This window comes from Orussus abietinus, unplaced genomic scaffold, assembly GCF_000612105.2.
Source record: "Orussus abietinus isolate OABI.00-Male unplaced genomic scaffold, Oabi_2.0 scaffold19, whole genome shotgun sequence".
NCBI classification, from domain to species: domain Eukaryota; kingdom Metazoa; phylum Arthropoda; class Insecta; order Hymenoptera; family Orussidae; genus Orussus; species Orussus abietinus.
Window position 1 is genome coordinate 1,716,518 of NW_019395981.1, and position 69,554 is coordinate 1,786,071.

The window sequence follows — 69,554 nt, forward strand, 5'->3', positions numbered from 1 at the left end:
CCTGCGTTTAGTCGCATTTCACAAAATCGCCGCATGTACCCTTTGGCTGTCGCTGATCTATAACACGAGATTGCGGGGAGAACGCAGCAACGTAGGATAGCTAGTCTAAAATTTTAGTTTATGGTCCATCGGTTTCTTCTTAGATTAGTGATTCAAATGTCCAAAGCGACGTCGATGACGCCGGCTCGAAAGACGCTCGAAAACACGACCGGCCGTCCAATGGCCGCTGATCGATAACGTCGACCGACGACGTTTCCGTTTCGTGCACGAAACCGCCCTGCTCGATTCCTCGGGGAGAAACGATTCTTCCGGCCCCGTGGAGACTGCCTCAAGTTCATTCGATCAAGGAATCAAGGAAAGGAAGGTCCTCGAACGGGACTAGGACCTTAGCTCGATGTCCCTCTAATGTTATTATCTACCCCATGCCAATAAGGGCAATCTCTCTAAGAACATCGTGTCATCCTCTTGGGAGTGGTCTTTTCCGACCAGAAGCTTCTTCATGGGGCTCGAACTCCGTCATTTGAACACCCGAAGTCCTCCTTGGTCTCTTCGACGAAAAGAGGTCGAAGGTGCTGAAAGGAGTCGAAGGTGTCGATGTGGCGTCGATACTCGCGGCGAAATACGAACGACGTAAATCGCCATGATATCCCCGTTATCCTCGTAGCCGTGAATTACGGGTCCCATTTAATCTTTCAACTCGGGAATTTAGTGCCAGCCTGCGGCTCTTTGTCAGCATTCAACCCCGTTTTAAATAGATGTCAACTAATGCGGCGGTGCGTTACCGCGCGGTCCGACTTAACGCCGGCCAAATTGCGGACCGAGTGGTCGTTAGTTAACGCCACGTGGACTGGGTGCGCGTTTAGTAAATTACCCAAATAACGCATTTCCGGGAGCCCGCGAGAACGTTATTAATACGTGACGGAACACTCGAGGAAATAATTGCGAACGGAAACGAAGAGGGCAGCCCGTGACGCTACGCGTTGGAAGGTGGAAGAAAGAAATGCGGACTGAAAGCGAACGGAGCTCTGATAAAAAATTGTTATCGCTCAACCTTTCCTCTATTTCTCCGCGATTTTGAATCTCGAAAATGTTTCCGATTTTCCAGCGTTTCGTCCCGTTAAACCCCTTCCAGCATAACCGGTGTTTCCGACGCGGTCCCGGGCTTCCATAATTTCATAGATGACACCGCCATTAAACGCACCTGCTCGTACGGCCGGAATGAAAAAACGACGTTAAAAGGTTCTACTCAACGTCGCACCTCGACATCCATCACGGGCTGGCCACTCACACAACGAGGAGGAAAAATTAAATCTTTCCGAGCCCGGAGGAACGGAAACGCGATAAACGCGCATTCGGTCACGCACGTGCGTGCCCTGTTTAACGTTTTCGACATCGTTGCGTTAGGTCGAGGTACGAGTACCCACCGTTTTAATTACGTTAAACTACGTTAATACATTTCTCCAGCGATATCACGCGCTTGGTTTTCGCGACTCTCTTAAAATAACGAAATATTGTCATGACATCTGCATCTTTAATCGATGGTCGCAAGGTCCCTACGTTTCGTACATTTCTTACATTCTTCTAAGAGTCCTTTTAACCTGTATTACGTATAACTACAGCTTGTACTCTTTCCTCATGGACGCGTAATTGTAATGGACGGGGTACTTCAATTGCAATTTTTCTTCCCTCTCCTCCTCGTCCTTTTCCTTGTCCACTCCCACACTCGTCCTAAACAGCTGATCACTAAGGTAGACCATCAATCCGACGCTGGTGTTTGTGGTTATGTTAACGTCCCGATAATCATAGGGTATCGGGGTCCACGGTGGCCACATCACTCCTCTAGAACCTTGCAATTCAGGCTCTTCATTTCCCGCGTGGCTTTTCCTACCTTTTCTGTCTCTGGCACAAAAGAAACCGATCAGAAACGCCCCGAAAAATACCTGAAAATAATAGAAAAATATTTCCACTGTCTCAAGAAAAATCCACCACAACGAGTACCCTACGGATAACGAACGCTCGGTCAACGTTTCAACAAAATCCGTCCGTTTCGAGCTCGAGGTAACGGAAGTCATGCGTTAATCTCACTCGAGGGAACATTATTACGTTGTTAGAAAATCCTCCGCAAATACGGACCGCACCTTGGCTGGATGTGGAAAGCAAACGAATTGCTGATGCCTGCAGGTTTCCTTCATGATATCGCCAAGCGTCTTCTCCAAACATGCATAATTGCAACGTTAACGTGGTCAGGCTTACGAGGGGCACTTCGACGTGTACTTAGATGCGAGCGTCGGATTCAGGTGCGCCGTCGAGATGTATCAGCAGACCGTACTTTATTCATTGCACTGGAATTTTGTTAGGTTTTACATTTTTATACACCCTCCACGAAACGAGAGGTCTCCATGACGGAGTCTTCCCAACGGTGGCCGATAACTCGAAGCTCATTTTTTTCTCTTTTTCGAGAAATTTCGCCATTTGATTCGGTGCGGACTTCCGGCGCAAGGACCCTCGGTAAAGAAAATGGCCGTCAAACGCGTTGGAACCTCAGCCCCTTTTCTCATTTTTATCGCACTTGAAATGTAAAAAAGTCAACCCAGAAAACTCACCGGTGCCAATTAAAACGTCTTCCGGAAATTATCTCGACGTCGACGCACGAAAATTCATACTAATTAACTGTAGAATATCAAGAAATAAACATTTCAATTTTCGTTGCACTCTCAGTTCCTATCGTATCCTGTTATATAGAATATATGACAGGGGACTACTATCATATAGAATAATACGAAGTTCCGCATAAGATCGGCGGGCATCGTGACGATTAATGCCTGTACAATGGATATATCAACACGGATTTTCACCGTCTAGTCCGCTCGAATGGTTAACACCTTGAACGGGCCATTCTCGTAGGCGCTTCGATCGATCGATTCGCGTCCGCTCGCGCTATCGAAGCAACAGGACGGAAGCGCGAGGTCGACTTAACCCAGGGCCAAATACCTCGCGAGCTCCCGATACGGCTCCGGGAATACAAATCGATAGAAACGCTTCAAGTATTCCCGATTCGCGTCATCGGCAATTTGCCTCGTTAATCGAAGCACGGAGCATTCGACCCGAATCCTGAAGCCGATCCTACTTTCGTCGACGAGAGTCTCGCGAGGTTCGCCCGATTCATGCGGCGTTGACGCCGGGCGACATCCAACGACCTATATCTGCGCCAATTCTGCCTAACCCGTTAAAGCGGAAAAACCGAATCCGGGAATTCGCACTTCCGGCGAGAGTCGAACTCCTCGTCGAGTTCGAAACCCGATCGCCTCGACGCCTCCCGGAAGGAAAACAACGGGCACGTTGAAACGGTGCGACTCGCTCGTCCCGCCGTTACTTCTTCCCCGTAACATCGTTATTCCGCGTCATGTCACGCTTAAAGTGAAAATTCCAAGCAGACACGGTCGATGCGCCACTGCTTGAAATTCTCTTTCTCGTTCCCCGGTTTCGCGTTCCCTCGGATACCCCCTCGCACTCCTTTCGAATATCCTGGCGAAAAACAGGAGAGAAGCTCCGTCGAAATCTCGACGCCGAATCTTGACGAACTTACTCAAACTCGGGAAGGACGTCCACTCGACCGATCGAGTCCTTCCTTCTGCTCTCCTCCTTTTCTTCTCCTTAGTCAAGATCGAATCAACGCTCGCGTTGCGTTGAAAGCGCATTCAGCGATATAAACTCCCTCCTCGAATGTTTTATAAATTATGGAAAAAGAAGGAAATTGTAAGAATTCACGTTCCTTTGAATGAAGTCTGAAGGCATGAAAGATTCTCAAGAGATCACCGCATATTCTGGAAATCTATTATATTTTTTAGAAGTTCATCTTCCATGGAAGTCAAAAGCAGCATTAAAAAGTTCCGAAGAAATCATCGAAGTTAACCGACGTTGGCCCGTGGTCAACACTTGGATGGGTGACCGCCTGGATCGTCGCGGATTGTTGACTCTACAAAATACCATTAGTTCGAAGTTATCCGCCCGGAATCCAAAAACGGAGACAAACGAACTCGGTTCCTCCGTCCAAGGCTTGCCGAAAACAGGGAGGATAACTCGTGCTCGGTCGAGTTCACTCGAGCGAGAGTTTGCGGTAACTTAGGTCACTTTTCGTCGCATAATTTCCGAAATTAGCCCCCGGGCCTGGGAGGACCGAACGATCCGAGTTCCGTGGTAAAAGTTGGAACAGTTCCGTTCCTCGAGGAAGCCTCGGACAATGGGGTCCGATCCGTCGACGTTGAGGAGCCCTCGGGGAAGCTCCGTCCGTCGATCGAGGACACGGGGGACTCTCGTCAATGCGACGTTACGATTGCGTCGCCTCTGGCGAATTCGGGACTCGAATGGCCGAATGTTCTCCTCCCCTTCCGGGGTAGAAGCAAACGGAACCGAAAAGAGGAAGTCGTTCTTCCCTCTCGCTCGATTCCGGGTAACCTTCCCTGACTTCCGCGTAACGATGCCAATTTATCGCACCAGGCCGCACCTTCTCCTTCTCCTGGTGATTCGAGGCGACCTCGAATCCACCTCCTCGCGATTCCGCGACTTAGCGAAAATCCCGTCGCGGGTCCTTTTGCGGATCCTCGGAAACTGCGGTCCGTCCTTCCTCCCCAAGCCACTCGCTGGGAAATTCGAGATACTCCAATCGGCGTCGTTACCACCCTGAAGAAAAACTTAAATTACCCCAAAGAACATATTTTCTTGAATGATCCCAAAGAAATATATTTTTCATTCAAGGAATAATCCTTTTACTCGATTAAAATCCAATAAACCGGACCCGACGTTTCTTCGCAATTGTGGCATCTGATTTCGGCCAAATTCTTTGAATCAAAAATATGTCTTTTTGATACCGTACGAAGAAATATTTCTTGGTTTCGATTTTTACTACGGGATATACACAATGCGAAGGGTTAACGAAACTGATTATTCATTTATCAGGATGTACGCCCCTGAATGGAAGGATTTAAAAATCCCTCGTCGTCGCGACGAAGCTTTAACCTCGTGACTCCGTAAAATGTTACGAGACCTGTATCAAAAATGTGTTGGCAATGCCATGAAACGTGAGCACCGACAAGGTGCCTTTTCCAGGACCCGCTTATGCCAACGCCATTAGAGGATCTTGAAAAGGTGTCCTTGCGGCGTGAGATGACGATGTTGGGATATAAAAACGACGTTCTTCTAGCCCACAGAAAAAAGACCCTGAAAAAGTTGAAGGCTTTGCCGTCACGTTCCTTGAGATAGACTATACATCGTAGACACGCCCTCGAAACGCTTCGGCCATTGAATAGAAAATCGGAAATAAATTGAACACATCGAAGAGACGATTTAATTGTAAATTATTTCGCACACTACATCGCCCACGTAAGGATTTCATGATCTTGATCTCAGTAAATCGCACCCAATCAAATCAGATTAATTCTCTTTGTTCGAAGGTGGGATCATAAAGCTTCATACACGCCATGGTTATATACAAGAGAGTGGTTTATTCGGTATTCAAAAGGACAGGACAACGTTTACCAGTAAATACAGTGCGCTCCCTTGCGTATTTTCCAAAAGTACCTTCAAAGACGGGACGCTCGTATATCATGACGGGAAATAAAACGTCGGATGTTACGATGTATGGAAGAATAAAATTCCAAAATGATTTCCTACGACCGGCGGCCACGCCGCATTTTTACAGATCTAAGACAACTATATCATGCAGTATCGTATATACAAGATTTTAGTAAAATAACACTTTTTTCTGTGGTACAAAATATCCCATAGGGTGAAAGAGTCGGCGCCGAGAAAAATCCGCGGAAAAACGATTCCACTCGCGAAAATCTCGAGCAAAACGCGTCGTAGAATCGTTTTGGGCTCGCTCCATAGTTTCGCCGCGTTATCGCAGAAATGGAAATGCCGAGGCCTGGGAAAAATATTTCAAGGATTCCCTTTGGATCGAGGCCCACGGATTTCTAACTCAATGCAGACGTAGCAAGAGTCTCATCAGATGGAACTCGCGTTTCGCAGATTGGCCGAAAATCATCGACCGTGAGAGCCATTTCTGACCATCAACGGCTATATTAACGTTTAAACAAATTGGCGGGTATAAACGGAACTGACCGACCCAATGAACATCCATCTTCTCCTCGGTTAATTAAACGAGTAATTGAGGCGGCTGTGGAGTACGAATTCATTTCAACCGTTGTTCCCACAGTGGTTGACGCGCCATCGATTCGAATAATTCAGTTTAAATTTGCCCACTTGCTCGTTTTCATCCCATCGGTCTCTGGTCGACGGTGTACTTCCACCGGGAAACGTCGACATTGCGCGTAATCGCCCGAACGTGGGAATAATTGCCGACTCTCTTCCGTACTTGCGGATCCCCTTGACCCGAAACACAACTCGTCAAGTAAGACTGGAGAACAAAACATGGTTGCTCGATTTCGCGCAAGTTTCAATCTGCCCACTTGCGCGTTTCCATTCCATTAGTAGTGTACTTTCGCCGGGAAACGTCGACATTGCGCGTAATCGCCCGAACGTGGGAATAATTGTCGATTCTCTTCCGTACTTGCGAATCCCCTTGACCCGAAACGCAACACATCAAGACTGGAGAACGAAACATGGATGCACAATTTCGCCCAAGTTTCAATTTGCCCACTTGCGCGTTTCCATCCCATTGGTAGTGTACTTTCGCCGGGAAACGTCGACATTGCGCGTAATCGCCCGAACCTGGGAATAATTGTGGATTCTCTTTCGTACTTGCGGATCCCCTTGACCCGATTGCAGGACCAAAACGCAACGCAGCACGTAAGACTGGAGAACGAAACATGCTCGCATGTATGTTTAAATTTGCCCATTTGCGCGTTTTCATCCCATTGATCGTGTACTTTCGTCGGAAAACGTCGACATTGCGCGAAATCGCCCGAACGTCGGAATAATTGTCGACTCTCTTCCGTACTTGCGGATCCCCTTGACCCGATTACAAGACCAAAATGCAACTCTGCACGTAAGACTGGAGAACAAAACATGGTTGCTCGGTTTCGCCCAACGGAGACTCGCGAAACGGAGTTTAGACCCTCCGAGTTGGATACTCGAGTTAGGGCCTCGGTTAGGAGCACCTAATGGTTTTATGCCGAAATTATCTTACGCCGTCTCTGCGCGGAATCGGGCAAGAAAATCCAATGTTGCGCTTCCCAAGTCCATTACGCTCTCGGGATTTGAATAAGAAACGGCATTTATCAATACGTCCGACCCTTGCGAGGAGTCTTACTAGGTAAAAAAAAATAATTCAAGTACTTCTTGAGTCTTGCGGAGGTCTTCGATTTTTCTCTCTCGCCGAGTACTTAGGAAGTAGAAAGAAAAATGTCCAACCTCGTAAACCTTACGCGTACACCTGTATAGACGCAAGGAAATGACATAAGCCCCAATTAAGTTGGCCGTGTAGCAACAAATACTCAAAAGTCCAAGTCTCCTCGCCGCAGTTCTCAAAGCTCCTCTAAATAATTCTCGACCATTAACTAATTGTCGACCATTTCGAGCTGTCCGAGCTTTGATACTTCCAGGTGTACACGCAGAGTTGTCCCCGATTTTCTACGACGGAAAACGACCGGGCCGACTCTTTCTTACATCATCGAGAAAAAAATTCAACGACGCGTTTACGTCGCGGCGAATCTTCGCTTTAAGTCAGGTGATATCGCGATCGATTGTTGTATAAGCCGTAATCGGTGACAACCTCGGCCATACCGTCGTCCTTAACATTTTCTCTGGTTACGTTGTAACCGGTCCCCTGATATCTCACCGGATATGCCAGCTGACTTCCCTTATCCCAGGTGTAAAGTTCCTGTAATTGGCATAGGAATATGCAGTCGATGCGCCACATACGCACGCCAAGGGAGAGACGTACGTCGAATATTTAATTACATCTCGGAATTGACATTAATGGATTGCATCACCACTTAACGCAATGTCGGTGCAACCGAATTACCATAGATAATGGCTCCCGAGCATGAAACCGATTGCCAAACCAAAGTGCTAATCACTGCTCCGTCGGGATGACTCGTTATAAATACTGTGAAAGTGTTAATGACCAACCGAGAAGCGTTTAATGGAGAAAAAAAAAGCCGGAGAGAACGAGAGCCCGAAACATCGTCGCGTTAATCTCGTTTCGACACAAAATGGGAAGCCGATCGATGTTTGATGGAAAACCTACAAGAGTGCGTTAATGGCTTTTCGTCGGGATCGCTTACCTTTACTCTGGGATTGTAACCAATCATCGTGATCTTCTTATATGGGTTCGTGAACGACAGGCGAACGTCGAGAAACGTGTTTTTGTACAAGTCGAGGGCGAATCTGAAAACAGAAAACCCAGAAATGAACATCCGCCATTTTCAACCATCGGGCGTTTTCGTGACATTTCTCACGGAAATCTCTTTCCTCGTGTTCCCCATCTTGCAGCCTCTTCAGAGAGATCACAAAATAACTGAACAAAGCTAGAAAATGGTTGGAAAATATCCCGTGGCATGCTTTTCCCAATCCATCGATAAATCATCGGCAAAACATCCGACCTTATTTTGATGTTGTCCTCGGTAACATTCCGAACGGCGTACAGCACTCCACAAGCGATGAACATCTCCCCAACCGTATGATGATCGACGCTGATATTCCAGGCGTATTGCGGCGTCATGGTACTGACGTCCACCTTCATCACGACCGTATTGTTTGACGGTAAACCGTAAATCACCCACAAGCCTGTAACCATGAAAAGTCAAAAGCGTACACGATGCCCGAAAATTAACTCGCGTGTTGAACAAAATTCGCGCAGCAAGCCCCGCTTGAATTCTTCCTTCAGAATTAAAAATCCCCTCGCAAAAAAAAAAAGGTAGATCCCAGGAATGACAATATAGGCATTCCGAGTGAAAAGGCATCGCTGTTCCTTGGTGAATCTACATTTCAGTGGAATATACTTTTTCAATCGCGGATTTCAAATCCCCTCGGAACGCCCCGTGGTGTTCACTGGTACGATTCAATTTTTCCTTCGGTGAAAGATCGCTCTCATGAAACCGCGTTGTGCAGGGCACGATAGGTAACTAGTGATAATACTTGACTTTTCACGTGGCACGTGCACTGATACCACCTCTGTCAATGCACTTCCGTGTACCCGTTGAACGTTATACCGATAACTCTTTCCGCGCACCGTGAGTTAACCGAGCGACGTGTTTTACACGTACTTGTCCGGCGTACACGCAGTTTCACGTGCAGTCCTAACGAACTAGGCCAAGCTAATCGATGTGGTCTACTAGGGAAATCCGACGAGAAAAACATTTATCGTTACCGCTACAAGATAGCATGACTTTAATACGAAACTCCACATGGCGTTCGATTTAATCGCCTCCAAAAATCGACCTAGAGTAAAAGATAGCCCGGATTAAAAATGACGTCTTCAGAGCACTCTCACATACTTAAAGATTTCCATAAAAACCATGCACTTTTAATATATAAACTTGTAGCAGAATAATAAATTGAATGTCCTAAGAGTGAAGTATATACTTATCACGGATTTCAAAAGATACTTATAATTTTATAACACATTATAATTTTCTGAAGTTAAATATACACCGATGTACTAAATTTATAAAACATTTTATGAATTTCCTGCAAATATTTTATACAATTAGTACACCGTGTCTGAATAATACCTCCAACAAAGATATTATAAAACCATAAGTTTCTTATTTTTTTTTAACAGGGTAGGGAAGTGATTTTCACTTCCAAGCAGGAAGCGAACTCACCGTTCTCATCGACGTCGAAGTCGACGAATTTGTAATTGTGATCAGGCGTGTACAGATAGCTGCTGGAATTGATCACCAAGCCAGGAAGCACGAGTTCCTTCCGGTTGGCCATAAAGTTGCCGATCCCTTGGAATTGGAGGTCGAATCGAAATATGGAGGGTCGGTTCACCGGATTGTAAAAGAAGAAGCCGTTGTAAACGACGTGGCCGTTTCCCTGAAATCCAAACGGGTCCATTTTCTCGGCGCCCCTGGAGAAGTACTTTGATCGTCGAAATAAAAAATCCGTCCGTATCTGCCGGAGAAAATTCATTTACCCCATGAATGCAGCTTTATTGCGAACGGATATAGCGCGTGCCCCATTCAGCTCTCACCTCGGAACTAAATAACACCAGGGGAAGAGAAATATTATACTGCCCCAGAATCCCCCCTCTTATCCTCCGGAGCCAATTTAAATATGTTAAGTTAATTTCGCCCGAGACCGCGAATAGGCACGGGCATTAAGCCGCCATTCATATCGCATTTCCCCCTCGCACTCTAACCTCTAGAAATAAAAAGAAACTCAAGCCACGGAACTTCATTCCGGCGGATTAACCTATTCCGCGTGGGCAGTAATTAGAATCGCGAGTTAATACCGCGACCATGGCGAAGATTACGGGGAAACTCGGGGCATGGAAATTCGTTCGATTCGACCAGTGGCTCGCTCGACCTCGACATCTTGGTTCCTGCCGGGGGAAAAATTCTAGACGGGGGAAAACTCCTCAGGGGGCTTAAAGCTCGGTACAATCGGTGCGCCACCTTCGCGAGTATGACCGGGAGAGAGTAGTCGGCGAAGCCCGCAATTTCACGCGGCATACTTCCACAAAGGAGGGCCCTTTTCAAAGGGTGAAGTTGCCTCCATCTGGTTTCGTTTAAACGAAGCATGGGGCTCCAAGTGCCGTAGGTCAAGGAGTCGTAAAGCTTCAAGAGAGCGCAACTTCCCGAGTGCGGAAAGTAACACTCCCCGAGCGAAGATACAGGTGCCAACCTTAAAGGGCGAGGGCAGCGACACGTTTCGCGACCTCCCGGAGTCGAAGTCCTCCTTTCTGTCGTACTCGAAGATGTAGGACGAGTTGGCTGAGCGAGTCACCCAGAGCTTTTCCGCAGCGGATTCCGAACGCGGAGCCGCGTCGTGCATCCACGCCCCGTAGATGTCGTCCATCCGCCCCTTGAAGACGGGCTTCCCGAGGATCTCCAGGACACCCTCTGTATTCGTAGTAAAGAGTAACCACGACACTCGAATCAAGGAACGCTTAAAGTAATATGAAAAGTTCATTCTATATATATATAAAAGGTCTTAAAAAATGTTTATAAAATTTTTCTCCAAATTAGACGCACCGAATCAAACTTCAGCACGTGATTACGGAAGCCCTAAAGAAGAACGTGGTTCTCATGAAATTTCATAAAAAATTGTTTGATATATATTTCGACGTTTTATGTGCATATAATGACCCTTTCATATCACCTTAAGCGATGGTTTATGCGGACTACTGATAGCAACTATGGATAGGTCTTTCCTACCAGCCATGCGAGGTGGCAAGCCGGTATAGTTGGTTCCCTTCAGGGGTTGAATATCGAACCTCTCTCCATAGTCCGGGTAAGGACACTTAACACTGGGACAGGTCTTGCACCTCGGGGGAGGAGGACACAAATCGTCGACGTCCACCAAGGGAGGAGCTCGTTCTCCGAAGACGATGTACTGCTGATGCGCGGTACCCATCGCGTCTCCTTTCCTGTCATGAGCCTTTCCTGAAATGCGAAGTCAAAACCTTCGATTGGCCCGATCGGACGATTTAACCGGGGAAATTCTCGCCATTTGCATATTTCTCTCCGTTAAATAATAAGGGAGTAAAGTAAACGATTATCTGAAAGGTGGACCAACCGATCCCGTTCACCACGAAGACCCCCTTCGTGGTGGCGATGTTGTTCCTCGCGACGCAGCGGTAAACCCCGTGATCCGCCACCTCCACTCTGGTGATGTTCAGGATCATTTTTAACTGTAACAACGTAAACCTCGAGTTATGGATCGTCGGAGCCTTCCGTCCGGAATCGGGCTGGTACTTTACCTACGCTGGAAATCGAGTAAATGACATGCATTAGGTGCAACCCTTTCACCGCGGGTCTCGCTTTCGGGTACGTCCGAGAATTCGGTTCACCTTGTAACGATCTCGTCGGTCGTCGACGAAGATATGATGTTTCTCCGATTTTTCGACCCGACGATCGTCCCCGCGCTCCCAGTAAGTGGCCGGCTCTGGGAAGGCCTCGACCTCGCACTCGAGTAGCGCGGTGCCGAAATTTCTCACGTGAATCATCTGACTTCGAATCTTGATAAATGGAGCAACTACAACAATTAATTCCACGCCCTCCATTGTGTCACTTGTAGAAAGGCAGCGTATACATATTTAGCCCGGGCGCAAGGCGGCGTGCACTAGGAAGCCCCGAGTTTCGAAACTTCCCCCGACGCGATTACCGGCGCCGATTTGCAGTAATCTCGATTCATGCAGTCTCATGCAAATCTTCCCGAAGAAATTCTCCCCCCTTCCCGGGATAGCGCGAATTTCCTCGTGAATATAAAGGGAAATTATGGGCGGTAAAACCCACGAAACTCGTAACTAGGTGCATCGATCCGCTGCAAAGCGTTATCGGGCTTCGTTCGATCATCGATTTTCGCGTTATCCGTGCATGTGCTTCGATTAATTCGCAATAACGACAAAGAAGACCCTACTTACAGTGCACCTCGAGCTTGAATTTCTGTCTGGCACTTGGCGGCACGCCGTTATTGGCGGTGCAAATATAGTCCCCCATGTGTTGTCTGTTCACCACGGTGATGTTCAAGGCATGGCCGAGGATAGATGACACTTAGAAAAAAGGAGAGATCAAAAATCGGGGACAACGATCAGGAATTGAACGTGCGCTTCGAGGGTGCACGGAGAAAAAAATGTCATCGAACGAACGAAATATTTTCTAAATTCAAAGAATAATTGTTTCACTCAAATAAACTTGTATAAATTGAACGCAACATTTCCTCGGAATTATGACAATTTGTTTGGCTGAAATAATTATTTTTTGGATTAACAAAATGTTTCTTCGGTTCAATGAGACTTCCTTATCTCAGAGTGGAAGTAATCTTCTAATCGCGGAGCCCTCCCATCGAAATCTAGAATAATCCCCATTTCTTGGTGAATTATGCCGAGAGTGCCGATTAATTATACGGCCATTTGTATAATAGACCGAGTTTAACGACCTCCTTCGGTTTCGGAATCGTCGAGCCCCGCTTTGAGGGTAACGAGATCGGTCAGTTTTCCCAGCAATTAGACGCGCCGAATCACTCGAGATGTACGGATCGTTGAATGCAACAAGGATCGGTGATCCCGGTCCTATTAGCGCGGTCGAGCCGCTCCATTAAACGCTACACGTTGAATCGCAGCGGAAGAACGATGCGGACCGCACGACCGGTTAAGGCCGAGGTCCCACTGGGTGTCTCACGGAGCGCGGCGCGTCAGCGCGTCGAGGATGGAAAACCAATCAAATCCGCGCATAACCGGATGCGTCACTTCCGCCGCAGTTCCGATTGGTTTTTCATCCTGGATACGAAAACCGCACCGCGCTGTGTGTGACCCTCGACGCGCTCAGCGTGACTGATCTAAAGGCGATTCAAGCATTTATTCGAACTATATTCCCACCCGTCCAGTACAGATAAACATTAATATTAAAACACACGACCACCTTGATAAAAATCTATAAAGACGTAATTTCCATCAGTGCACGGACGCTGCACGCATACGACCGAATGTCCGGGAATTTCGCAGTGTATAATTTCGAGGGCGGTTTCTGCTCCCCGATTTCGGCACTCTCGACATAGTCGGGCAAGTTTTCAATTAAACGCGTTAAAGAGGCATTACCGTGCCAGGCGCCCATCGGAATCGCCAGGCCGTCGCTTTTGGACCACTGGATCTCCGGTCGAGGATTCCCACTGGCGGAACAACTCAGACGCACGTTCGCACCTTCCGAGACCGAGATCAGTTCTCTCGGCTGTCCGCTTCCTGGGGGAGAATCCGCGTTTAATCTTTCATCTGGAGTCAGCGCCGAATTAGATGAATCCACGGATGTCTTCCCAGAAGGACAGGGGGGAGTCTTATTTTCGCGGAAGAGAGGAACAACGAGTGCCCGAGTATATTGGCCGATTTACCGAAGCGCGCACCGAGGAAAAATATTGCAAAGCGGATGAATTTCTCGAGTGAGGCACTCGGTCCGTTTGACGTAGTTCTACAAAGGGACATTCGCCGCGAGACTCGATAAGGCCGAGCGAATATCTCGCCCTCTCCCCTAGTCAAATGGCAGACAGTTTCTTTTTCATTTCCAGAGGGATGTAACATCCGAAGAAGCGACGTATACGGATATCCTTTCCGTCCGATCGGCAGGATCGAAGGGGATTATCGTCTCCGTAGGAAACGGAGCTACATCGGCTCAACCCGGGAGTGTCCGTTTATCTCTGCATATCCGGCTCGAAGGAGACGATCCTCTTGCTCGAAATGGAAAATGTGGCCGGCCCATGGAAATCCGCGGCGGCTTTTGTCTCGGACCGAGGTGATTTGCATGAAAACGACGGCGGAACGAACTGTATGCGAGGCCCGTAAGCGCAACCTGAACCAATGCGTAAGGTTCATATTCCGATGAGTTTGTCCCGCGAATTTGGTCCGAATTCTCCTGGGAGATCGCGCGAAATATATCAAAACTGTCGACGAAATCGTCCTTTAAGACACCGAAATATCTGCCGTCGTGCGTGTAAAGAGACATTCTTCATCCGTACAAGGAAAATCCTTGGAATATTCCGATGAAAGCCGCTTTTCACGGGTCCATTGTGAGGACTTTAATTTTTCAGGTTGCTCCAGCCGGCTTAATGAGATCAACATTCCCCCGCGCGACACGGAAATTCAACTAGGGTCAAATGTGGGCTTTTTTTCCGGCTTAAACTGCACAAAATGACCGATTAACTTTAGGAAATTAAACTTTACAACGTGGTATATCTGGAGCACCGATCGAAGTAGGTTGTCGCGGTTAAATTTTGAGGTCGTTTCGTGGAATATCTGTTTAACGTTGTTGGGGAAGAACGAGGAAATACATTTAGAAAAGGATAACATTTACGGCTCCAGGATCTGGCGGACAGGACGGGAAGATTGGAGGAGGTACCGTCTGAAAGGGGTTTAAATTTATTGGACAGCCTCTGCGGACAATACTGAGCATTCAATTACGTATAAGGCGTTCGAAATTGAGATATCCCATGAATGGAATTCTCCGTTTCAACGTAGCCGAGGGATAACTTGGGCACTTTTAAACTAGTATAACAGAGACCGTGAGGAGGCAACTCGACTGTAAAATGAACCAGAGTCGAGGCCGAAACATATTTCTGATAGTACGGCAATATCGAGACTAAACCGACATAAAAGAATCCCACGAAAATTTTAGATCGAAGGAACGTCACGGTTGAATTTTGCAAACGAAAATTACTAACAAGGATACCTGGGACATCGAAAACTTCTGACGGAATAATACGTTTAGAAACTTCCCGGTAGGGATTACCTGACAATCATAAAGCGAGGTTCATTGAAAAAGTTAGGTAGTTACACCGGCACGAAGGTCTCGTAATGACTCCTGAAAAGTAAAAAATAATCAAGAAGAATAATAATCGAATACTGCCGTCCCGGGGATTAGAAGTTCCAAGACTTAATAATGTTTTTAATTACCTTCCAGATTACAATGAATTTAATTAAAATTTATCAGGCGGATTTAAAGTTCGAGTACAATCTTCCGGTGTCTGTCTGTATCCCAAAAAGGATCGTTTAATACGACTGGGTCCTTTTAGACAGTACCATTTAATCCAAGACGGTATTACCCTTCGATAAGCACTCCATTTTGATTTTCCTCCCCATCCTTGTCATCCTTGCGATTATTTTGCAATTTTCCCCCTCACTTTGTCCAATTCTCAAAGCCGAAGGTAATCGAGGATTAAGTAAACTTCCATCGGTCACGGTTTATCCTCCGCGAGGAGAACTCGATTTTAATTTCCCGTTCAACAATATTGCCGAAACGAGTTAGAGGAACGACTTGGAAACCCTCGAAATCAAGGAGAGAAGGAACCTTATTAAAAAAGAGCCGATCTCGAACTTGGCATCCTTCAACCTTTGACCTCCTCGACGCGAGGTTACTCAGTTTTTCAATTCCCAGTTAACGTTGATCTCCAGAAGCCAGCTGACAAAGCTCCAGCACCTCCGCTATTCGACATTTTCCCGGAATTCCTAGATTTAAAGGATCCCGGAGTGCGGTGAGTTCATTCCAGGAATGCAAGCTTAAATTCTTAGAAAAGGGACGAAGAGGAAGGCGAACGTTCCCGCGAACTCTGGATTTTCATCCGAGACCATTTTCCCGAACCCACAAGAAGCTCCTACAGGAACGTTCGTACGATACGTCTTCCGGAGTGAAGCGTGAAATGAAAACGCGCACATTTCATTCGTCCCGAAACGCGATTGCAGTTATACGGGTTTAATTTCCGTGGAAGAACCAACTACGCGGAAAGTTTAGATAACGACGCCATCTTTTCCGGTCTCCCTCGCGTTGCAATCTCGAGCCTTGTGCTTCGAAATTACGCTACCTTAACCGTAGGTTATCATCCAAAGACTTCTAATTCCGGATGACGTCGCCACAAATTTACCCAGCAGACGTTTCTCCAACATTTGAGTCCGAATAAAAAATCGACCTTGATATCACAGTCATAACCCGTTCTTACCTAGTATGGAAGGTGGTACGAGCAAAGTTTCGCTCTCTAGCTGACTTCCGGATTCATTGGACTTGTATTTATAATTCCAAGCGAGTATCCCAGGAGTTCCAGGTGTGCCATCCTGCCCCCGGTTCCCGAGTCGCCCCCTTGGTCCAGGACTCCCTAGAATCCGAGAATAATAATTATTAACTTTCCCGGATTCCACCCTTGTGATCCCCCGTTAAATGAAAAATCGATGAAATCACATCTCGTGCCATCACCGGGACCTCTAATATTTTTCTTCTTCTATTTAAAATAGTCCCGTCATCGGGAAAGGATCCTTCCCTAGGGATCTCGAGGACGCCCGTCTCGTCGCCGGCTAATCCTGAGCGTCCCTTTGGTCGAACCGATTACTCGCTCCGCAAATTTCCTCTCGAGCGTTCCTGACCAAAGAAATGACGTAATGAAGTAGCTAAGTGGTCATTACCTCCCAATCATCTCACGTTTAATCAAGTACGGAAGCTATCTTCTCGTCTGGTAATCGTCCCCCGGACAACGAGAGGACTTCGTTTGCAGTCTAACTAGGAGCTACTAGGGGGATTAACTGCTTCCGTCTCTCTCTCGCTCGGGAAAAGTGAATCGGAGGACGTGCCGCCTCGATTAATGCATCGCGAGTCGTCGGCGTGATTCGATTTCCACGTCGAAAAGAGATCCGCTGGGTGAAAATGCTCTCCGGGTCGCACCTCCATGCTTAAATCAAGAGACGCGGTTGCGTCTCGAGCAAGCTCACGCACCTCTAAGGTCACGGACTCGATTCTCGAGTTCATACGATCAACTCTCGCATGCGAAATTTCATATAGGGACTTTCAACCGTTGACCAATTACACGACTTCGCAGCAATGCAAAATTTTTCATGGTAATATATTCGTAGGCGAAAAAAAAATTTTCGCATAAACTCGAGAATTGGGTCCCAGGTGCTGCATCTCTTTACTTCACGCATCGCCACATCTTATGATACGCCTTATGTTCTTTTACGTTGACGTTCATATCGCGTCCTCACCTGTTGGTCCTGGAGGTCCCATGGGTCCAGGTGGTCCTGGCGTTCCAGGACTTCCTAAAATGAAATGAAATATTTATAATCGATCGATCCAGGATAAACTTAAACGTCAAACGTTTCCCTCTATATGGCTCGATATATGAACTCGCGTAAACCTTCGGCATGATATGCAAATCACCGAGTATGGGTAAGACAATACACGCTCCGGAGGCTCTCGACGAGATGCACCATTTCCATCGAGTGACATTAATATCCGGAGAAATAGAGAGACTGTACTCCGCTGAGAGTAAATCGCCATCCTCTCTGACATTCCTCACTCTTCCTGATTAAACTTGTCATCGATAGAGTGCCGATAAGTCTCGATAAAAGCTTCGACCCTGTAAAGCTTTTTTGTCAGGCGCCAGGTCGCGACTTTCGGTGCCGATTCCTCCGAGACCTTACCAAAAGTCGACATCTGATCGATTAATTTCATGTTTCCTATAATTATCGTGATTACGCAGCGACGTTTCGGTTTTTTCTTTTAACTCTTTTGATAGTGAGCGGATATACGCGTTTCGCGGGATTTTTCAAACCGGTGGGTGCCGCTGCGAAAGTTAAATATTTCGAAAATGCATCCACTCTGTCTCCGTTTCACTTTTCCGGGGTATATCGTGTAACAGAATTTTATGAAGAGATAATTTCGCTGCAACGCTTCAATTTAAAATTCGCTAGACCTCTCGCCGTGACGCCAATATCGAAAACATCAGCCGTTCGGAAAAAATGCGAACGTCCGTCGAATTTGCAAACTGGCAATACTGCGCCAGTTCCGCGCCCTTTCATACGCGTAAGCAAATCCGTGACGTTTCAATGATCGATCCCTATGCACGATGACAAATCGGGATGGCAGAAATACAGAAAACTTCAGAGGGTCGATATAATCCGCCGTCAGAAGTATGGATAAAATATTTCAAAATTGCCAATTTTATTCCTCCCTCTTTTCGCCGTCAGAAGTATGGAGAAAATATTTCAAAATATCCAATTTTATTCCTCCCTCTTTTCGCAGAACAAGGGATGAGAATTTCGATCACTTAGAAATCCCTCCTTTCAAATTGCACTAATTCTCAAGATTTGAAAAAAAAAAGAAAAAAAGCGACCCGGTGGCATTGTCCTTAAATCCCAAAAAATCCTCCTCGAGCGAAGTCATTATTTTTGCACAAGTGGAAGTACATTTACAAATACCTCTAGAAAAACGTATCCATAAAAATACGTTTCATTATCACTAACGAGATCCACGCAGAAGAAAAGCAGGTAGGCCCGAAAATTCGCGAATAAAAAGGACTTTTATTTACCACGGTATCCTCATCTTGGTGCTCGATTAAAAAAATCACTAGAACAAAGGGTTGAGGGAATGGGAGAAACAGGGAATATTTTTAAACCGAGGAAAGAACGCGTTTTGTCACGGATATAGGTCCGAACGATTCCTCGAAGAGTGCTCGAACTTTAAAATAACCCTTTTTGCTTGAAACCGTTTCCTAGCCTGCACCAAAGGACAATCTAATTAAAGTAGGTCCAAGGGTGCACCTCGTGCAAAATACAGCCCCCCACTTTATTAACTTTCTGCCGCTAAGCCGAGCTTTAGGCTCGCTGTAAATTGACTTACCGGAGTAATCCCGGCAAAGCACCGTAAAGTTTACTTTATGAAAGGACTTCGAATGCGGAGTGATCAATAGCAAGAACCGCGAGAAACTTGGGACCTTTTCAAAAATCCGAGGCCTTGATAAGACGCAGGATAAAGGAAAAAGGGAAGAAACATACAAGGTCGTAGTTCTTAGGTCTCGGTGCGCGTACCTACGTAAACCTGGCCCGGAGTCCCAAAACGGATTGCAATTAGCGGGTAAAGCGTCACTCGGGGGACCTTCTTCTTGCATCATTAGGCGAAAAACACGTGTCTAGGGTAAATGTGTGCACTGTGCATACGAGTCTCGGCAGCATCTCCAGCGAGCCGAGTTATTTCCCCGAGTACAGAGACTCGTTACGTTCGCCCCTCGAATCGGCCATAAAGTCTAGACCGTGTAAACGAAAGCCCCCGGTCTTTGACACCGTGATATTAGATTGTTCGATATAAAGTAAAAGGGATAAAAACTGGGGCGATAAAATCCGCAACCTCGCATCGAACCCGATATCTCGAGTAACTTTGAAAAATTCAACTTTTACGTAATACCGAGAATCGTCGATATCGCTTCGACATGAGAAGTTTAATCTCGTGCCAAGAACAAACCAGATAACCCATAGAGACCCCAAGCGGCCAGAAATATCCATAAAGGGGTCTTTTGTCGAAACCACCCTCCGCAAACTCCCCTAACAAACTACACGTAACCGTGACGATTCATTTACATCGATTACACGTAGACAACTTTCCAATAAGTTGCGGCCAACTGGAGCAACGCGTGCCGTGTACACCGGCTGTATTTACCGCACCCCTAGTCATCGATATTTCTCGTATACCTCGCTTAATCACGAAACCGCCACCCTTCCGGAACACCGCGAAAGACGCGAGACATCTCTCCGCAAACACGACGAGGCATAATCCATTTCGCGTCGCGTTTCGAACGAGCGGACGTCAACGATCCGATTTCGCCCAATTTTACGGGCCGATAAAAAATTCAACTCCGAGCTTTACGGCACATTGTCACGGATCCGAGCGACATTTCGTACACCCGTTGCACCGACGACATACTTCCCCCGTATATATACACCGAAGTGCTGGGATATATTTTTTTTTTTCCCACCGAGATTCCCCAGAATGTGCCGAAAGCTTTCCAAATCGTTGAAAATGTACTATGAAATTCCATCCCATGGGAACCCTTGAACGACTCTTCTGGATAAATCCAGGAAAAAGGATATCTCTCGACCGCGGAAGAGCGTCCCGGTTTATGGCGGACTCTCGAAAGCGCGTCGATAGATCGCTCTCCGAAAAAATACGATGCGTGGATTCGACCGTTTAAAGGCGAAGTATATCATGTATGATGTATGAACCTCGGTAGACCGCACGATACCCCATGATTCACGCTGCAGCATTCCTCGCACGAGCGCGTCGATAAATCGACTTAAAGGTTGCTACAACGATCAAGACATTTTTCACGGAACCGCCCTTTTTCGACGAGCCACGACCTGGGAAATTGCCTGATAGCGTTAGAGGAGTTTGATTAGAGATCGGGATAACCGATTGAGATCCTGAGAAACAGGAAGGATATCGATTCCTTGGGCCTCGAGGCTTGGAAGGAGTCGCCGGATTGCCGTGATCCACCTCATCGGTGGTCCAGTAATGAAATCGCCGACAGGAAGGTCCATCGAGCATTCCTATACGCCTAATTTGAATTACCCCATGAGTTTACGCGGGTCACGGGGGACATACGTCACGTGCCATGGACAGGCCAGCCGGTCGTGCAGCTCCCAACTCCGGTTAAGTAGAGAAGTTTCGGCTAACGTCCACGTCTGGCTGGACCAACGGTTGACTCGTCTAAGCGCGGCTTCGGTAAACCCGGCCTTACGTTTTCCTGCATCTACGAGAGTGTCGAAATTCACGACGCAGAGCATGCTTCGACGAAACGAGAACAACCCTGGTGCATCTCGTTATCAAGCGGCGCCAAGTGTCGAGGACACCTGCGATTGCGTCTTAAGCCGCGTACGCATCCCAACTCGAATTTTAGCAAGACGATCTCATTAGTGAACGATTTTGACTGCAAAATAACCCCATGCAACCAAAAATCTTAAAGGATGGTCTTGAACCGTGCCCCATAAACGCATCTAGCCGACGCAACTCGACCGAGCCTATTTTTTTTTTTTTTATCAATAAATGATTCGATTAAATCTTTAATTAATAAATGGCCGTAGTTATGTATTAAAACAGGAGGTTGTTACTTATTCCGTGATACGAGGTGTAATATTCGAAATAAAGCTCGAAAGACACGTCGAAGCTTTCGAACCATGCGAGTCGAGTCCAGAGAGGAGTATATTAAAAGACTCGGACAGAAGGAAAGAACGGTCGACGTGGAAGAGGAGAGCTGACTCGAGATCGAGTAAATAGCCCCCCGGGGTATCGTTACCTGACACGGCTATCGGCTTCCGATTCGATTCGAGATGTTTAAGTAATTCCTGCCGTCGGGCTCCGGGCCCGGAGGGGAGTCGCAGAGAGAGGGTCTTACCGTCGGTCTCGTTGCGCCCGGGACCGCCGGGGTACGTTCGGACCAGAATCCCGTTTCTTCCTAGGAGACGGTCCGACCTGGTGCGTCCTAAAACCCTATCCAGTCCCTATCCTCCAAAATCGCGTCCTGATCATTTTCTCACGGATGTGTTCGCGAGCAAATTACGAAAGACACGTTATAACCCTATACCCCCAAAATCGCGTCCTGATCATTTTGCTCGGATGTATTCGCGACTAAATCCCGAAAGACCCGTCAAAAGCCTTAAAACAAAAATCGCGCAGGTATATTAAAACACTCGGAAGAAAAAGAAAAGTATCCCTCAAGATATCGTCTCGCGACGTGGCTATAGCCTTCCTGCTCGATTCGAGGTGTTTAAGTCATTTCCGCCGTCGAAGGGAAAATGGAGAGAGAGAAAAGATCTTACCATCGGTCCCGTTGCGCCCAGGACTGCCGGGTGTGCCGTTGAAGCCAGGAATCCCGTCTCTCCCGGGGAGACCGTCCGAGCCGCTGCGCCCGGGAACCCCGTCCAATCCCGGTTCCCCCGGAATCCCGTCCCGGCCGTCCAGCCCCGGCTCGCCCTTCTCTCCTCTCTCGCCCGGCAATCCCGGTAAGCCGCGAGGACCTTCGGGTCCTTGGACTCCTGGCGATCCGGGTAGTCCTCGATCGCCGCGAGGACCGACAGGACCGACGGGTCCGACGGGGCCGACGGGGCCGGTCGGGCCGTCGCCTCCTGGCAGGCCCGGTGGGCAAAGCGTCCCGGCAGACAGGCAAAACTTCTCAATGGCATCGAACTGAAACAGACAACCCAACATTAAAGACACCGCGCCGAACCGCTCCGCAGGTCGGACGTCTCACAAGGCGCCGTGCATCGGCGCGTCAGAGGCAAAAAACAAATAAAAACGAATAAAAAACAATAAAAGTGACGCGAGGATTCAACCCTTTCGTCGCAACTCACAACTATATGTGATTTAAAAATTTCTCTATAACATTCTTTTTGGAATAACCCCCTATAGCGCCAGAAAATTATTACAAATACATGGTAAGGTATAAAAGAGAATACGCACTGACAAAAAATTGTCGAGGTGTAGTTTGAAGGTGAACGTCTATTGTACGTTACACTGTGTATTAAAATAAAACGTGTATTAAAATAAAGCGAAAGGGTTAAGGGTTAAGTCGGTGACTAGTTTTTTACCCTTGACGCGTGGGCGCGCCGCGGTCCTCGACGCGCTCAGTGGGACTCCGGACTCACCCCCAGGACCTCTTGGTCCTCGCTTCGAAAATTAACCCTTTATCGCCTTGTAATTGTCAGCCTCGACATAGGACCGCAAAGGGTTGAACTCTTTCGAACCTTCCACCTTTTTTCCCTTCCGCTCCGTCGAGTGTCGCTCGAATTTACTTCCGCTTGCGAGTTCCCCGCGGAATACGAACCGCGAAGCTTCAAAGGTAATGTTGGGTTATTTACGATCGAAAGGGTCGTACCGGTGGTGGGAATCAAGGAATAATGTAAATCCTTGGAGAGACTCGAAGGCGTCAACTTTTCCTTCGTTCCCGCCATTCTTCCACTCCGAGAGCCAACTTTGCGGTTTTCAAAACACTCTTACGGCGATCTTACGTCGAAATTTCTCCAACGCATGGTCGAATCTATACAAACTTCGATTTTATTCACCGTTTAAACGATGAATTCGCTGGAATATAGTGCATTGAAATTTTCTCGAGCCCTCCAATTTAAGTGAATACATTTAATACGGACGTTAATCGATAATTCGTTAACGCGTCCACGCGAGTACTTAAGATTTCGCTCTACGGTTGATCAGGATCCGGAACTATGATATTACTCGCGATAATTCCTAGGGAAACGGAATTAAGGTTAAAGTTAATACTTTAACGGGTTTCCTTCGGTACCTAGGTAATAATTGCATTTTAACGGTACGAGCAGACCACGTCGAGCGGTATAACCGGCAAAGTGGAAAAGTACTTGAGCCCATTCAGAGGACGGGTTATGTACAGTCGACACTTACGGCACCGTCAAGTGGCGACCATCAAGGACCATTATATTGGCCAATGGTACCCCGTCCATCTGTCCGGTTAGGAAATCAATTTCAATTTCAGTGGAAATGCGATGCAGATAGTACGACGCTTCCTGCGTAAGCGCTATGGCGAAACTGAGCCTTTAGAATGGACTTGAGATTTTTTTCCCATCGAGTTCATACCGAAAAACGGTGCTTAACCACGAATTTCGGAGGTCCAGACTCCTCCGTAACATCTTCCGGCAAACATGGAACTTGACCCGGTTTAAGGTACGTTCTTCAAACTCCGAAATGAGACCGTGCATGCACCTCCATTCGAAGGTATGAATTCTGAAGCGCGATGCTGTCTTCGGAATACATTAGAGTGTCTAATATAGCCCGTAGGTTCGCCGTCAGAAATTCATTCAAGGTAGAACATTCGATGAATCCAAATGCGTTTAAAAAAAGAATCTCGCCCATGACTAATTATTTCTCAGGTTAAAAAAAAGACCTCCGGTTGCCGGCGCTTATTTAACGCGACTATTTCAAACCCAACCGAGTCACGTCGGACCAAGTAGAAGTCAAGCTGCGGTCCATCCAGAAGAAGAAGAAAAAAGAGAAAAAAGGGAAATAACGCGATAGAAGCAGGTAAAACTTTCGGCCGCGTAAAGTAGGAAGAACAAATTCGTTTTACGCGACCCTGTGAGCGTAATCGCGTTAGCTCCTTTTTACGGACTTTCAGGCTGAAAAGTAGCAAAGCCAAAGAGGGTCTAATTTCGAGTCACTTAGTAATTCGGTTGAACAAACGCGAATGCAAAGTCCCAGGAAAGCAGGACGCATGAGGAGAATCTCATTCAATTTCGGCATCGACGTAACGTGCTCCTCCACTATTTTCTTTTATTTTTTTCTTCGCAAACTCGGCGAAACTGCCAAGTCCCGTGCCAACCGTACGGCGAGTGAAACGCTTTAAAGCTAGTAAAACCGATCGGTCACACCTCGCCTTAACTTTGCACTTTGGTGCGGGAAACCGAATTTATTTTCGGCGGTAAATCCACTAGCCCATCATCGATTTCAAGCCCGTAGGCTTGCGAATCCTTTAAGGTTCAATCTAAAACCCATCTCAGATCTACTCTAAGTCCATTATCGCTCCGTGCGAGAACCATCAAGGGCACAAATCCACTTTTCGGGACCTCGCACCTCGAACGCACCTCGGGAGCCAAGAAGTAGCTGCAGTATTAGCTGAAAGAGAAACTCGTTTAACCGTTCAACTGCAGGGCGCGGGATTGACGCCGAGGAAAGTAACATCCGCGTACAATCCAAGAGAGAGAGACGGAAGGGAGTCGAGAGCGCCACTTGATGTATTCTTGTCCGACGGAGGAGCCGCTTTTGCCGCGACATTTTGCCACGACGATTCCTCACCGTGTGCCACTTCCGCTCTTTCAAGATATGCATCGCAACGTTCCGCGCGTTTCTTCGGATTCTTTGTCCCCGAGGGCCGCTTCCGTTGCGTGCATCCACCAAGCCTCGGGCGGGTATTTATCATCCGCGACGTGTCCCCGACGAGGCCATCCCACAGTTCTCCCTGCAACGACGACGCCAATTCCCTTCCCCATGGAAATTAGTACAAATCACCAGCAGCGGGAAAAATGTCAGAAACCGAGGTCGAATTCCCTGCATCTCGTCCGGTCCACGAGGTCCCTCCTTTCAGTTATTAAATTTTTTTGATAACTCCCTGCAGCTCATTAGGCAACCCGAAAGTTCCACCTTCGTATATGATAGATACCCATTGGTTCTTGAACATCGTTCTCTTCTCTCCAAAAATAGAAAATACACACTCTCTGTATGGTCTTTGGCGTATGGTCTGACTTAAAAAGCAGGAGGCATTCTTTCCGTAGCCGCGTCTCGTGGGCGGCACGCCGAAACATTTTACGCCGCACCGACGTAACTCGTAAACGAAGCGGCGAACGTTCACGGAATACGAATATATGAATGCACCCTGTGTCATCGCCTGCTTTTCCGGCTGAGTTTCGCCCTCGAGTCCTCCCTCTCCCTCGGTTCCTCCACCTCTGCCGCATATCCCGGCTTGTCCGCCAGTTTTCCCGCACCGCGATAACCGCGCGTACTGGGCGGTTTTAAACCTTGGCGGAAAATGATCCGTCGACGAAATGGTCACAATTTCAAGAGCAACAAAGGAACCCAGCAGTCGTAATCGGGCATCGCGCGATAAACGGCCAACCGGGTTGCATTTCGCCCCGTTAAGTCCCGATGTAAAATTCCAGACAAAGATAGCACAGAGCGTCATTATCAAATGCATTCGGGGGATGCAACGAGGACAATTTAATAATCGAGCCCCCGGAAAATCATGGACGATCCCCTCTCCTCTTGCGGGAAGCAATGATCCGTTTTTTCGGTTCGAATGTTCGCTCGCGGAATCAACGATCCTCCAGTGACCGACGATCCAATTAAAACGGAATTAAATTAAATAAGTAATTAAATTAAAACGACCGCCCCCCTGCGCGGAATACCGATGTAACTGCTTTCGTTTACCGCGCTCTAATGTATTCCACGTGCGGCCCCGATCCTAACCTAATTTTAACCTTTTTATGCGAAAGCCAATTACCGCGTCACGGGGCAGACACGATGAAACGACTCGTCGTTTAGTTTTTTTACGGATTTCTTCCTTCAGACCCCTAAATGACTGAATTATTTCACCCACTCCGAGAGGAACTCGACATCTCCGGATGGCGTTTACGTCGCTCGCGTTCAGCGTTCCTTTCGAAGGAAAACGCGTTATAGTCGGACACGCCTCGTCGGTCCACTTGGCGGTTCCTCGCTATTCCTCTACGTCGTAGCAATTGCTCGACGTGCCTTTTCAGAGCTTGACGCGTGAAAACTTACAATACCCGAGAGTGCATCGTCGCGTCCCATGGTTGACGCTTCAGGGCTAACGCGTAGAGGAGATAACAATGGAGGATTGCATCTGCAAATGCGATCCCTTTCGGGTTCCCCCGACAATCGTCGCCGGAAAAGACATCCAACGTCCAGGAATATCTTGATAGTTGTAAAAATCCAGGAAAAATATTGCGTGTCAAGGAATTCTGCCTGACAGAACCGCCGACCCCTTTTTCTGCCCCCTCGAAGACCCGGGTGACACAATTCGCCCCCCGTTCGCATAATTTAAACAAAACTCGCGAACAACCTGCCGATCGATTTGAAAGTACAATCAAGTCGCTCCGAGTGTGCCAGGACTCTGGAAGTTCGTAGAAGTCCAAGTCGTCCCTCCCTCCCCGTCCAAGTACCCTAAGAAAAAGTCACCTCATTTTCATATCGCGGCGTTTTCGAAGGAATCGTGCGAAATGGAGACGGAGGAGCTGGAGGGAAAACGCCCGGAAGGGAGAAGTCACGTTCCACGTCTCTTGTCGGAACCAAAGCGACTTAACGTCCCAAGGATGAGGAATCGAGGATCGAAGAATTCGAGTCGTTCGGCACCAACGATTACACCCGTGCTTAAGTAACTGAGAAAAAAATCCTCCCGTAAATTCTCTGAATCCACCTTTAAACGGACATTTATCCGGGAGTCTTGGAGTGTTTAAAGGGGGTAGCGTCACAACCCTCCGACATCTCGGAGCTGCGCTCCACCTCGATGGGAGAGAGTTCCATCCCCCGAGGAACCCTCTCCTCCGCGTTGCTCTCATTTACTCGAGAAATCTGGACCGTGGCATTCTCGCCACGGTTTCGGTCCTATAAGAGTGCCCCTTAATCCTCTTTACACTTGCCCAGGTACGCCTCGGCGCCTCCGCCGGGTAAAAAGTGACCATTCGGAAGAGTCAACGCTCGAGTCAATGGAAAAGTGACGAGTAGAATCCCATCGCCTGTTTCTCCGTCCCGGGACCAGTGTAAGACCGAGATTTAACGATTTATCATTCCACGTGTAGCTGCTTTAAGACTTGAAATAGATTGGCGCCCTGCACCCCGTGTAGGGACAATGGCTAGATAAACGGGAATTTTTTCCTCGATTAAAAGATATGCTATTTTCTATTTTAAGCGCGATAAAAGCAGGGATCCGTTTCAGATGTAAATGGCGCAAGATACTGACCGAAATTCTGGTGTCAGCAGTAAGATACACTCCACCTTGCTCCCCGGTTGGGGACGTCAAACTTCCACTTCCGGCCACTCCGAGTGTCGAAACGTTCGCCCTCTTCGACTCCTTTGGCAGCTCCTTCTCTCGTATCTGAAAGAGAAATTCGATTCTACGTTCCTCTCTTTCGAACCCTCTCCTGGAAGTACTTAGGGGATCCGAGGGTATTCTCACTGCCGTGGCGGAAGTACCGAGTGGCACGATTTTTACTACGGATGCGATTCTCGCCTTCGGTAACTCGGAAATAATTATGGCTCGGACCAAAACCGCAAGAAGAAAGGCAACCCCTTTTCCACATGGCCAAGCGTGATGCCGCAGCGTCCCCCGTAATCCCGTAAAAGGGAAGATTTATCGCAGCTAACATTTAACGTCGGTCTATGTGAGAAATTAATTCATGTCACGGAGGGAATTCCGTGAATACGTAATTCCCCGGGAACCGGCGCCATATTCCTCGGATAATTATTCGAAGGGGGGAAAGAAATCCTCGAAATCCCGAGACACGCGCGGTGGGAAGCGCCTCTTATATCAATTGCAAAAATCTCTAACAATAAGTACGCATAAATCGCGAGGGAGTGCATCGACTTCCCATTATTCTAAAGAGTTTGCCGCCGGGTAAACTTCCTCCGCAAGTACATTTTATCCCCGGAAGTAGCCGCCAAATCGTCGATAATTCCACCATTCTGAGTCCTGGACTAAGTGCACTAATACACGAGAGCATGAATAATTCTTCTGTAATATACGGACTAGCAATTATCCGCCGATTATATAAACTGAGGAATATTTTTAATTTAAGGGTCGTTTCTGACCATGGCTCGATGAAAAACAATGATTTCTCGACCATTATTATTCCCACTCGTTCGAGTTAATTCATGCTCGAAAATCACAGAGCGATTATTATTTTCGACGCAGGTAATCCTGATAATTTATTATGAACAATTTACTTTCGCTTTCATGAGATTAATGAATTCGTGAAGTAGGTAGAAAGAGGTAGGTAGGTAGGGGTAATATAGAAGGTGGCGTCTACTGGGCCAGAAACCATGTGAGATTTCGAGTGGCCCCCGACATAAAACCTTGAATCATACGCATTGCCTCGAAAAACCAAGCAATAAAACGAACAAATGCTACAGGTCATTGAAGTTTCGATTGCCGCCAGCCAAGTGGATGCCCGTAAAACTTGGCGCAACACTTCGGATTGAAAAGTTCCTCGGAGAGGCTCCCGTTGCGCATTTTCATCCCACGTGGAGGTTTTACTTTTATTCCTCCTCAAAATTGGTCGATCCCGTCGATTGATGCCGCATATAAATGAAATTCGGAGCGTTGTAGACGATTACCTGCCGTCGAGTCGGTTTCTGATATCCGGCGTTTCGTTAATTAAACCGACAGGACGAGCAAGCGAGCAGGAGAGCCGCGCATAAAAGAAAATGAAAAAAGAAAAAAGAAATACTGAGATCGTACTTGGAACTCTCAAAATGGCCAATATCGCGAGGAAGGATAACATCGAGGACCCACAAAATCCCTCCTACCAGCGAGAACGTCGATAAAAATGCATAGAGCCCTCCGAAATAAAAAACTTCCGGCCCCGTGCGATTCCAGGGGCGATCGCTGCCCGATAAAAGTCCTTTTTTCGAATCGTCGGACTTGAAAGGTACCCAGATCAAGAAATTGAAGATTTAGGAAGAAGCAGAAAAGAAAAGGAGGCAGATTCCTCGAGAAGCTCCGCGCATATTCCCCATCTGCCGTAAAACATTTTACAACCTCCGAGGATCCTCTCCAATTTCCGAAAAGCTTCGAGCCGTTACGCCGAGTTCCGTACAGGAGGGATATACGGTGAACGTAAAATCGCATAAACAGGCAATAAATACAATTTTGGGTATTTCACGTGGCAGTGGTAGAAGCCTCGTAAACATCCCCAGGGATTTTGTTAACCCGAATTTTCGGCCAAGAAATGAATTCGGCCCCTTGTAGAAGACTCCGGAAGCGAGGCAATGAAGATCTTCTGAAAGATTCCCGATACTCGATATACCCCTTCGAAGACATTAACGCGTTTGCGGACAATAACGAGCCAAGAAGCTCCGAGTACGAGAGGCTCGGACAACCCCTTAAAAGGTCTCGCAAAACTTCCGCGGTAAACAGCTCCCGGAACTTTAATAACAGCCCGAAGCCGATCTCGCCGAATTTGCGGGGAAAGGTGTCGAGCTAAAGTCCCCCTCGAACTCTGGAATATTTTCTTGGCCAACTTTGGAACGTATCGGAACAGCCCGCGAGCTTTCGAAAAAGCTCCTCCGCGAGAAAGCCTTCGCGATGCCTGTTCGAAGGAGCCAGGATAAAATTAGGTAGTCCCACAAATTCTCGATCTGATTTCCGTTCCCCACACCCGGGATAAAAATAATATAAAATTATCAATCTTTCAACGGCGTTATACTCAGAAACCAACTACACGGTGCATTACGTTAATAGCTCCGGTGATGACTTACACCGTAGAAATAAATACGAAAGAGGAACATGGTCAAGTAATTACCCAAATGGACTGGAATTGCTTCGGATGAATTCCCCGTGCTTCAAAACCCCAGAAAAAAATTTTCACCGCGAAACGAGGAAAATAAATATAGAAGCGTTCTCACTAGCAGACAAATATTTCAATCGAAAAAATGTTTATCGATTCAAACCCAAAACACGGCTATTGTGCAGGCAACCAAACTATCGAAGTAATTCGACCCACGACTAAAATATCCTTAAAAAAAAGATTTACCCAAAAAAAAACACTAATGGATTTCAGCAGACTTGTCTAGTGATATCCAAAAATCTTTTAGGGTTGATTGACTTTATATTTTGTTTGTTCAAATCTTCTTTGCGACCAATTATATATTTCCGACCAAACGACGATGAAAACCCCGAAAGATCATGATAGAAGCAAGAAGGTCATCATCGAGGGGCCCGGAAGTCAGTGAAAACGATTCCCCCTACTTTGATTTCATATCACAAACAGCAAGATGATTCGTTAACAAGTGACGGTCTTAAAATTGTGACATTTCATTAAAATTTAAAATCCACGATTTCCTAAGTGAGCAATCCCTTTATCATCGAGTATTAAAATTCACGATTTAAATCCACGATTAAAATTCACGATTTCCTAAGTGACCAATCCCTTGATCATCGAGTATTAAAATTCACGATTAAAATCCACGATTACAATCCACGATTAAAATCCACGATTAAAATCCACGATTAAAATCCACGATTAAAATCCACGATTAAAATCCACGATTAAAATCCACGATTAAAATCCACGATTACAATCCACGATTTTCTAAGCGACTAACCCCTCGGTCATCATGCTTACCCTGAAGACCTCGGAGACCGCGTTGTCCTCCGTGACGGGAAGCGAGCTGCTGCGCTTCCGGCGAGCCGGCTCGGCGTGCTTGGAGACAGAGGAGGGAGGGGAGGCGCGTCCATCGCAGGCATTGCTCCCGAGGGCGCGAAGCTCAACCTCGACGCTCCTGACGTAGGCGTAGAGATACGCGAACGCGCCGAGCTGCAGGAGAAACTGCGCGAGGAGCAGCCAAGCCAAGAGCCGCGAGCGCGAGCTCGTCGCCCTCGCCTCCATCCCTCGAGCGAGTCGAGTTCAGTCGTTGCCTGGCGATCCCCGAGCCATCTCCTCGCGTCCGCGGTCGATCCGCCTCCGGGTGATCGGTTGAAATTTCCACCGGGGTGCCGGTGAATCCTATCCCGGGGAAAATCGGCTCCGCGAGGGAAATCACCGGCCGCGGAAGTCCCAGCTGGACAAATGCATGAAAATTGGAGACACGGCCGACGTGCGCACATTATGCGTATTTACGTACGAAATCGCGCGCGAATATCATGTCCGGACGTTCTTCCCACCTTTCCGCGCTCGTTTAAATCGCTTTGTTAAACTCGACAACGCGTCTCGCCCGTACAACGCGAAGTCGGTAATTCGCCGGGGAATTTTATCCGACACCGTCAATCAGGGTAAACCGGGTATCGACGTAAAGATCGCGTTTTACGATCGCCGAGGCGCAATTGCAGTTCGCCCCAACCGGCCGATAATTAATTAAAGGAAGACGCGATAGAAAATGCTATTCCCGGGAAAACTAGGTTCCTCCTTTCGTAAGTAGTCAGGTATAATCGACGACGGGGTTAGAGGGGAAATATCATAATTTTTTAAAAATCGTCGGTAATTATATTCAGGAAATAACGCTTTGAGTAGAACGCCGACTGAGGCCAGGAAATCGATCGATGGGTCAATCGCGAGTTTCCCTTCATCGGGGAAAATCGCCCCTCGCAATTCTGCGAGGATCGAGACCTCGAACTGCTCTCGTTCGAACTCGCGTTTTCCCCCCACAAGAGACACCACCGCGTCTTCCCCGCGTTACGTACAGCGCTCGGTAAACATTCGCGGGAATTCCTGGCTGATTAAAAAAGGGAATCCCGAGAGGACATTGAATCGAGAAATCGAACTCCGCTAATTGGCGCCGTCGAAGTCGACTCAATGTCCGGACCGCGAAACCGAGCTACAGCTGAGACCCTCCACGTGCGCCGTAAGAAATATTAAAAGAGAAGAATAAAAAGAAAACTTAAGAAACAAAGAAAATATAAAAAATCACTGCTACCCGTTTTATACAGAGAATACAGAGTTCGAAGTGAGTCGCACCTATCAGAAATTCGGAGTGAGAAAAATGATAAACCAAATGCTCAGGTTTTTAAGTCTTAAGAGGCTTCGAACGTGAATTAAAAATGCCACTTTATAACGATCCTTTTCGGCGATGGGATGGGTTGGATCGCGGATCGACGCGGCGCGCACCGCAAGAGTCAAAGTCCGTCGTCGCGGCCGGCAAGAGAGTCCCGGATGATGCCTGCGCGACGTCCGCGAAGGAACTGACGCGCTTCACCGGGCGGCGAGGCGATGCGGGCGGCGTGGGCGGCATGGGCGGCGCGGGGCGCGTGCGCGTGCGCACGAGCCTGGCCGGCCACCCTCGGCGGCACGAGGGAACCGACCCGGCGGACCAGACGGTAACCGACGCGTTAAGCGCGAGCACCGATTCCCCCGAACCGGCCGGACCTGACCCAATGGCCAATTAATCCCGTCTCCCCTACCGCACCCGTATGACCGACGGAATTGAATTCGAAGCGCGATGTCGCGCGTTAGAGGGGCCCGTTACTTGGACGAATAGAGCCCATCCAGGGACATAAGACTCGTCGAATCCGACGGCGGCAAAAGCGTGGGAATCGCGGCTTCCCTCGACACTTCTTCCTCCCCGTTCACTCGATCCATGAGAGGCTCGTTAAACGCGATGCCCAAGAAAAGCGAGGAAAACGGTAGTTGGCCGTAATGGCCGGAGGTAACAGCGGCCGATGGTGATCGACCGTGGCCGCGAAATGAGATTAAAAACACACTGCGGGGAATTTCAGCCGAGATTAAATTTTTAATCGATGTCCCGGGATAACTTTATCACGAGAGAGCTTTAACGACGGCGCCTTTCTTGAGGTAACACCGCAAAGCCGGAGTTTTCGCGGGTTGGTGAGGGTGTTCCGTGGTCTCGACGCTCCCTTTACACGCCTTTGTCTTTTTGGTTCCTCTTTGACGAATATCTTAGATCCCGACGCGTTTTGAATAAAAATTCCCAAAATCGGTGATGTCCCTCTCTGCGCAAGGACGCGCGCTTCTTCTGGCGAGACCAACGCAAATATCCCATTTAATCGAAGTTTTCCCTCTTTCCACTCCAAATTTCCGACCCACCTACTCGTTTCCTCAACACGCGTGTTTGTCTTTGGGCCCTTTTTTTTCCCCGTGCATCGCAAAAATACCGGAAACGCGGCTTCGAGTAAATATACCGGACCGCATCGAAACGGAAAACGGGAGGTGGACGCGAAACATTATTTTGCATGCAATCTCCTTAAACCAACGGAAGGACAATCGTTGGTGAAACTGACCGTATGGGGGGAAAATGTACGGCGTAAAATTATGTCCAATAAAGTCGCTTTATCGCCTCGCTATTTGCTCATTTATTCGCTCTCCCTTTTTTCCTTTTCACTTCTTCGTGAATGGTTAGAAAGGCGAGGCGTTCGCGCCATGTCAGATACAAAGGGTGTTTTGCGAGCCCTTCCCAGTCACTCCGGGCGAGCTTAAACCGATCGCCAAATAATGGTGTAATTCACTGGCGTCTCTACGTCCTGCATCAGAATGTTCCGTAGTAAACGTAATGGCCCCACAAAGGGAGGCTCATGCAACGGATCGCTTCATCCAGTCGTCAGACCTCGTAACCGCGCATAGGCTGCTGTCCGATCGGTAGATTCGATGTCGAGAATGTAACTGACTCGTGAAAATCGGATGAACCCCTAAGAGCTTTACTCATCCAATAAGCGGCCTGTAATCTAAATTTCTACCCTGAGAAAAAAAAAATTCATTGCACTAATGAAATATTGTAATTTAATGAATTATTTCTCTCAAATGAATTCAAATAAATCGTTGTAGTTCCGAAGAAACGTTGCATCCATATTATTGGAACTTATTTGAGTCAAATAATTATTCCTTGAATTGTCGAAATATTTCTCTTCTCGGTGTATCGAAGAATCCGACCACAAAACGTTAAGGCTGGGCTCTCGCCATTGAAGTCCGAATATTTGCAGCCTCGAATGACCGAAACGCGTTCACGTTTTTGGCCAGACTCCTCGTTATGCGCTTCGCAGAGAGGATTTCGGATAAATGGGGGAAAATGCAGCTGCAGATTGCGGTCACGCCTATGAAAAGACTCCACGCACGAAACTTGCGTTCCTTTTCGGCTGCCCTTTTCTTCGTTTTCGGAGTAATCCATTTCACCCCGAGAAAAATTCAGGAAAACTCCTGAAATCGCTCTCTTTCTTTGCGTCCGCAATATGTTTACCACGTGGTCCATAAAATGGCGTTTAGACGTCTTTTGTTCTCTTCTTTCACGGGGTAACAGGTCACTGGTAATCGCGAAACGGAAGGATGAAAGCCACGATTGGTTCGCTCCTCGCTTCTGACTAAGGGCCGACTTTTTATTCCTCGCTAATTCGCTGGAGTTTAATTAAGAAAGTTGCATTCCTCAATTTTTCAGCCTTTATCCCCGAGGACCGGCTCGAATTAGCGGAGTAATTTTTCAAAACCTCTGTCGACGCTCGCCAGGGTGAAGGACCATTTCGAGGTGGTCGATTTTGTCACGCTGCAGTTCCGCACAATCCGACACCCTGGCGATATCGAAATCCCGGTGCGACGCTTTGTCGACCCTTTTAGGAAAATTTAACGAAAATAAAAGGGAGGAAATCGGATCGCACCTCGGCGCTGGAAAACGTGTCAGCGGCGCAATCATTTGGTAGAGCGGAATCGGTTTTGCAATTTACCAACACGCGGTGGCGGAAGGAAACGAAGGAATCAGAATAAAGGAAAGAGTCCCTGGTTAGACTCGGCTCGAAGAAATACCGTGTTTACGTTCCCCCAGGGAATAACCAATCAATCTTCATCAGCTGTGAAAACCGATGACGTGGGAGTGGTTCGCATAGATATCCTCGGAGAATACAAAGCAGAGCAGGGTTAAATTCCGGTCTCGACATCGAGAAAACTGGACCGATAGCCGTGGTCAACCGACCGATTGATCCACGGTGATTTAGAGAATATCCCCTGGGCTGCAAAGTGAATATCGAGACTCGATAAGACAGTCTAGAAAATCCACCAACTATCCTGTTACGTCAAAACTAACGATTAATTTCCAACCGCAGGTAACCTTGCCCGAGGGTGACGGTTTTCCATTTCGAACATGAATTCAATCGTAAAACCGGGGATTTTGACGCAACGGACGGCTGATGGAGAAACAAGCGATACTAGAATTGTAATGCCGGATTATAGAATTTTTATGTTAACCAATATTATGGAATCAATGTACTAATCCTTGGGGGGGGGCAGACGAGACGCATACATAAATCCCAGTCACATTTGCAGTTCCTCATAAAAGCCGGAGCTAAGGAGAGGAGAATTGAACTTCTTGCAGAGGCGAAATCCGGAAGAGCGCTTAATGTGACTTACTTAGTCATTCATAAAGCTTTCAGAGACCCGAGCACCTGCAAAGAGGAAATATTAATGCACGCGGGCCGTGTTGGCAACTATAAAACGATTATGGCTAAGCCCTTTTATGAGAAAGTTTGACTCGAGTCCCTGCGATGACACCAACCGGCGATCGTGCCATTACCGAGCTTTAGTAATTGCCGCGCCAGATATCCCGTCACTCCGAATGCCCAAATTTACTGCCGGCTCCTTAAACCGCCCTCCACCCGTGAAAGATGCAGCGGGTCGAAAGAAAAATATCCCGCCTGCAGGAGCGAACTTTGCCAATGTCGGTGCAGCATGATTTAGTATTAATTAAGACGTATCGATCGTTCCCTCGTGGGGCTGTAAAGAGTTCGCGGTACTTGAGAGAGCTCGGAAATAAAACCGCACGAGTTTGAGCGCTTTCTAACAAGTTTCGCGGTTTCGCTGGCCATTTTCTTTTCCGTCTTCCCCTTCGACCGGAACTTGGCCACGCGAGATCGCACACCTACTTCCTCCCTTTAAGAAAAAGAAATCACAGCATCGTCCGATCGCTTTATAAACGGTCCAAAGGCAAGAATTGCGGCCCTCTGGAGAGCGGAAGAAAACCGACTGCTGAAACGACTCGGTCTACCTAAACGTCAGATTAAGTTGGTCGTTTTAACGAGCTGCAAACTTTCGAGCGAACTACGCGATAATCTCTTAGTGGACTCTTCGCAATCCGAAGAGGGTAGCCGGACTTTTTTTTGGAACCAAAGAGTGCGCCCTGTGCAAATGAACTCCGCGAGCAAAAGGGCGGCCGGCGAAAGGAAAGTCACACGGACGAGGCATGGATCGGGACGGAGGGCCAGTACTCGGTACTCGGCACCGAGTACTCGTTTTAATGAGACATGGAACTAATGGCATGCCTCGGACCTCGTGGCGTTCGAGGCATTTGGACAATCAAAGCCCTCTTCTTCCAGCTCCAAATAACGAACCTCGAAGCAAAGGAGACAAATCGTATCTAGGAGCGAGACGAGACGCGCCGTATCCGAATCCTTCTCAAAATACGATGCGATGTGACTCGGTGCTTTCTCGAGGATAACCGGCAAAGCTAGCTTCATCTTCCTGGAAGGAAACGAGAAAAATCGATGCCATCCGGCTCCGAATTGTGCTACTACTGCGATCGATGGACGTGTCACCGACGTAAAGTTCCTTCGAATCCTGAATGCATATAGTGACTGCACACGACCCAAATCCCTGACTTCCAGATTCCCTACGTAACAAAGAAACGCTTTACATATTTTACAGAATCTCGGATCGACAAGGTGGGTTAAAGATACGGAAAGATGGGTCTCGCCTAAAAAATATCTGCTCCAGACATTTCCTAATCCTCCCCTACGCGACGTCGCCCCAGGATTCAAGATTTAATCCCTCAACGCGAATACCGCGTTGGGAAAATCTGAAAAATTAATAAAGGACAAGTCGAAGGGGAGCTATCGACATTCCACGAGGGACGAGAGTCATCGAACCATCGAATGGCCCAGAAGCGGATTATTCGTGGGCGGTTCGCGGGTGCTCCTTGCCACTTTAAGGGTGGAGTGGCTTCGGGACCTCGTTCACCCCGACCCTCGTTGGCGACATCGTCGACGATGCTTATCCACCAGGGGGCTCCGGAATACATCGGTATCTCATGGACTCGACCGAGTTAAGCCCGAGTAACCGGTGCAGAAGTTTGCCCATCTATAAGGCACCTCCTCGGTGCAGGTCGCGATAAGGCAAGTACGCGATCGAGTCGGCGAGGCGCGTAATTACTTTAATATCGGGATACCCCAGGCCGGACAAAAACTGCCGCAGCCATCCACTTTTCTTTTAGACTCCGAAAGACTCGCCAGATAACACCTTCGAGATCGTCCGATCCGGTGATAACGCAATCAGTCTTTTGGCCTCTCCATCGACCGTCTCTCGCGCGGACGTTGACGCGTCCGAGGTCGACGTCTTCCGGAGTCGCGGGATGCTCCAATAACGAGGTCAAAGAGGCAGTTAGGGAATCAATAGGAAACAATAGTCGACCCGAAATGATCGACGAGAGTCCGCGAAGAGGCTGAAAGACGCGACATCGGGGTAAAAGTAGGGGCAGAGGTCTTCGGCCCTCTCCGACCTCTCGCCCCCTCGTCGCATCCTTTGTCACCGAGTCTGCCTTCGCTAAGTGCATCGACTCAAATTTAAGTTTAAATTACCTCAAATTCCCTCTGCGAGTCAAATTGGAGACGAAAGTTGCTCGCCAGTTGTTGCACCCGAAGAATCCTCCTTCACTTCGTTCCCCCCGAGGTCCTGCGTCCTCTTCAATAGATATGTGAATCAATAGAATTGTGGCAACTTATTCCTTGAGTTAAAAATATATTTCTTCGATATTATGAATATTTTTTCTCAGTACAGGTAGCTGCAGCATGTAAGAGCCCTCGATATGATTGCTACCTCATTTAAGACGAGTTCCGGTGGATTTTTTTACATGCAGAAACAACGGTTGCGTAACCCGGAGAGAGTTGCTACCTTAACTCCGGATTAACGAGACGCTCCGGATACCCCGAAGGCTCCCAGGGAGGAAAGAGGTCTGAAAAAAAGTTCATTTCCTAGTTCCGAGAGCAACTACCCGTGGACAATGACCGATCACCAATCGGAGTTTCCGCTCTGTTCCAGCCGGAGGACGGATCGTGGGGTAGGTCGGGGTCACCGCGACCCGACAAGGTGGAAAATCGTTCCGAGTTCTTCCTAGATGCGTGCGAGGACATGGTGGAACTCTATCGATCGTCCCATCTTTTAGGACGAGGGTCCATCTAACGAAGGATGTAAAGTCGACGACTTTCGGCCCCCTAATTCCGCTAAATCCTGAATTGAAGGACCGACTTTCATCCTTTTAACACACTCGGGGAGGGTAAAAATATTCGTTGGCTCGATTCGATTTTCTATACGAATCTAGTTCGGATTTACCGCGGTATTAAGCCGATCCCAAGGCGTCCGAGACCGGCGAAACCGGCGGAACGGTCGCGCAATTCCCAGCGTTACCAAAGCGATTTAATCCACGCGGTGGTCCGCGTACGTCAATTCCGTGCCAGGCGCAATCGTACCCCGGTGTTTCTCTTTTCGTTCCACCGGGATTTGCTTTGCCCCGCAATTTCGCTATCGACTTTCTCATGGGTTCGGAAATGACCCGAGGTGGACGCTCTCGCGGATCTCCGAGCGCAATTCCTACGCGAGCCGAGATTTTCTCCGCCGATTTCCCGGACATAACTGGCGGCGCCTACTGAATTGCACGCCTCGATATGCGGACGACCGATCGATCCCGATACGGATCGAGAGGGGGTCGCGTAATTACCTACGACGCGACGCGACGCCGGCACAATGGGGACCCGTGGCGTCCGACGAGACGAACGGCCGCCATTCGTCAAACCTGGAGACCACGTGAATTTACCTTCCCGATGGCGAACCGAACCGGCCGTCAGACCGTCTCGGTACATACTGGGACAACGACCGGTCTTGTAATCGCGTCCAAACTAAGACCATTGAGATCAAACGATATCTGTAACTGACATATCGCGATCGCTATCAATGAAAATGGTGAATCGAACGCATAATCGTCGAATCGTCTTGACGGAACATAACTAGAACAACGACTGGTCTTATAATCGCGTCCAAACTAAGGCCATTGACATCGAACGTTCCGACCAGTCGCGTCCGGACGATATCTGTAACCGACATGTGTAGCGATCGCTATTCAATGAAAATGGCAAATCAAACGCATAATCGTCAACCGTCTCGATGGAGCTTAATTGGGACAACAATCGGTCTTGTAATCGCGTCCAAACTAAGACCATTGACATCGAACGTTCCGACCAGTCGCGTCTGGACGATATCTGTAACCGACATATCGTGATCGCTATTCAATGAAAATGGCAAGTCAAACGCATAATCATCAAACCGTCTCGACGGGGCATAATTGGGACAACGATCGATCTTGTAACCGCATCCAAACTAAGACCATTGAGATCAAACGATATCTGTAACCGACATATCGCGATCGCTATCAATGAAAATGGTGAATCGAACGCATAATCGTCAAATCGTCTCGACGGGACATAACTAGAACAACGACCGGTCTTATAATTACATCCAAACTAAGACCATTGACATCGAACGTTCCGGCCAATCGCGTCCGAACGATAACTACTTCAATGTCTAAATTAAATTGAATTAAACTCGGCTTGTAAAGGACCGCGGATATAACGGTGGATAATTCGTATATTGTCAATTATAACACGGGATAACAGGGGTAACGCCAAATTTATACCAGTCGCCAGAATGATACCCCGAGTATGATTTTAATATTTAATATTGGTATAGGTATTAACGGGAATTAAATATTAAATAGCGTTTAGAATCGTATCCCGTCCATACTTTCGTTATTTAATACTCGTGACGTCTAATGGTATATATTAACACGAGTGTTAAATAGTAACAAAGAAATATACACGGGGTATCATATAGCACTGGACGTGAGAAATATTAAATAAAAGGAAAAAAAAAACACGGAGCATGATTTAGGTGACCGGTACATAACTTTCCTCTAAGCGCCGAAGATGCGCGCGCACGCGAGGCTCGAGCTCTATACGTATCCCAGGTGCGAAACTGCGGCCGAGTTTACGAAAGGGTGTGCCCGAGACTATCCTTCCCTTTTAACGCTGGTTGCAGCCATTTGCATACCTTCCCCGTGCTTTTCTCTCACGCGAGCGCGCCTATCTTGGGGTAGGTTAGCTCCGTCTATCCGACGCTTTTGCCGGGTCTTAAAGCCTCGCTCTCCTTTTTTTCTTTCCTTTGGCAATCTTCGAGTGACTATGCATCGCATCGTCAAGGGGACGACCGCCTTCCAAGCGATTCTTTAAAAAAAAAAAAAACGTTCAAGAAGGTGCGACAAGTTCAAAAACGAAGAGCCTGGCATTAAACGAATCGCTCAGAAAAATTCTCTACCTGTTTGTTTTCTTTTTTCTTTTTTTTTTTTAATCATAGACCTACTTTTTTTAGAGGTGCATTCTGATACTTCGCGCATACAATCCCCGTGGAACCTTTACCGGCTCACGTGAACTCATTAAATCCGTCGATTTATTCCTAATCTATTTTCTTTAGAGTACACCGTACCCCCTTTCCATGCCGGAGGTAACGAATCGCGGCAGTCGTCGATAATTTCCTGAATCGCAAAACGTAGTACATCCCGGGGTAAACCGCGCAGGGAACTAGAGCAGAGCTCGCGTATAAAAGAAAACGGAGGGAAAGGGGCGATTTAAACGACTGTTCGCTTGCTGGAAAAACCGAATTCGCGATGCATCTATCGAAACACCTTTGGCCGTTACCTTTCCGAGGGGCGGGCTCGACCGGGCGATAAATCGTCCCCGCGGGCTATTTTCGGCACGTTTTTATTTTTATCGAGTAAAAAGACTCGGCCCCGATTTCAGGATTTCGGAGTCGAAATCGAAAAGCGGCCTGGCCCGCCTCGAGGAAGCGATCGACCGCGTCTGGGACCGATTTCTATTTAAATTCGGTACACCATGGACCACAAGCGCGCAACGACCACTTCGGCCCGTACAGCAACATGAATTTCTCTACGACGAATCGACTTCGTCGCTCCGCGTGGTTTGGCCGAGAAATTCTCATTTCTAAGGCATGCATGAAGAAACCGGGAAATTCCTCCCTCGATTTCCGGAAACGTCGATCGCGAGGTCTGGGATAAAGACGCCGCTCTTCTTGGTGCGAGATACCGCCTAGATCTCGCGTTCCCGAGTAATATGTTTGGAACGCGTAGGCGACGAATCGGTTACAAGCCATCCTCCCGATGACACTCGATCGAGTCAATCTCCTCGGGCAAACACCGACTCCAGGGTGGGAAAGGGATAATCTACGGCACCCGGGTTGTTCGAAAGGGCGTTAGATTAAATCCGAGGGGTGCGCAACCGAGTTCGACTTCGACGCAAGATTCCGCGGTCGGACCTGCCCTGAGATACCTTCGAGATAGGAGGTATCCTTGGTCAAATCTTTCCGGAGATAGCCCTGTGGGTAACATCTTAAGGGGGAGGACGAGTCGCTTCATGCCGCTTTATTTCGGTAGACGCTGGTCGACGGGACCGGACGGAAAATGAGCGCAAAGGCAGCGCGATCGAATCCCGATTTGGGGCGTTTCGTTTTGGCGACGTTTTGCCGTTTATCGAGAAACGATCGGCGTGCAGCCAACCGCGGGGAGACGGAAGGTACGCGAGTCCGGCAAGGCGGCGAGGGGTCCGATATCGGTGGTACCAACTGACCGTGAAACGAGGACGCCCCGTCCTCTCCTCCACCCTTCGATTTCCCCCCAGCGCTCGATTCGCCGCCCCGGCACGCGACGCGTTGCATTTTCCGCTCGACCACTCGACGTCGTTTCGAGCTTCGACCGGTTAACTCGGATCAGCCGCGAATTTCCCTTTCTTTCCTCGCCTTGACACCGTCGAGTGCTTCCTTTGAAAGGACACGCTGATCCTTGGGAGACACACATTTTACAAACTCCTGTTAACGCGTTAATTTATAAACGAGATTAAGCGCGTTGCATTTTCCGCTCAACCACTCGACGTCGTTTCGAGCTTCGACCAGTTAAATCGATGCAAATTTCCCTTTCTTTTCTCACCTTCTTCCTGTCGAACGCCTTCTCCGAAAGAACAAATCGCGCTGATCCTTGAGAAATACAAATTTGACCCGTTAACCCGATCATTTGTAAACGATGAAACGCGGTTAATCCGTTCCTTGGTGCGACGAAGTTTTAGATTCACGTTCCAGGACCCGTTCGTCTTCGTATCCATGCCGCATCTCATTGTTCGCAGAGACGAAAGGTGGTCCTTAATCACGGAATCCCGTGCCTGGAGGTCGACACGAGTGAACTCAACAGCGAACCTCGACAATTACCGGCGGACACGAACGCCTTGCCCCGTGCTTTGCAGTTACTGCTGCAAAAACGATTATACCAGCATTACTTGCGAACAAATACCTCGCGGGCGTGTTTCTTCCTTCGTTATGGAAATTCCTTTTCCAAGGAAGCCCACAAATGTAAGCTCGGGCAGGCCCAAGGAACCCGAAACCTCGCCACTCGATTATCGTACCTCGCTAACTTCCCTTCAAGTTACTGAAAGAAAAAAAAGTTGAAAGAAATATCTCTCGTATCTTAAAAGTAGGAATTAATCGCAGGAATTGTTTCCTAAATTTGGACCGATCGACGCAAATTTTCCAGACAAAGTGTCATAGGAAGATAACTGGGTATACATTCTATCGACGACTTTAATATCCGTATCTATCAGGAAAAAATGATACACTCCTTCCTCATTTAACTGGACCTGTAGTGCTTCAGGTTAACACTGATGTACGCTGGATACGCGATTACTCCCACGGAGATTAAGGCCACGTGGAACATTTTCTCCTGAAAAGAAAAAATGTCATTCACTGATTCCACGCGTAATCGTCGAAGCCATGTTAAAACATTTCCTCTCGATCAGAGTATTCATCGAAGGAGGTAAATTAATTCTTTCGCCTCTACATCTCCCTCGTAACCGTCACCAAGGATCCAGATGTCCTTGTCGCGAAAAGCTACCTTGTCATCTCGTTCGCCCGGAAACTAAACCTGACATACTTTCCTCGAATAAAGTTTTTACAACTTCCTCTCGTCCGTACAAACGTTAATTATCATGTCCTCCTTCAAAGGAACACCTTCGATAAAAACATTAGCCGGTTAAATTATTTTTCGGCCATGTTTAACGCATCCTGCTCGAGATAAAATTCTTTTCTTGAGTTCAGAGTGCGGGTAAAAAATACAAGAACTTACTTTGAATGGGATGCGAACTCGAGGCGGCCCGGAGACGATGTTCCTGGCAAGGATCCCAGATCCAGGACTGGTCCCGACGGCAGCAACGGATCTCCTGACAGCAACTTTGGCCAATGCGAGCATCCCTCCCGATTTATCGTCTCACCTTCGACCTAAACATCGAGAAACCTCTCGTCAGCACGAAAATCCAGAACCTAGCTTCCGTCGACCGGAAGCGAACGACGCCTCTGCTGCGAAAGGACTTTCGGCGATCGTCCTGGAAAAACAGGAATGCATCGTTTTCCCGATTTTCGAGGACTCACCGAAATCTCGAAGGGAGCTCGTTTCGTCGAAGACTCGATGAGGCGACCTTACGATGCTCCGGTTTATACGACCGAGATCGAAGACTCCCCGACTTCTCGGCGAGGCTTCGGTGCTTAAACCTCTCGCGAGTTCCTCGAAATTTCCCAACAGTGGCAAACTTCTCGAGAAGTTTAAGTAATAACGACCGAATACCGGCCGAACCACTCCTCGTTGCTTCCACTCGCGTCGAGCACGCGTGGAAACGCTCGCGACACTCCTTTCGCCCGATAACGCGATCCTGGCTCGTTCATAAATTATAATTAAACTAACCGAAGGTGGCATAAGTTAAGGAACTTCTTCCAAACGAATCTTCGTCGATTAACTGTACGTATTCTGGCAGCGTCAAGGCTTCGCAGATCCAAAAACTCAGAGCGACGTTCACTCGCAATTTCTTCAGCAAAATCCGTACCTCGATTGTTCGCTCGATTACAGGTTGACGTAGATAACGGCTTCTCGGTGGCAACCTGGATGTTCTCGAGAAAAAAGATATCGAAAAGATGGCCGAACCTGATATTCTGTCCACGTCCACTGCACGGATGAAATTCCAACTCCAAGAGACCTCGGTCGGGACTTATTTATCCAGTAAGAGGCGTTCAAAAAAAAGCTTTTGGTTGATTTCGGGCCCAACTTGAAGTAAAAAATTCGCAGGCGTTGTGACTTGCAAAACTAATCACGGCTGATACCGCTTACCCTGTTATCAACGTGATACACCTCGATAACACCTCACCAAGTACGGGCAAAACTCTCCCCTTCTCTCGGCGGACTGGCGAGTCGCTTGTGCTAACACGAGTCAACGTACTTTGTCAAGAGACGGCTAACAGCCCGCCAAGAGCGAAAACCACTGGTGGAAGAGGTGACTGCGATCACGAGCTGGGTGCATGAAAAGACCAACGTAAGAGACCGATTTACCTTCAAGTAGATACGGATTGACCACTAATGGCTGACGGATGCGACTTCCTTAAACACCTCATTGCCAACTTCATACGGAGACTAGAGTCAAATACCTGAAAGGAAAGCAACATCGCCCGAATGACAAGCATACCGAGCACGGCTCAAGTTCCAAGAACTGAATTTTTCTTCATATTGCAAATATTAAATTAGTAATTAATACCGAGAACCCAGAGAAGAGTTTAGCTAACGGCTAGTTCATCCCTTTTTTTTTTATATCGTGTTTATCGACTTGTTTGTAAACTGAGAATAGTCTTGGATAGTTTATCGGTACCAGAGTCGGCTACCTAATGTCGGAATACTATATAAACAGATATAAAAAAATATATAACGTGGCTTAAACATAAATTTGTTCTCACACAATGTGTTTGCAGAACTCACTCTGATTCAAAACTGGAACCCGACTTCGTTTGGAATAATACAAACGATTCAAGGTAAATCATTTATTTCTTCCCTCGTCATCGCTCCATCTTTAGCATGTGTTATAGCAGCTTTACCGTTACAATGAATCTTGCTGTATGGCATGTAACATGAATCCTTATTTATATCTACATGTTATTCTATAAAATGGGTGCACAATTTAAGCTTTTCGGTAATTCTTTATATTCACAGCAATATACATAGGGACAACCAGAATTCCAATGCTAATTGCAATCCCATGAGCTATCTTCTCCTGTAACAAATATTTAAAAAAATTATTAGGTGAAATATAATAATTGAAACACTAAAGAGTTAATAGATATATATGCAGTAATCAAGACTTAATATAATCTGGGACATACCAATGGCAAGTTTTATAGAATTCAGACATTACACACGTGATTGAAAAATTTGCTACCTCGCTACTATCCATTATCTCATTTACGCAACTGCTTAACTGTTTCAAAAGTAAATAAAAGGTTTTTGGTTATTATCCAATGCTATCACTGTCTAATAAAATGTATGCAGGGACATCTAAACACCTGTGGTAATTCTACTACTAATTAATGAGCAAGTGCGGAAATACAAAATTCATGTTCCCTTTAAAAAATATATCACAACATCGATTGGCCTTGTAGTTCAGCATCGCTGTTCAAGGCAATATATAGAAAACGTGAAATAACCTAAACGAAAAATATGTAAAACGACAATAGTGTACTTTCAATATTAGAAGTTACATAAGATAATCAATTTCTTCTTTTCAGAATTACTTACGCCTAATGGTATCCTGACCCGGGGAGGTCCAGAAACAATGGTTCGGACTTGCTGCAACTTATAACCTGCTGAAAACGTGGATCGGGCAACGATCGATGAAATCATTTTGAAAATTGAAGAATTCTCGAAAGCCGAAGCGAAGAACGTGGGACAAGTGATCAAATTAGACCTAACACGCAGAACCAGTTACGCAGCTTCAACAGACACCACTAGAGGAATAAAAACGATTGGATGCTTCGCCACTTGCAGAGCAAGTCAAATTAGTAACAAATTACAATAAATTGGATACTTGATATTTTTTAAACAACTACAGTGAATGTCAAGATAACAACGTTAATTCACAAGAAGATTTCTACATAACTACTGAGAGTTGTAGGACGGTGAATGGTTTTTAAGTAATTTGCAACTAATCGATATTAAACGTTCTTATGAATTTGACTCACAGCTGGTCAAAAATTGGCGCCAAGTGGAAAAATGAGATCATTTGTGTTCAAACCGAACTTTCAATAAATGAACAAATTATCTAGTATGTAATCGTTTTATCTTTTACCTACGGTGTTTCACTTAATCGAACTTTATTTTCTAATGAACATAGGACACTGAAGAAATATTTTTAAAATATTCTGAATACAACCAAAGGAAAATGTTTAGGCATCTAAATTACCACTTAAAAAACCACTTCCAATATTCCGATCGTACTTGTAATCTTAAAGTTTCCGTAGTAAAATATTGACCAGTTTGTTCAGAAAATGGATATGGCATTAAAAACTACGTAAGATGGCGATAGTATCGTAACCCGGGTTTATAGTCAAATACACTAACCAATCAGACTCATCGCTGAACCAATTTACACCTCTACCTCTCTCACAAATTATGTAGAGGTGAAAATTGTGTTACTGTCGTTTGACTATCATCGTGGAATAGTTCATGATTGGGTTTCGAAAATTCAAACTGTTGTTCGATGTGTTAAATTGTGCTAAAAACAAAGTCTGGGCTATAAATAGAAGTTAACAATGACAAATACAGCAAAAGAGCAAATGAAAGACCTTCTAAACGAGTCCAAAAAATACCGTTTACGATCGAAGGAATTGAACTACAGATTCCCATCAAATGATTCAATATACAAATTACAAGTTGATACAGAAGAATTTGTTGCTGAAATGGACTTTATAATACCATGCGTGGAATATTCGAATATGAATAAGATGTTAGCTCGATGCAGTTTTGCGGTACATACAAATTTTCCTTTCCATACTACTGAATGGATTCAACGCAATTTTTTTTTCATTCCTATTTATTTTAGCAAGAAAAAATGAAAGAGGGTATTTGTTATTTAATTGAATCTCATTCTGTTTCTCAACGTCAACGAATACTTCATCGATTTTTAAAAAATGAAGCACTAGAGTATTCTTTGCATGAGCCACAAAAATATGGTTTGGATCCGATGTCTGCAAAGCTTGACATCACAGGTCCTGAAAAGATTAACAAACTGAATACTGTATTAAAGGAATTTCCTAGTGGTAACACAACTTTGAAATAGAAACATTTCATTGAAATAAAATGGAATCAATTGGATCCTCTGATTCCAAATCTATTCATTTGTAATTAATGTTGAAATCCATTTTGTAGAATGGTACATGATTCAAGTCACTGCACAGCACGATCACCGGAAGTTCATTTACAATGATTTGCAACGATTACCTGCAATGCACTCGATCCACATTACCGTTCTTCCAACTGGTCAACAAAGAATTCCTCTGCTATGTATAACAGTACCGACACCAAAGTCTCAATCTACTTACGATGTTTGTCAAGAGATTCACGAAATATTAGCCAATTGCAAATTTGAACTTCAAGCTCCTTATTCCAGTAAACAAATTTATTGGAAAATGCGACAGCGACAAAATGATAGAATGAAGGTACTTTATGTCCAATTATATAATTATTCAGAAATCTTTAACTAAGAACTGTGAATTTCATCGCAGACAGCAGTGGATGGGTTAGAATATACATGGCTAAGAGAATGGAGAATTCTCTTCATGGCAGACCCAATAGATGATTTGAAGTCAGTAAAAGAACTTCAAGACATGGTTGATCAACTTATTGCTAATAATTCCTTGATGTAAGTATTGTTAAATAATAATTAACCCCAATAGTTACACTGGCATAAAATTAATTAAGCATCTTTTCTGTACAGAGGTATAACCGAAACATCTCGATGGTTATTAAAGAAAATTGTTACAAGTGCATGTTTTTTAACAAAAAGAGAAATCGAATTAGCAATAAAACATGTTTTACCTGGACATACGAAACTTATGAAAGATATTATATTGTTCATAAATGAAAAAGCAGAAGAAGTAAAACCACTATCTTCCGTGAAGAGGAAAACATTAATTTTAATCATAGATGAGGTAAGACCCATAGTGTATTTTTGTTACAAAAATTCTAAAGAGCACTTACAAACTTTTTCTCACTAGCAAATGGATTACATTCCTTTTGAAGCAATGGAAATATTAAAAAATCATCCAGTAACACGTTTTCCATCACTACATATCGCCCGTGCTCTATTCAAGGAACATCGCAATTATATTGAAAATGGTTGTAGAGTTGTTAAGAATCTAGGAGACATCGGAACATGCATTGTTAACCCATCAGGAAATTTAATGAACATGGAGAAACGAATGAAGGTGTTTATGAAATATTGGTTGCCACGATGGACAGGTTTATACAATGAAGAACCGCAAGAGGACTTTTTTGAAAAGGCCCTCACTAATCATGATGTACTAATGCAAGTACACCATTTCGTTTAGTTTTATATAAAATAATACATACATGACATTAACGTTTGTTTAATGTTCAGGTATAATGGACATGGCAGCGGCATACAGTATTTGTCGGGTGAAAAAATAGAAAAATTACGAGTCAGAGCAATTGTCCTATTATTTGGCTGCTCCAGCACAAAATTAATACCTATTGGGGGTCGCTTTCCACCTTATGGAGTTTCAAACCAGTATTTAGCTGCTTGCAGGTCATTTTAAAAATTCTCCTTCTGTAATTTTTTTAACGTTTAAAGACCATTTTTTAATTAACAAATGATTTTAAAATTAATACAATTCATCAGATACACTTTTTGTGTTTGTTTGTAGTCCTTGCATTTTAGGAATGTTGTGGGAGGTGACTGATATCGATGTCGATAAAATGACAGCCTCCTTCGTTAGTAATTGGATACCGGCTCCACTTAATGCCCGGCCATGGACTGACGTAATTGTCAATGAATGGTGCAATGGAAATTTGAGTCAGTATTTTTCATAAATTCATTTTTATAGATTATAAAATAGTACGAATGTACATAAAAGAGATGATACACATTTACGTTAATATTGACATTCTATCTCTAAAGTATATAACATCCTTTATATATCTGATATGTATTTATTGTTATAATTTTATGCTTCAGAATTCAAAGATAAAACCGAGGATATTGGCTGCCAGTCGGAGGAACCAGAAATGCTAAGAGCAGTAGCTAAGTCTAAACAAGCTTGCTCGTTTTATATGACTGCTGCAGCAGCAGTTGTACGTGGTTTACCTATCATACACCAATAAAAGGTCGAAATTTACTGTACATTTATTGTAATATATTAAATCATCTAGATTCTTACTTTTTATAAAAGATTTTCATACGTTATTGATAATTTATTCAAGCTCTTTAATAAACATTTTCACATTTCGTAGCAAGTGCACGCGTTATGCTAACTCGACTTTAAACTAATAAACTCTTACGCCTATATATAAACAAAACAGAGTTGCACCAGTTGCAGCACTTGAACGTGCTATGAGAGTATAATACGTACACGAAATTCCACACTCATGGTTACCTATTAATGCGTTGCTCTTCTATGAGAGCCATTAATCGTTGTCGTGCCTTTTTACTATTTTGACAGGTGCATGAAATTAAGCCGGTTAAATGCTTCAATGTATACTCCTAAAAAAATTGAACAGCATATCGATCAGATATTATATTTTTTGCTAATCTTACCGTAAGGATTTTTGTGCATTGTTTAATTATCTAATAACATCACATTTAACTTACCTTATGTTCCTGCACCCATTCTTCTAGACTAATTTCGGGTAAATAGAAAGCCTTTACGTATTGCTCAACAAATTGTGAATGAGGCATTGGCCTTAGAGCGGTTAATTTTTCAAACTTTGATCTTAGTTGAGTAAAATCAAGCTGCATAAGAGCTCTACCTCCATTTGTACATTTTTTAGCATTTGAAAAACTGCAAAACAAAGAAACATTTCAGGTCCAGTCAATTAATGTTTTATTATCTTAAATTATATTTATGTGCTTTATATAACATAATAAAATGGTTAAATGGACTGTACTTGCCCTTCAACTAATGTGCATGCTACAAGTTGAGCAACGTTCTCCCATATCAAGTCAGACACTTCTCGTGATAACGGTACACGGCTTCCCAGCTCGGCAAGCCTTGTACTTAATACTTGCACATCCTAAAGTTAATATTCATATACCACTACGTACCACTTAAATAAATAATTTCCTATGCAATATAATCCATATTAAATTGGAAAGTCACTTACATAAAGTAAAGTGTCGACATAGGCACTGTGCTGTGACATAACATCTTGAACTTCCCAATTCACTTTACTCATGGAATTTAAAATAGCATTCGTATCAAATGCTTGGGATATCGCAGCCATATAAATTGGTTTCCTTAAGTCAACTGCTGAAATCAGTGTCTGGGTATAAAATTGATGTAAGAATTCATGCTGCGACCCATCCGTTAGATGTTCTAAATAAGGCCTTAGACTAATAAACTGTTGTCTGAGAAATAACAACGATTCCACTGCTACTATACGTTCAGCCAGACCATACACCTTTTCCGGTTGTTTTAAATTAACGGTAGATGAAAGCTTTGGTGGTATAACTTTATATTTCTGACTTACAACCTCTTCTGTAATGTGTTCACTGACGATTAAATTCTCTTTGATTCGCGCTAGTGTTAACTTCAATTTTGGGCTGTACAATAAGTCACCATTAATTTGCTGAAATATACATAATACAATAGGTATTTAGTTGGTTGTAATTTTTAATTAAAAACAAAGTAATTATATTATCACAAATTTATATTGTAACTTACAAGATCAGCTGTGAAGAATGAATGTACTGCATAAAAGCACAACTCAAAGAATTCAATCATGCTCTGAATAACAGCTACTGCAATTGATTGTAGTAATCGTGACATTTGTAAATATCTGCCACATACCCTGAGTATGCTCAACGTAGTGTTTGTAACCATAGGACCGATATGTTTAACTTTGGTTTTCTTTCGAGTCACTTTCAAATGGTCTGATTCTTCTACATATTCCCGCTTGAGTTCTTCCGGCAACTCATCATCGGAGTCTTCCGAGAAGTATTCTGATGGATCATCCTAAAATAAGTATGTAAATGCTTTAAAAATTCAATCTCAATATTTAGATTTCCTTACCGGTATGATAGCCAATATATCTTCATCGATTGTCTCATCCAGAGAAACCTCAAATGGCGAAACCCCACATTCGACACATCTCTGTAGCCATCCACCAGAATTATCATTTTCATAAAAATTCAAACCTTCTGGACTGCTTCGCACTTCACTGTTGTTAAAGACAGAATTCAAACTTCGAAATTCTTGGAGTTGAATTGCCGTGAAGTTAGTCTTAACAGGACATAATTTCCAACCATCATTTTCCAGAAATATCCTTAGTTCATCTAAACGGGATGCATGATAATGTGAGAAAAACGATAAACATTGTTTTCGTATAGATTTCTGAAGACTTTCAGAGCGGCTTGCACACAATTCTTCTCCAACTTCCATAAGCCTGTCACGATAAACATATATATATATGAAATAAAATTCTGAAAATTTGACAGAATAGTAAAAGAAGATATTATTTAAAGAAACTAGTTCCTCAATAAATTAATGACCGTACCACTGAGGAAACGGAGAGAATTTCTTAAATACGTCCAATCATGGTAATGAATAAATACCTATGAACAATTCCTAAGATCTGAACAAAATGTTCAAATGGAAAACATGTCAAATCAGTTCCTATCAGATAGGTAGATATTTTCATTTCTATGTCATGCCATATCCGCACCATGCCATTTTCTAATTTTTGGTCAATATACTGCTTATTGAAAGTTGCTTCTGCATCCTTTTTACTTGCATCACAATTCTTATGCATTTTGGATTTATTGTGCCAATTAACGACTAAATAGTACGATGTCAGTATAGTCCAAAGTGACTTGCACAGATCTATCAAGCAAGGTATAAATTTGTCATCGGAAACAGATTGACATAATTCTTTGTAAGGCTTTTTCATATCTCCTGACACATGTCGATAAACCGCTGCAAAAGCAGTATTATGAATGGCAGCGGTAAAATACATATGGAGTTGGTCCATTGCAGTTTGCATTTTTCCCAGTAATTTATAGGCTCCTTGAATCGATGAGTATGTCGTCATATCAAATTGTGTACACATTTTTGAAAGCATTACATCTAATTCTTCTTCGGTTTGTTCTAAAACGTCTTGAAGCTTTTCTTCTAATACTGCTATGCAATTAAAGTGCTTGTAAGTAATGGCAGCACTCTGACATTCTAATACTAATGAAATTGCACCAGGATAATTCCCTTCATTTAGGAGTTCTTGTAAATGATCTTCCGTTTGTTGCTGAAAAACAAACTCAGATTCAGATTTATTATTCTTCACATATTCAACATATCAAAAATGATAAAATTAAAGTACTCACTAATGTCTTAATTGTACTGAGATTACTTAATAATTCTTGAACGACTAATCGCTTGCGATAATTTGCTAAAACACCTAAACCAGTTGTTGTAAACTGACTTTTCGCCACAAGTAAGTCAGTTCTTCCAACTCTGCAAATGTTTATCATATCCTGAAGCTGTTTTTGAAGCATCAAGACTTTTTCAAATTCACCTTTACAAGCGTTTTGTTTTCGTAATATAAGCCTCAAGACTGTTTTTGACACAACGTCATGTTGCTGTTTCAGTCTTTTATAGCGTTGCTCTATTTCCTTGGAATTTAAAGTTGGCGATAGTTTATTAAGCTCATATCTAAGAGGATCAAAATTCACGTCTGTTCCATAATAAGCTTGTTCTACAGCTTCTAATAAATTCTGGTCAAGGATCAAATCACTTTTGTAAGAATGGTCACCGCCGGAAGGATCGCTATCGACTTTTTCAACTTCTACAGGATTCAGAAGATCAGGATGTAGGCCCATTGAAGGAACTTTTACCTGATTCTGAAAGTTAAAGTAAAAATTTTTAATCTAGTAAAATCTAGACACATTAATATAAATGGAATCCTATGTTTGTCTCAGAGAGAAGCAACGTTATCACTGTGCATTAGATTAAATTAAAAACAGGATTCCCTGAAAATTATATATAATATTCTGATTAATGAACATTTACTATGTTGTTAAAATGGTACATACTAACAACACTTTACAAATTCGTCAATTACAATACTAGATACACAGTGGTAAAAAAGATAACCTATCGATAATTACAAAACGTACAGAATGACGTTCAAACCTGCTTATTTATAAGTCCGAGAAATTTGAATTTCAAATCTTCCATGACACAGATTCAATAATTAAAAACTGTATCAAAAGCACATACTAATTAGATGAAAATATTTTAGAAATGTTGTCACATACTATGGTCATGGTTTCGCTGTACTAAAGTCTAGATGAGCATGCTTATGCTCCGCGATAGTTGACCATTGGACAAGCACTACCCTGACGTCCATAACCTATAATAAATCCATATTACCAAAAGTGGATTTCGTTTTGGAAATCGTTTCTCATATATATCTTGTGATTGGTTAATTCTTCTCTACCGTAGAACAGCATTTCATATAAGCAACAAGAGATGATTGGACTTTATTTAAAACTAGACCAGACTATTGGTCACATTCTCTTGTCACGTCGATCGTTGTCGCTCTTTTTGCATACTACCTTAAAGGCTAAGTCGGATTGTTGATATTCAGCCATATTCAACTGTGGTAGTGTGATCACGTTTTACCATAGTAACAATTAGGTAAACTGTTCATTATTTTGACGTACAATTTCTATTTAGGTTGACAAGTTTTTAAAAGCTTTGTACTAAAGAATGCGAGGTATATGATATAAACATTTTGGTTAGATTTGATAATTCATCATTATATATAGAATATTTTTGTAGTAATAATGTAAAAGATGTTACTTCGAGAATCTAAATCTAATGCTATATTTGTGGTTGAATATTTTCACAGAATTATATTATGAAAAGCAAATGTTACTAGTCATATTTTAGATCTATTTTATTTTTCTAGAATGACGGGTAAAAAAGATTTATGGGATGTTGAACAATACAAGCTGGAACACGAGTGCGAGGATCATTGGGAATTAAGACGAAAATTTCTTCTTGCCCATCATAAAAAATTTCCAGAAGATGAATTATTATGTTTAGCTCAAGTATTTATTAATGTGGAATTATTAGGATGCAGGTAAGTTAATTGTAAACTATAATCCAAATATGTCTAGCTAGATTATTTAATATCTATTGTCACTTAGATATCCAGAAGAGACAATGCAGGTAGTTGCTGATTTATCTCATGATGTTGCTAAAGATTACAGAGAGAAGCAAAAGACAAAACTTCAACGAACATTTGTTAAAGCATCGGATGTTGCAAATGCTAAGGTTAAAGGTAGATTAACAAGCTGTGAGTTCTTTCTATTAAATTAAATTTATTTTTTGCATAGTTACTTATTAAACTCAAATGATAAACATTAATTTCTGAGTTTGAAATTTTTAGGACTACGTCAACCACCAACAAGTCAAGAAAAACCAAATTCACAACCCCGTCGCCACAAAAATTCATCTCTTTCCACGGTAACTTGCATAAATGACATTCCAAATAAAAGATTAAAATTAGATACACAAAATCTTCCTTACGGAGACATAGTCTTGATCGAACATCCAGGGGATGCACCGCAAAGCATAGTTGCGAACGCGGTAAATGCCAGTGGTGGCAATTTGCAATGGAAATTTGAAAGAACAGAGAATAACTGGTAAGTAGGAAATATATAGTGAATTCAATAACTTCACTTTGTAACGTATACTTTTTTTTTACAGCATTTGTAATATTTTTATCGATACAACATTCTTAACAAAAGGACTGGGAATAAATCAAAAAGCTGCAAAAAAGGAAGCTGGAGAGAAGGCTTTATTAGAACTACGAAAATACTACTATACTATTCAGGTATAGCATCTCGTACAAAGAAATATTTTGATAATTTAGATTAATAAATTACTGAGTAAATTATATGTTTAGATCACAAAAGCAGCTAGAGAAGAATGCAGTACAGCTATAAGTGGACCTGCACTACGTGACGATAAAAAGAAGAATGATTCACTTCCTTGCGATAACATTGGGCAGAAACTAATGAAATTAATGGGTTGGTCCGGTGGAGGTTTAGGGAAAACTCAACAAGGCATTACCGAACCCATTACGTAAGTTGTATAACATAAAAAAATAAATTACACATGACTCGAACAATTAGATATTTAAATTATATCATCTGTTTTTTTTATATCATTTAACACAATACTTTTAGCGTTCAACAACAGATGAGTAGAAAAGGCCTTGGTTTGAATGTACAATGTTCAAATATGGATGTACTGAAAAGAAAATGCAAAGAAATATTTACTCAATACATCAGTGGTGATATGACATCCGATTTAGTGTTTGCTACCGATTTTACTAACGAGGAAAGAGCATTAATTCATCGGCAAGTGATCATCTTTTACGAAATCGAATAATTTTAAAACGATAAATAATGACTGTATTTTATTTCTTTTATAGAGTCGCTAGACAAATGGGAGTAAAGTCGCATAGCTATGGTCCAAAGGATCAACGGATGTTAATAGTTTCACGCAAGGTAAAACCACGAGAACTCGTGGAAGAGTTAAAAAACCTTGGTGGCTCTACCAAAAAATATGTACTCGTTGAACCATCGGGAACAGAGTAAACTAAAAAAAAACAATATTTGATCATATGTAGCTTCTATTCCTTTCTTTAAGGATTAAAATAGGAATTCTACCGAATAACTATTATTCTATGTACAATTGAATCGTAGTTCGTTGCACTATCTCTTTTTTCTTGAGATCTTTCAAGTGTTAAATTACAACACCTCGGATACAAATTCTACTAAAACATCTATCCTAATGTAGAACTCCCTTAACGGATAAGTCTCTAGATGATAAAGCAAATATTTTAAACTGTATTTTTTGCAAAATAAATTCATTGGGGAAAGGTGCAAGCGAATATTTTTTTTACACAGCATGCTTCGGTGTAAATTATTTTTTTACTCCAGCAGGTCATCGGATTCCTTCTGGAATACCTTCCAAGGAATTACATTTCGGAATCCTCCATAAGTCCATGGCAAAGGAAAACCGACGTTGCCCTCTAGAACGAAATTACCTCCAAAATACATATCCTCAAATAAATTCCGTGAAACAAATAAATCCATTGCCTCGATATCCGAAGAACAATTACCAAGAGGGCGGCATTCAAGGCCCGATAAAAAGGGTTTCCCGGTCTCCGTGTAAAATCGTTATTACTACAGAAGTACCCACACTCAGAGAGTGTCTCGCGTCCGCGCACCCACCCCCGAGCGTACGCTCACGAGCTTACGTACGCTCGCAGCTTCCGAGTCGAAAGCGAGGACGCCCGCCCTAGCGTCTCGATTTTTCGAGAAGAACGATCAATGACAATGACCATGCCCGCGAGGTCCCCCCTCGAGCAACCCCGTTCCAATAAAAACTATATCCCCCCCGCGACGTGAAATCGTTATCGCTCCTCGAAGCGATAGTATCGAGTAGCATATCTCGCGTCCGGGACCCCGACCCGGTCGAGTAAGCAAAAAGCGAATCTCGTAGGCGTGGGTCCGGGTGCTCGACGCGGGGTTACATCGTCCGCGTCGGGTGCATAAAGTACGCAGGGCCGAGTCGCGGTATAAATACTCCACGAGAGTGCAAAGCAAAAGAAGGATAACGTCACCTAGCCCCCGTCAGTGAGACGCGCGTACGTAAGGTATAGACGTATGTTTAATCAATGATGCCGAGCTTGCGCGATGTCACGGTCGCTGCGGCATCTGTCTGGGGCTCACCCCGCCCCTGAGAAAAGCGCACCGCGGCGCCCTTACTCCGCCCTGTGCGCGTCTCTCTCGGCCGCGCGGGGCCACCTATCGCACCCTCGCTCTCAGCCGCGCGGGGCCACCTATCGCACCCTCTCTCTCAGCCGCCGCGCGCCGCCGCCGCGGGCGGTTCGCGTCGTCCTCGTTCTATCGCGCACCCTCCTCGCGCCCTCTCGCTCGCGCCCACCGGCGGCCAGTCCTCTTTCAACCCATATCCGCTCTGCACCACCCCTAGAAAAGCTCGACTCCTAAAACGCGTCCGTCGGTGTGTAGTGGAGACGGTTACGGTAATACAAGCACTAACGCCTGGAGCGATCGAAACCCGCTCCCGCGCCCTCGGTCTCGAGATTCGAGTAAATATCGTTAATCGCCGCGAGTTATCGTGTCACCAGAGTCGGACGCCGCGCTAGGAGGGACTCCTCTAAGCTCCTCCGGCCCGCGGCAGAAATCCGGTAGAAACCCGCATTCGCAGCCCGGCAGGAACCTGGTGCACGTGCGCGGCGCGCCCGACCTAGCCCCTGGAGGTCAATTCTCCCGAATTTCGGACCTCTCCCCTCGTTCCGTCATATTTTTCTCCCGAGAGATGAACGCGTCGGGCGGGACGGACGCGGCCCGCGGAGCGGCGAGTTCCGGTCCCTCTTGAACCCTTCCCCGCAAAACCGGAAGGCGCGACGCGTTCCAGCACGTTCGGACACGAATCGAAGTGGGTGGATTACCGAGGCTCCCGATAGAGTCGGGTTAACGTCAAGTTACGTACGTTTGAACGTTCGCAGATCCGAGGAGGTGGAAAGAAGCACCGGAAGAAGAAGGTGCACCGGAAGATCTCGAAGATTTCGCGGAAAAGCCGCAGGAAACCGAAGTGGACCCCTCGAGGCCTAAACCTGTCCTCCAGTAACCCGGATATATTCCCGGTTTTTATAATCGAGGAAGGAGGATTCCCTGATAAGCACGGACCACAGGCCGAGGCCACTGAGAAATTTAACGTAGCCTAATTATATCGCACGGTACACCTCGCCTGATAACGAAGATTACGAAAGGGATCGTCAGGATACCGAAAAGAGCGAATCAACCCCGAAGATAGACCGTTCCGACGCAACGATTAAGAGATATATATATACATAAATATATAATCCGTTACGCGATTAATATAGAATACGTGATAAGCATTAAGAGTCTGATAAAACGGAGCACCGAACCGAACGTTAACGCGTCGTCGTCCTAGACGAGAACGCGTTAGAAGAAGAGCACTCCGTATAACACGGCGGATAAGAATTTTCACACGTTATATATCTATTATTAATATAAAGTATGGAATATTAAGAGCCTAGTCTGACGCGGCGGGTGAAACGTCGAGTTTTTTCACGCAAGTCCCTGGAAGGAGGACGTTGCCCTCGAATAAGGGCGGACGGCGTCTGGACGATTCTACTATAACGATATACGTTACGTTTCTATTGATATTATTCTAGTTTCATGAAATCATATCACATATTATATACGGCACGAGAGCCTAACCATGTCGGGCCTAACCGGTGTTGAGCCGCACGCGAGTAATACTCGATTCTACACGGAATCGCGCATTTCTTTGGAACGGGCGGATCGTAGAGAAGGGAACTTTTGAAAAAGTTTAATCGATAGTTACACGTCGTTATTGTTTTTAATGCGAGCTCTCGCAAACCTCGGCGATGTCGTCGATATCAGGTGAAACGTTTACCTCGACGTCCAGCAGAGACAGAAACGATGAATTTCGGAAAGAGTGGAGAAAATCACACTTGTGCCAATGACAATATCGTACGGTATAAAGGCGGTCTAAATACGATCGTTAGCTTTGAGCAAAGCTAAAAGTTATGTAAAACGTGGACGAGTGCAACGCGTTTATCCTCCTAGGTCGGATAATACTCGAGGCGTGGGAAAGAGCTCGATCGTCGATAATTCCGCTCCTGTGAGAATTGTCTCTAATCGTGGAATCCATTTACAGACCGATTGGAAAGGAGTGTTTTTAATATGCCTCGGTACATCGGGAATTTGTGCTTTACTGCTATATTATTATTAATTGTTCATATCAGCGGTCAGCAGGACGAAGATATACCCCATAATGAGTAAGTGCCCTGCGTAGGAGGAGAGAAAGAATTTCCTCCTAATTTTCAGTAAATATTCAAAGTGGCTATTTAAAAATCTTTGACTCTTCGAGAATGTTTAAACCAAACGAATAGCGATGAAATCTCACGTAGCGTGACCGGCGGTCAGCGACGTACGTTTTCGTCGATAAAGCCATAAACGCATCCCCTCCCGAGTGACGCCATAACAGTCCGGCATACTTAACGCTTCTACCGTTTTATTCTCTACAGGGAATAAAATAAAGAATGTTGAAGATTTATGTTATGGCTCGTTTTGGAATAATAATTTATAATAGCTGTAAATCTGAGAGAATTTTTAACGAATATTCGGTCGGTTCCAGAGTGAAGAACTGGGCTCTAAAATTTGGTGTGGACCTTTGGGCATTCGGGAAACAAGTCACCAGAATAAGCGAGATACAAAGAGTAAGTAATAATTTCTATAAAACGTTTACTTCTCGTGGTGTCTCTTCGTCGAGCGGAGAAATATTAAAAAGAAGTCGTTTCAATATTTTTTGCCTGTTTCATTAGAAATATCATAACGTGGATGCCGATATCACAAGGAAGGATGGGCTCGTGCTAGTCCGTGATATGGCGGTTGAAGTTAAAAATATGATGGATTTCAAAATTAATGCTATAATGGTAAGCCTCGGTATCAAACAAAAATAAATTGACTAGCTAACTTAGTCTTCACGGCAAATTTCTATTTCCGATTACACGCTTATGGTGCATGGATTTTTTTCAGAGGTTAATGGACAGCGCCGAACAAGCTGCAAAGGAGGGTATCGTCTTCCCTAAATATGCTTCTCATCAGTCGAATGTAGGTAAAACGAAAGTTGATGCCGGATCAGTGATGACTCCTAATCGACACTTTGATCATCTGATCGTTAACGTGAATCTGTCCGAAGTATTACTACCGGAGGGGATCGGAAACGACGGTAGGAACTTAAATTTGTTTAAAAAATTCTCTGATTATTTAAACGTCTGCGGAAAAGGAAGGAATAAATTGATTTCCTTTTTTCCAGAAAGCCAAGTAGCAACGGGTATCCAGTGGAGCGAGTTCTTGAATCCTCTGTTCGTTAATAATTACAACAGCGATCCCTCGCTTTCTTGGCAATATTACGGGGATAGTTCCGGTTTCTTGCGTCGTTTTCCTGGTAAGATTTCCTTCGTTCCACCTCGGCATTAAATCGTTGAGATGTAGTTATTCCGAAAACGTACATTCCGTCAGTAACACCAAGAATTTGAGTGGACATCGGCTCGGTAATTTGTTTTATTTCTACTTAATTTCCAGCGATATCTCAGGTATCCGGGGACATACCCTTTCACAGTACTCTGGACAGTACACGGGGGTTCGATGAATTTCGAATTTCGAATTGGTTCGTCGGTGCGGCTACCAGTCCAAAAGATCTTGCCATCCTGATCGATAGTGCGAGCTTTTCACCGGGACGAATTCGGGATTTGACCATTGAAACGACGAAAGTCATTTTGGATACTTTGGGGCCGGATGACTTCGTCAATGTATATAGATATGCCGAGACTACCGAAGAAATCGTCCAATGTTTCAAGGATCTCATGGTGCAAGCGTCCCCGGAAAATATTCGAGAATTGAAATTCGCTATAGAGACAGTATTACCTGACACCAAGGCGAACATATCCGCGGCGTTTAACGTAGCCTTTAATATTCTACACAAGTATAACCGAACTGGCCAAGGCAGTCAGTGTAACCAAGTTATCTTGTTATTGACTTCTGAGGCGAGAGAGGCTCCTATGGAATTAATAAAAAAGTACAATTGGCCTCATATGCCAGTTAGAATATTTGTATATCAGATCGGAGGAGGAAGAAGTCCAGAGCTTCAGAGCGTAGCTTGTACAAATAAAGGTACCAAACGCTGACTTTCCTATTATACATTAAAAAATGTTATCGCGTCGAGAGCTGATGAAGAGTTACTGACATCTCATTTTTTGTTAAGGTCATTACTCAAGGATTACAAGTATCAAAGAAATAACTACAAATGTCTTCGATTACGTTAAGGTACTCGCACGTCCTATGGTGTTATATCAACACGATCATCCTATTCATTGGAGTCCTGTTCATGTGACAGGAAAGGTCAGTTCTATTGGAAGCATTACCATTGCAAGTGCATACCATATTAACCAATTATCAATTCAATTTCAGATCAATAAATATACTAAAGAATATTCGGCGCAACTTATGACATCCGTAACCGCACCTATATTAGATCGCCGAAATCATACGGTAAAGTGTAACAAGGATAACGTTTAATGGAAATTTGTTTTAGTTAATAATATTCATATTTTACATTTTTTTTCACTTCAGGTAAAATCCGCAAAAATATTAGGGGTAGTTGGAACGGATGTACCTGTGGAACAGGTGCAGAAGCTAGTACCTGCGTACAAGGTACATTTTATTTCAATTTAACGTCATGAATTTAAAAATACTTTATAGAAAAATTTGACACTTTTTTACTTTTTTAGCTCGGCGTGAATGGATATTCTTTCATAGTTGACAATAATGGCCGCGTTCTGTATCATCCAGATTTGCGTCCAACGGTAAGGAAATTTTAATAACAAATTACTACCATCAACGTTATGATACTGTACGGTCATAATACAGTCTTCCATGCAACGACAAACCGATTATCAAATCGTCAATAATTTTTTATATTCTTATCTATTTTAGCACGATGAGTCTTCCATACCTAGATTTGTAGGCGTGGATTTAACTGAAGTTGAGCTTGCCGATTACGATGGACCATTCCATCCTGTGAATAACTCCTTTTTACTCGACGTAAGTAATTAACAAGAAATATTTGAAATCGCACTATTAATACATCACGAATATCACTACCGATTTAACGCGCTTTTTCCATTCCCAGCTCCGACGCGATATGATCGAACAAAAAGAAGGAGAAACTGATTTTGCAGTCAAAATACATTACGACAATATGGTAAGTCAGAAAAAACATGTACTCGCGTTAAGATATACTCCTCTTAAAATGAATGAATAATACCGATAATTATTGAATTTACAGAAAAGAGTCGTAATTAGGCGGCACAATTACTTTTACACGCCGATAGAAGGTACTCCTTTCTCTCTGGGGTTGGCGCTGCCAGAAAATTATGGAATGTATGAATTACTGGCAGAGCAGGAAATAAAACACGCAACAATAAATGGTAAATTATAATTCCAAGATTTGATATTGTAGAATCTTAAAAAAATATGTGCAGCATTTAATGGCGTCTGTTATGTGCAGTGACTGAATACTTTAATGGAACGAATTGGAAAGTTCACCCTGACTGGGTGTATTGTGAGTACAGCGCTTCCTCTGAAAAAATATTTGCCACCCCAGAAGAGCAAATACTTCACTTCCTGGGCCGCTCGCGTCAGCCTGGTTGGAAGTGGATGTCTTTGAGACCAAGGAGTCCAAGCTCGCATCATAAGCAAGCGAGCATACCTGACAAAGACGCATATTACTGTAAGTACCCTCTTAACTTAAATACACAGTGCCTCAGCATTCCTTTACATTTATTAAAAATTCACTTTGTTTCTGTAACAAACAATTTCATATCAGAATTCACGTATTTCAGGCGATAAGACGTTGGTGCAGTCACTGGTTTTAGATGCCCTAGTGACGGAAGGATTTGGCAGAAGTGACGGAACTGCTTTGCATAAAGAGGAGAATCAAAAGTAAGTCGATTGTTTTTAAGACTGTGGACCTAGAGCAGACTAAAAAGGTATACGAATTCAATTTCAAGCCTAATTGCACAAGCCCACGTTTCAGATCTGTAATACTGGACAATGTGTCCCAAAATTATTTTTCACTGTTACTAGTATGCTTTCGTTATTAAATTCGTTCGAGAAAAACATTCTCAGTCTAGTTATACCAGAAATATGGCCTTGTGCAAAATTGATCACGGTTCGGCTAGTTTTTTGTTCGCACAACGATGTTGTATCAATTTATTACATTATCCTGTGTGTCTCCATCGCTAGCCCAATTGCCATACTGATGGCTCTTCTGCACAGGTAACGCATTAAATACAAATATTTTTTTCAATTACCGTCATCGTGTAACGTAAACGTATTTCGTCAATTATACACGCGTTCAGCTCAGTAATGACCGTTGCATAAAATAGTGTCCGAAGAAAAAAGTGAAGGTACATCGAATTTAATATGCAAAGTGTACCGAATAAGTCAACGTTTCTTCGATCAACATCATGGGATAATCACGCTCGTAAATTCCGGATGTGATATCAATCACGATAGGTTCACATGACCTAAAATTATCTACATCAAAGGGAAAGCACCGAGATGCGAAAATCGTATGGGTCTAATTACCCAGGGTGACAACCTGGAAACCCAGCTCTAAAAAAAAACCTTCGATTCCAAGAGATTCACCACGCATAAAAAAACAGCAAAAAATCAAATTCGAAAATCGGAAACACCTATACTTTGTACCGGGTTTTTTTTTTTTTTCGTAAAATCTATAGTGTCTACTTCGTTGAAGGTTTATTATGTCAATAGACCTGTGTGCATAAAAAGTGTCTTTCCGATTTTCTTCATTCGTGGTAGACTGCAAAATTGGACGAGGTCGATCAGATAAAATTCGACATCTCTTATGAAGCGAGATCGTTAAAAAATTCCCCTTGGATGAGGAATATAAGAAGAGAAGGAAGAGGTGGAGATCTAATACCTGCGTTCATTGTGGTTATAAAGTGGATTTGGGTTAAATTTGTATACTCGTTGTATTATGCTGCACCTGTATATATCTAGTGCTAAAATTTACATATATCCTAGTTGATGAGTACCGATATTTGTATCGTACAAATATTCGTCTTGGCATAAGTAACCGGTATTTTCTACGCAACTTTGAAACTCGCAGTGCGTTAATATCCATGGTTCTTTTCAGCCAAGGGAAAGGAAGATTTGGAGTAACCCGTAGCTTTATAGCAACCAGAAGTGGCCTTCTCCGATGGCACGATCATCAGCAAAATGAAGAGATAACGGATCCTCGGTAATGTCTAGTCCTGTTCCACTTTTAATTGCATGGTACTTATTCTAAATTTTAAACACCATATCCTTTACTGTGCCAGGCATTTCGCGAATGTATATACAAGAGCCATGGAAGCATCGTGGTATAGAAGAGCTGTTGACCAACACGACGTCGAACCTGAGAGTTTCGTATTCAGTGTTCCATTTAATGCCGGTAAGCAAATCATTAATTTCCTCCATTAATCATCCTCGGTTTTTTTAAATACACGTAATACATATGAATCCAAAAAAAATGTAATCGGACCCTTTATAAGAATATACATCGGTATATTTTATCACATTCGCACATTTTCTTATATTTTAATCTGCCATCACTTTTCCGTGTTATATCTTTTAAACGAGAACTTTTCAGGGCACTTCCCACAAGGGACACTTATTACAGTTACAAGTTTATTCAGCTCTTATACGCACATAGTATAACTCTTACAACAGAACACAGTTCACATTACATCGAGGTACAGCTATATCTTGTCGATCTTATTTTTCCCCGGTGGAAGGCGGTATTCAAATACCGTATTACCACTACTTTATTAAGTTTGTTCTATTGTTGATAAATAATTCTCGTTATTTTACAAGCTGAGAGTACTTCACCGCTGGTTACCGCTACGCACGCCGTTTTCGTAGAAAGCAAAGGACATCAGGCACCAGCTGCGGTTGTAGGATTGCAATTTCGACACTCCTCATTGGCATCTCATTTTCTGAACGTTACATCGACCGTAAGATAATACATGACATAATTATAACGATATCGGAAGATTGAAAAAATTTAGTAGACCTAGTATATCACATATCATTCCTAACGTGTGTAAAGTTAAAAAATTGTACAATTTGGAAATTGTAGTATGTGAGCATAATATGATATACAGATTAAGCAAACTGTGACAATCGGGTTTTTAATCTACTGTTTTCGTATTTATTAGTGCTCCGGGAAATCAGGTTGCAAGAAGAACTGTGCATCGGAAGAACTGGACTGTTACATTTTGGACAATAATGGCTTTATTATAATCAGTGAGCAAAATGAACACACAGGGAAATTTTTCGGAGAAATAGACGGCACTATCATGGACTCCCTCGTACAAGACCGGATATACAGGTAGGGATAATTATTTCACTCCGCAATTATAATTGAATCAGTCGTCTATCATAGTGATTTTTTTGGAGATCTTGGGTTTTCACCTTTTTTTTTTCTTTTTCAAACAAATGTTACTTATGGTGAAAATATATTCTTGTTTCAGGAAAGTGGCAGTAACGGACTATCAGGGTTCGTGCTATCCACAGGAATCTCACATTTCCTCAGCTACTACGACGATTTCTCAGTCGATCGCCAATATGATTTCAATATTTGGAAGTTTTCTTTTAGACATGACATTCCGATGGTGTTTCCATGGCATATGGTTACCAACTTGGGGGTTGTCAGAAGAAATACAAAGTAATGGTAAATTCTTCGCGATTCCTTGTATCAAATTACTCACAGAAAAACAGATATCCTACACATTCTACACAATCATGAAAAATGTATCTGTAAAATTAATATTTTTTCTAGATAATCACATATATACCGATGATGACCGGATGCAACATTTCGGACCACGAGCAACCGATTCAACCGATCGACCGTTCCTAAATAATGAAGAATTTGCTACGACCCCTGATGCAATTTTAACTTCGCCATTCAACCCAGCAGGAAACTCATCGGGAACGCACAATTATCCATACAGATTAAGTTCATGCGAGAAGAAAACAGATCTTTACATTTTACAGCCAGAGCGACTTAATACCAGCGGTCAAAGTAATCCACTCAAAGGGAAACTTACTAATTGCCATGTAACTGGCTGTGAAAGGTAAATGCACCATTCATTTTCTTTATTATAAATATAGTCGTTATTTGATTAATGATAAATTGTGAAAGATATGAGAAGTTTGGTAAATATCAAACTGCCTAAAACACTTTAAGGAAATGCAGAATTCATTTCAGGATGTTCCGATAGCCATATGCACATTAATACTAATGTACTTTTTCTCCCGCTTTTATAGACCCTTTAGTGTGCAGAAGATTCAGCATACTAACTTAATTCTACTGGTAGTAGACACATTATGTCCTTGTGGAAGCAAGAGGCTTACTATCGAACCTGTACAAGTTGATATTCAATCAGGGGCATGCACTACTCGAACGGAACATCTGTATCGCCGGAGGCCACCAAAGTGTATAAATTACCACCCTGAAGAAATGGAGATCAAATTTTGTGGCGGAGTACATCGTTACGTGCTAACATTAGATTTGTTTATCATTACACTCCTATTAAACTTCACATGACTTATGACAAGTTAATAAACATATTCAAAATGATCCTTGAGAGTGTGCAAGTTACGTCCGTATGCAGGAATCTCATGGGTGCAAGTCCCCTTAATCGAACCCGGATCGTCGTTATAATGAATAATCTTTGGAAACAATAAGCTCAAATTATCCTCCCCATTGTATCATACCTCAGCACTCTTCCGCAATCAGTTGACAATAAAAATGTGATTTTTAATTCGTTATTATTAACGAATAAGAATTATTTTACAAACACTAACTGCTCTGAATATTAAATGTTATGAATTTCAATGTATTTTATATTACGCTTTCTATACCTTTATAACTACGATTACACCACCAAAAATGTTCTGTCCTCCCTCATTTAAACAAAATGAGATGATTGACAAGTGCGCGATTGCATGACCTTGCCTGTGAGCAATCTCTCATCTCATCTCTGAGAGAACAAACATCCTTTAACATCTTTTAACAACTTTTAGCAACAAGTCCAGCAAGCTCTGCGGCGATTGCGACCTCTTATCACGGCGTGTTATCCGGGGCAACCAGGGGCCAGTCCGTCGGCCCGGACCACGACCGCCAACGACCGCTGACCGGACTCGGGTCCCGAATTGGGCCCGGCCTCAGCTCTTGAATTGGACTCGGCCTCGCCCAATCCGGCAGATGGATCGCGGCCAGGGGTCACGATATATCAGAGTTTCTGGCTGAGATAAGTTGCGCCGCCACTGAGGGGTAACAGGTGGTAAGTACGTTAGCCATCCATACCAACCACCAGGGGATAGCACAGAACGCGATCAAGCGACCCTGCTCGTGAGCAATCTCCCAACTCATCTCTGCTTTTACGTGGTGAATTTCTCAGTATTGCACTGCATATCGTCCAAGTGGCGAGGCGTTTCTCTCGGTTATGATATTTCGTGGTCGAATGCGCTGTAAGTGGCGTCCCCTGGTAGGAGAAAAACTAGTTGAAGGGCAACACATTGAAGGTGTTATCATTCATTCATGGGCACAATTATCGAAACGTGAATTGTAATCTGATAACTAATGCTCGGGAGACGTAGCTCCGTGAATAGTTTAACTTCAACCATTCACGAAAGGTGAAACATTCGAAAGATGAGCTGGTTCGACTTAAAATCCTAGCCAAGTTAAAACTTCTCTTAAGAAGTCGTTAACTATTCGGTATCTATGGTTAGTTAACCTCGAATTTAAACTATCAATTCCGAGCTCCGATGCAACCTGTCTCACGCATGGGTTCTCACTCACCCTTCGAATTCAAACAAACCATCGTAAGATCGAAAATTTCTATTATTAATTATCCTTGAATGAGTTGTCTCTGACGAAAATTCCGTCAAATCAGAGGGTCACTTATCATCTGTCACATTAGGAAGTATTCGAACTTGCGGTCGGTTATTAATTTCGGAAGATGTATGAATATTGTCGAGATAAACGTGTGGTTGTATGCTTACAGATTAATGTACACAGTGTGTGAAAATTGTTGATTCGTAGTTATCCGATATCCGGCTGTTACGTGATTATTGTCAGTGCTCGAATACTTGTGGGCATAACCTTTTTATGTTGCTCTTGCCTCTGACTTGCATCGAATTTCCGGATGCGTGTAAACGAGTACAAGACGCTGTTGTACCGGACTGACATCACAGGTATGCTCGATTAATTGTTGCTGCATTTTTATAAAGGAAAATTTAATGCTAAATTTGGGTTCGTACGAGCTTCATAAAACACTCTTATACAAACGTATGTTTTAATGTGTGCTACTGACTTCATCACTTGACTGGGTGTGACAAGTACACTTGCTGCATATATTGCAACTGATACTTTCATATTGTAAATCTATCGTTCACAGAATTTTTTATATAATTTTGTTACTAAAATATAAACCCAAGCAAAACCTACTCCCGATCAAGTGGAAAAATAAATTATGAAATAAAATTGATAATCCTCTTAAAAATGTTAAGTGAGGATCAAAATCGTATTAAAGAACTATAGGTTAGGTAGTTAACATGAAATATTTTTACAGGTTCCGGATACGTAGCGCGAGTGTCAGAAAAATGGGCAAGATCTTGTCAAAAATTTTTGGCAATAAGGAAATGCGTATTTTAATGTTGGGGTTAGATGCTGCTGGAAAAACTAGTATCCTTTAAAAAACTTCTTTTGGAACTTAACTGTTATTTTTAAATCTATTGCTTCATCTTTTTTGAAGCACGAACAGGTGGTCTGAGTCATTGAACTAAGTAACATACGGTTGCAAATTTTGCACTTTTAGCCGTTTTCATTACCACAATACTTGACGTTAAAATGTGCAGCTGGTTTGTTACACGAATATACTTATTTTCCTTAATAGTTCATGTCAGCTATACTGTATAAACTCAAGTTGGGACAGAGCGTAACTACCATACCTACT

At 44.3% G+C, this 69,554-nt stretch overlaps 6 protein-coding genes and 1 long non-coding RNA gene across 12 annotated transcripts in view; 5 read left to right on the forward strand and 2 right to left on the reverse strand.

Moving 5' to 3' along the window:
* Positions 1–5,481: 5,481 nt before the first annotated feature.
* On the reverse strand, positions 5,482–29,002 carry LOC105699626. Its single transcript, XM_012424765.1, has 15 exons — positions 28,988–29,002; positions 27,922–28,056; positions 22,244–22,610; positions 17,639–17,692; positions 16,609–16,761; positions 13,727–13,867; positions 12,554–12,682; positions 11,981–12,165; positions 11,707–11,821; positions 11,346–11,573; positions 10,813–11,030; positions 9,789–10,002; positions 8,565–8,748; positions 8,247–8,349; positions 5,482–7,840 (listed from the first exon to the last, which is right to left on the reverse strand). The coding sequence occupies exons 1-15, from the start codon at positions 29,000–29,002 to the stop codon at positions 7,679–7,681; spliced, it is 2,403 nt and encodes an 800-aa protein (XP_012280188.1). The 3' UTR covers positions 5,482–7,678.
* A 15,731-nt stretch (positions 29,003–44,733) lies between these two features.
* Positions 44,734–46,902, forward strand: LOC105699913. Its single transcript, XR_001104076.2, has 4 exons — positions 44,734–44,813; positions 44,880–45,123; positions 45,554–45,613; positions 46,364–46,902. It is a non-coding gene; the product is annotated as an uncharacterized LOC105699913 (long non-coding RNA).
* Positions 46,903–47,297: 395 nt separating this feature from the next.
* On the forward strand, positions 47,298–50,058 carry LOC105699903 (separin). Of its 2 annotated transcripts, XM_012425317.2 has the most exons (9): positions 47,298–47,602; positions 47,677–47,893; positions 48,003–48,292; positions 48,359–48,495; positions 48,571–48,784; positions 48,851–49,161; positions 49,234–49,401; positions 49,520–49,668; positions 49,831–50,058. In XM_012425317.2, the coding sequence occupies exons 1-9, from the start codon at positions 47,387–47,389 to the stop codon at positions 49,974–49,976; spliced, it is 1,848 nt and encodes a 615-aa protein (XP_012280740.1). In that variant the 5' UTR covers positions 47,298–47,386; the 3' UTR covers positions 49,977–50,058. The 2 variants fall into 2 exon arrangements, with proteins under 2 accessions (XP_012280740.1, XP_012280741.1); XM_012425318.2 differs by lacking the exon at positions 47,677–47,893 and having other exon boundaries at positions 47,488–47,602.
* Positions 50,059–50,214: 156 nt separating this feature from the next.
* LOC105699902 (syndetin) lies at positions 50,215–54,137 on the reverse strand. Of its 3 annotated transcripts, none has more exons than XM_012425313.1 (9): positions 53,996–54,137; positions 53,188–53,703; positions 52,426–53,108; positions 51,884–52,256; positions 51,536–51,826; positions 50,976–51,440; positions 50,764–50,885; positions 50,464–50,653; positions 50,215–50,355 (listed from the first exon to the last, which is right to left on the reverse strand). In XM_012425313.1, exons 1-9 carry the CDS (start codon positions 54,038–54,040, stop codon positions 50,245–50,247), a joined length of 2,796 nt encoding a protein of 931 aa, XP_012280736.1. In that variant the 5' UTR covers positions 54,041–54,137; the 3' UTR covers positions 50,215–50,244. The 3 variants fall into 3 exon arrangements, with proteins under 3 accessions (XP_012280736.1, XP_012280737.1, XP_012280738.1); XM_012425314.1 differs by lacking the exon at positions 53,996–54,137 and adding an exon at positions 53,896–53,970; XM_012425315.1 differs by lacking the exons at positions 50,215–50,355; positions 50,764–50,885 and having other exon boundaries at positions 50,507–50,653.
* A 284-nt stretch (positions 54,138–54,421) lies between these two features.
* On the forward strand, positions 54,422–56,763 carry LOC105699643 (NF-kappa-B-repressing factor). Of its 2 annotated transcripts, none has more exons than XM_012424784.1 (8): positions 54,422–54,502; positions 54,777–54,950; positions 55,018–55,151; positions 55,260–55,515; positions 55,580–55,706; positions 55,779–55,957; positions 56,062–56,235; positions 56,310–56,763. In XM_012424784.1, the coding sequence occupies exons 2-8, from the start codon at positions 54,778–54,780 to the stop codon at positions 56,473–56,475; spliced, it is 1,209 nt and encodes a 402-aa protein (XP_012280207.1). In that variant the 5' UTR covers positions 54,422–54,502; position 54,777; the 3' UTR covers positions 56,476–56,763. The 2 variants fall into 2 exon arrangements, with proteins under 2 accessions (XP_012280207.1, XP_012280206.1); XM_012424783.1 differs by having other exon boundaries at positions 54,449–54,581.
* A 2,374-nt stretch (positions 56,764–59,137) lies between these two features.
* LOC105699842 (voltage-dependent calcium channel subunit alpha-2/delta-3) lies at positions 59,138–67,174 on the forward strand. Of its 2 annotated transcripts, XM_023433851.1 has the most exons (23): positions 59,138–59,738; positions 60,098–60,179; positions 60,285–60,395; positions 60,499–60,691; positions 60,779–60,910; positions 61,048–61,635; positions 61,727–61,863; positions 61,933–62,013; positions 62,095–62,175; positions 62,253–62,327; positions 62,458–62,565; positions 62,654–62,725; positions 62,810–62,951; positions 63,032–63,253; positions 63,366–63,465; positions 63,769–63,801; positions 64,685–64,789; positions 64,869–64,981; positions 65,404–65,543; positions 65,748–65,920; positions 66,063–66,262; positions 66,371–66,668; positions 66,862–67,174. In XM_023433851.1, exons 1-23 carry the CDS (start codon positions 59,644–59,646, stop codon positions 67,139–67,141), a joined length of 3,561 nt encoding a protein of 1,186 aa, XP_023289619.1. In that variant the 5' UTR covers positions 59,138–59,643; the 3' UTR covers positions 67,142–67,174. The 2 variants fall into 2 exon arrangements, with proteins under 2 accessions (XP_023289619.1, XP_023289620.1); XM_023433852.1 differs by lacking the exon at positions 63,769–63,801.
* Positions 67,175–68,653: 1,479 nt separating this feature from the next.
* Positions 68,654–69,554, forward strand: part of LOC105699843 (ADP-ribosylation factor 6) — a 3,131-nt gene continuing 2,230 nt past the window's right edge. The window contains exons 1-3 of the mRNA XM_012425198.1: positions 68,654–68,793; positions 69,171–69,283; positions 69,505–69,554. The exon at positions 69,505–69,554 is cut by the window's right edge and continues 54 nt beyond it. Coding sequence (XP_012280621.1) covers positions 69,202–69,283; positions 69,505–69,554 — 132 coding nt within the window. The 5' untranslated portion in view covers positions 68,654–68,793; positions 69,171–69,201. The remainder of the gene's footprint in view (positions 68,794–69,170; positions 69,284–69,504) is intronic.

Coding starts and splice junctions, on each gene's coding strand:
- LOC105699626 (XM_012424765.1), bottom strand. Junction 12,683..13,726: donor TCCGATGGGCGCCTGGCACG/GTAATGCCTCTT, acceptor CTTTTTTCTAAG/TGTCATCTATCCTCGGCCAT. Junction 10,003..10,812: donor CGCTGCCCTCGCCCTTTAAG/GTTGGCACCTGT, acceptor TTTGGATTTCAG/GGAAACGGCCACGTCGTTTA.
- LOC105699903 (XM_012425317.2), top strand. CDS start 47,387: ATGACAAATACAGCAAAAGAGCAAATGAAAGACCTTCTAAACGAGTCC. Junction 48,293..48,358: donor GACAAAATGATAGAATGAAG/GTACTTTATGTC, acceptor ATTTCATCGCAG/ACAGCAGTGGATGGGTTAGA. Junction 49,669..49,830: donor ATGGTGCAATGGAAATTTGA/GTCAGTATTTTT, acceptor TTTATGCTTCAG/AATTCAAAGATAAAACCGAG.
- LOC105699902 (XM_012425313.1), bottom strand. CDS start 54,040: ATGGAAGATTTGAAATTCAAATTTCTCGGACTTATAAATAAGCAG. Junction 53,109..53,187: donor TCAGTACAATTAAGACATTA/GTGAGTACTTTA, acceptor TTTGTTTTTCAG/CAACAAACGGAAGATCATTT. Junction 51,827..51,883: donor ATATATTGGCTATCATACCG/GTAAGGAAATCT, acceptor TACTTATTTTAG/GATGATCCATCAGAATACTT.
- LOC105699643 (XM_012424784.1), top strand. CDS start 54,778: ATGACGGGTAAAAAAGATTTATGGGATGTTGAACAATACAAGCTGGAA. Junction 54,951..55,017: donor GTGGAATTATTAGGATGCAG/GTAAGTTAATTG, acceptor ATTGTCACTTAG/ATATCCAGAAGAGACAATGC. Junction 55,516..55,579: donor GAAAGAACAGAGAATAACTG/GTAAGTAGGAAA, acceptor TTTTTTTTACAG/CATTTGTAATATTTTTATCG.
- LOC105699842 (XM_023433851.1), top strand. CDS start 59,644: ATGCCTCGGTACATCGGGAATTTGTGCTTTACTGCTATATTATTATTA. Junction 60,692..60,778: donor GGAGGGGATCGGAAACGACG/GTAGGAACTTAA, acceptor CCTTTTTTCCAG/AAAGCCAAGTAGCAACGGGT. Junction 63,254..63,365: donor TGACAAAGACGCATATTACT/GTAAGTACCCTC, acceptor CACGTATTTCAG/GCGATAAGACGTTGGTGCAG.